Source organism: Lactuca sativa, chromosome 4 (assembly GCF_002870075.4).
Source record: "Lactuca sativa cultivar Salinas chromosome 4, Lsat_Salinas_v11, whole genome shotgun sequence".
NCBI lineage: Eukaryota > Viridiplantae > Streptophyta > Magnoliopsida > Asterales > Asteraceae > Lactuca > Lactuca sativa.
In genome coordinates, this window is record NC_056626.2 from 405,793,726 (window position 1) to 405,865,814 (window position 72,089).

The 72,089-nt window shown below is 37.5% G+C and overlaps 2 protein-coding genes and 2 non-coding genes across 5 annotated transcripts; 1 reads left to right on the forward strand and 3 right to left on the reverse strand.

Annotated features, from left to right (window-relative positions):
• Positions 1-23,051: 23,051 nt before the first annotated feature.
• Positions 23,052-25,259, forward strand: LOC111883081 (serine/threonine-protein kinase STY13). 2 transcript variants are annotated; one of them, XM_023879447.3, is made up of 6 exons: positions 23,056-23,732; positions 23,835-23,967; positions 24,055-24,253; positions 24,329-24,453; positions 24,553-24,711; positions 24,778-25,259. In XM_023879447.3, the coding sequence occupies exons 1-6, from the start codon at positions 23,602-23,604 to the stop codon at positions 25,087-25,089; spliced, it is 1,059 nt and encodes a 352-aa protein (XP_023735215.1). In that variant the 5' UTR covers positions 23,056-23,601; the 3' UTR covers positions 25,090-25,259. The 2 variants fall into 2 exon arrangements, with proteins under 2 accessions (XP_023735214.1, XP_023735215.1); XM_023879446.3 differs by having other exon boundaries at positions 23,052-23,732; positions 23,835-24,253.
• A 415-nt stretch (positions 25,260-25,674) lies between these two features.
• On the reverse strand, positions 25,675-25,746 carry TRNAD-GUC (transfer RNA aspartic acid (anticodon GUC)). Its single transcript has one exon. It is a non-coding gene; the product is annotated as a tRNA-Asp (tRNA).
• Positions 25,747-26,296: 550 nt separating this feature from the next.
• TRNAD-GUC (transfer RNA aspartic acid (anticodon GUC)) lies at positions 26,297-26,368 on the reverse strand. Its single transcript has one exon. It is a non-coding gene; the product is annotated as a tRNA-Asp (tRNA).
• Positions 26,369-26,890: 522 nt separating this feature from the next.
• Positions 26,891-29,419, reverse strand: LOC111883058 (uncharacterized). The gene is made up of 3 exons (XM_023879424.3): positions 28,921-29,419; positions 27,696-28,233; positions 26,891-27,626 (listed from the first exon to the last, which is right to left on the reverse strand). Exons 1-3 carry the CDS (start codon positions 28,981-28,983, stop codon positions 27,076-27,078), a joined length of 1,152 nt encoding a protein of 383 aa, XP_023735192.1. The 5' UTR covers positions 28,984-29,419; the 3' UTR covers positions 26,891-27,075.
• Between the last annotated feature and the right edge of the window lie 42,670 nt (positions 29,420-72,089).

The following is a 72,089-nucleotide window of genomic DNA, read 5'->3' on the forward strand; positions in this document are numbered from 1 at the left end:
CTATTTCTTCTTAGTCCCTGCAATTCAGAACAAATATGGTAACCACAACCGGTATCAAGGACCCAAGAAATAGCATGAGATGAATCGTTAGATTTAATTGTGTATATACCTGCGAAAGATGGCTTGATCTTTCCTTCCCTTATGGCTTGCAGGTAGTCTGGGCAGCTTCTCTTCCAATGCCCTATTTTATGGCAATGATGGCACTCTGCCTCCTTAGGGTTAGGACAGGGTTTAGCAGGATGAACATTCCTATGTGCACATGCAACCCTAATGCTTGGATCTAGGTTTCTCTAATTGAACATTCATTGAATCCAAGACTACTAATGGCTAATAGATTATAATAGCAATATGAAATCAGAGATTAGAAGTTTACCTTGAATCACTTGCTTGATCTTCTTGTTCTTGGAGCTTTAGAGTCACAATTGTCACTCCTCTAATGGCTTACAAACACCAACTAGCAAGAGGATGATTTAGGAGAGAGGAGAGGGGATCAAATCGGCCAGGGTTTCTTCTCTAAGCACAAGTGCTGATTTCCCTTGACCCTTGGGGTCCATTTATACTTGTAAGGCTCCTAGGGTTTCACCCTTAAACCCTAATTGGATAACTTAGGCCCTAAGCAATCCAATACCCTAATAGATAACCCCTTGGACGAATTCTAAGCTTATCCTAAGCCCTAGAAATCGTCCACTATTATCCTTAAGGGATTTATAGCCCAAAGTCTAACTATCATACAATTGACAGTTTATACCCCTTTAATTAATTAATCTCTTTAAGTCACCAAATTAATTCCTAATTAATTTATGACTTATATTAATCAAATAACATTATTCTTATTCCTTATATTATTCTCATAATATATAAATAATATTTCTTCTCTCATAATAAATCATCCTGTCAAGTTGCTATGGTGAAGGCAACCCAAAAGGACCATGCACAATCGGGTCAAATACTTGCCTAATATAGTTGCAGCCTTAGACACTATTCCAACAGTCTCCCACTTGAATAAGTCTAGTAACTATATATAAGTATATTCCGATTAGCAATCGTAGCTCTCAAAAACGTTGTCAAACTTTGATCTAATCAATCTTCTCCTTCAGACAAGGGATCTTACAGTCCTCTGTTTAGATATCATGCTGACAATTCTATGAAATTAATTTTTCTAGCATTTGGTTTCTCGATCTCCGATTAATTTGACATAGAACTTAATCGAACACATCAATTCAGTTCTGACCGGGCCCGACACATAAGTCAAATCAAATCATCGAGCGGCCGAGATATCACTTTAACCTTCTTAGGATAAAAGTAACAGATAAACTTCGACTTATATGCATTTACTTATTCATTAATCAACTATACACAATAACGCGTTTTATAACATCAAGTTACTGATGCGGTTTCGCATTATCAATGTACAACCACTTAACAAATAACAAACCATATATCTTGGTTTTAAGACCATATGATATTATCGTCTTGCGATCACCCTCTTATCACTTTCCATAAGGTGATTCCAGCAAGCGCGGGTTTGTTCCAATGCTCAAAACTATTTCATAAGCACTCATGAACGTTCTAGCAACCTTTTGCTATGTCTAATACCATTTAGACAGTCTACACACCAATTCATGACAATCTTCATTCATACCTACTTCCAACATATGAACGATTGTGGACAATTTGAATAATTCGATTATTCTTAATAAACTCAATTATTCTGAAAGTCAAAACATGCAAAAATGAAGCAATAGTTAAACAATTAACACAAGATAGTAACATTACTCATAAATAATACTCTTTTATTTAATCATCAAATGTTAATTACATTTATCTATTACACGTTTCTAATACTATCTAATCTATACTAATATCATCCTTTAGCCCAATACTCCTAGCATGCTGCAAGTGCTTAACCCTGCTCAGTCCCTTTGTAAGCGGATCTTCTGGCTTATCTTCTGATGATATCCTCTTCACCACGAGTTGTCCTTCTTCTTCACGATGTCTAATAAAGTGATATTTTCTGTCGATATTTCGAGATCTACCATGATCCCTCGGTTCCTTGGTCAAGGCAACCGCTACTTCCTTATCACAGAAAATCTCCATGGGCTCCTTTATGGTAGGTACAACTCCAAGATCACCGATGAAGTTCTTTAACCATATTGCCTCCTTCGACGCTTCGCTCGCTGCAATGTACTCTGATTCTCACGTTAAATCAGCTACGGTTTCCTGCTTGGAACTTTTCCAAGTTACTGCTCCTCCGTTCAGGGTAAAAACCCAACCCGACTGTGAACAGTAGTTTTCCCTGTCAGTCTGAAAGCTGGCGTCACTATACCCTCGCACCTTCAAGTCATCACTCTCTCCGAGGACTAAGAACCATTCCTTCGTCCTCTAAAGGTACTTAAGGATATTCTTGACCGCAATCCAATGGGCTCTGCCAGGGTTCCCTTGATATCTGCTAACCATGCTCAAAGCAAAGGCTACATCATGGCGAGTACAAGTCATAGCATACATGATTGAGCCAACTGCGGAAGCGTATGGTACTCGGCTCATTTCCGCTATTTCAGCTTCGGTAGTCGGACTTTGAGTCTTACTCAATTTGGCATTACTTTGTATCGGTAATTCTCCCTTTTTCGAGTTTTCCATACTAAAACGTTTTAGTACCTTGTCTAAGTAAGTGTTCTGACTAAGTCCTATTAGTCTCTTACTTTGTTCTCTCACTATCCTTATTCCCAAAATATAGGAAGCCTCTCCGAGGTCCTTCATAGCGAAGCACTTCCCAAACCAGGACTTAACCTCCTGCAGAGTCGGGACGTCGTTTCCTATGAGTAGTATGTCATTGACATACAGAACGAGGAAGCTTACTATACTCCCACTGGCTTTGACATATACACATGATTCATCTTCGCTTCGTACAAATCCAAACTCTTTGACTTTCTCATCGAAGCAAAGATTCCATCTGCGAGACACTTGCTTAAGTCCATAAATGGACTTCTCAAGCTTACACACTCTATTTGGATGCTTCGGATCGACAAAACCCTCTGGCTGAGCCATGTAAACATCCTCAGCCAACTTTCCATTAAGGAAAGCGGTTTTGACATCCATTTGCCAAATCTCATAATCATGAAATGCGGCAATAGCTAGCATCACTTTAATAGACTTTATCTTCGCAACTGGTGAGAAGGTCTCATCATAGTCAACTCTGGGAGTTTGAGTAAACCCTTCGCAACCAATCGTGCCTTATATGTGTGTACGTTTCCATCCATGTCGGTCTTCTTCTTGAAGATCCATTTGCACCCAACGGTCTTACGTCCGGGCACATTATCAACCAAATTCCGAACTTGGTTGTCATACATGGATTGAATCTCGCTATCCATTGCCTCTTTCCATTTCACAGACTCCGGGCCTGCCATGGCTTCCTTATAGCTATTAGGTTCATCAAGATTTATTAGTGTACCATCACTAATATACGTGTCCCCTTCGGTAGTAATATGAAAACCATAAAATTGGGGTTGAACTCTAACTCTTTCGGAATGTCTAAGAGGTAAGGACTCATCAATCGGTTCAACCGGAGTTTCCTCCTCAGGTTGAGTGCCAGTGGTAGAGGTTCCTTCATCTATCGACTCTAAAATCTCTTCAAGCTTGATTTTCCTCCCACTATCTCCTTGGCTTATGAGTTCTCGCTCTCGGAAAACTCCTCTCCTCGCAACAAAGACAACATTGTCCTTCGGTCTATAGAAGAGATATCCAAAGGATTTCTACGGGTAGCCAATGAAAATACATCGCTCACTACGAGGTTCGAGCTTGTCGTGAGTATCTCGTCTTACGAAAGCCTCGCAACCCCAAACCTTGATATGTGCTAACGAGGGAGCTTTCCCTGTCCACATCTCGTGAGGTGTTTTGGCAACCTTCTTAGTAGGGACTCGGTTAAGGATATGGGCGGCAGTCTCTAAGGCATACCCCCAAAAAGAGATAGGTAGTGAAGCACGACTCATCATAGAGCGAACCATGTCTAACAAGGTTCGATTACACCTTTCTGCCACACCATTTAACTGTGGTGTCCTAGGTGGCGTCAATTGTGAAACAATTCCACACTCCTTGAGATAGTCGTGGAATTCAAGACTTAGGTACTCTCCTCCTCGATCGGATCGAAGCATCTTGATTTTCCTGCCCAATTGATTCTCCACTTCATTCTTGAACTCTTTGAACTTTTCAAACGTTTCTAACTTTTGCTTGATTAAGTAGATATACCCATATCTACTATAGTCATCGGTAAAAGTCACATAGAAGTGGTTTCCATCCTTCGTGGTTGATCTAAACGGTCCACATACATCGGTATGTATTAGGTCCAATAGACCCTCACCCCTTTCACATGTACTAGTGAAGGGTGACTTAGTCATCTTTCTAAGCAAACAAGACTCGCATGTGTCATCTTCCCTAAGGTCGAATGACTCCAACACTCCATCCTTTTGGAGTTGGGCTATGCGCTTCTTGTTGACATGTCCAAGACGACAATGCCACAAGGATGCTCTATCCATACCATTGGAAGAATCCATGCATAAAACATCATTTCCTAAGTTATCTACAATCATAACAGTTTCATAAATTTCATTACACGGTATTGCTTCAAAATATAAGACACCATTTAGATAAGCAAGAATAGAACCATTCTCATTATTAAAAGAAAATCTAAAACCTTGTCTAAACAAACCATGAAATGAAATGATGTTTCTAGCCATTTTTGGCGAATAGCAACAATTGTTCAAATCTAAACATAAACCATTCCTAAGCACTAAAGAATACACTCCAATCTTGGTCATAGGCGACGATCTTCTGTTCCCCGTGATTAGATTTATTCTTCCATGCTCTACATCCCTATTTCTTCTTAGTCCCTGCAATTCATAACAAATATGGTAACCACAACCGGTATCAAGGACCCAAGAAATAGCATGAGATGAATCGTTAGATTTAATTATGTATATACCTGCGAAAGATGGCTTGATCTTTCCTTCCCTTATGGCTTGCAGGTAGTCCGGGCAGCTTCTCTTCCAATGCCCTATTTTATGGCAATGATGGCACTCTGCCTCCTTAGGGTTAGGACATGGTTTAGCAGGATCAACTTTGGTCCCACTAGAAGAGGAACCATCTTGGGACTTTCCCTTGCGGTGGATCTTAGACGGAGCCTTCCTCTTCTTGCCTCTTCTTTGCCTTATGGCCAAAACAGGAGCAACGGGTGGATTGGGAGTGGGTGCAACAGACTTGTCCTTGAGGTTGCTTTCAGCAACCCTAAGGAGACCTTGGAGCTTGCTTAGGGTGACGTCTTCTTTGTTCATGTGGTAGGTCATCCTAAATTGATTGTAACATGGAGTCAAAGAGTGAAGCACCATGTCGATCGCCAAGTCTTCCCCAAAGTCAACATTCAACTTGCGAAGACGGTCGACATACCTTTGCATCTTTTGCAGGTGCACGGTAAGAGATTCTCCATGACCCATTTTGGCGGAAATCATGTTAGTGAAAATCTCATAACGCTCTTGCCTCGCGTTTTGGTGGTATCTCTCCAACAAGTCTTGGTGCATTTCATACGGATACATGTCCTCATAGGACTTCTGGAATTCGGCACTCATGGTGGCTATCATGATGCAATGTACCTTTGTTGCATCACGCTTGTGAGTCTCAAAAGCGGTCATTTCAGCCGGAGTAGCGATTTTTGGGTTGATTTTCTCGAGCTTCTCATCTAGGACATACTCCTTGTCCTCATAGCGAACAATTGTGCGAATGTATCTTATCCATTCGCTAAGTTCGTCCCATCGAAAGTCACCTTTTAACAAAGGCTCATCAATGTGAATGAACTAGCAGCAGCGTCGTTTGCGTTCGACATCTACAAATAGAAAGGACAAATATAGATTAGAATTTGAATCCCTAATTATCACCCAATAAAAAAAAATTAGGGCTAGGATCCAACAACAATATTTACATATTAGAAAAGGGATACCGTAATCTAACATGCAAACAATTTGAAGGTAAGTGAATGACGATTCACTAATTCTCCATCACGAAAACATAACTTTAAGTTCTAAATGTATTGAGAATTCCTAGGTTTGGATGAGATTCATTGAAACTTTTCAATGGTATGTTTAAATCTCGATATGCCCCTCTCGTTTGTGACTGGGATACCGAGGATCACAAAGTGGGTGTGAATTACCATGCAAATTTACATGGTGCCTTCATTGTAACAATCACCTATTCGATGTGCCAGTAAACCACACACGCTCCATCGAACTATGATAAACAATGAATCACCCTTTTCCACCTTTTCTTAGAACCAATTAGTGTGCCGGTAAACCACACACGCTCCACTAACTTCTTAGCAAGGGTGCAAAGTGTAATTTCATGGGATTGCATCAATTCAATTTTCCTAAAGTAACTAAGATTGGGAAAAATTTTAAAAACATGTAGTTACTTTGTATTTCATATTACACTTTTAATGAAGAGATGAGGTTGCCATATCCTACCCGTTCGGCTAACGACCCTCCACCGATCAAGTAAGCGGTGGGTGTGAGTGTACACCCATTAAGCGCCATTTTATAGGCAACAACCTTATACCCACCTTATAGACCGGCTTCGTGAATGAGGCCTACTAACGGTAAGACTAGAATTTTAATTATACATATATATATATATATATATATATATATATATATATATATATATATATATATATATATATATATATATATATTAATCTTGTAATATTATATTAGTATAGGGTTGAATTTTAAACTTGTAAAAATTCTAGGGTTTGAAGTTTAAATTGTCTAAATTAAACTTTTAATCACAAAATATAAATTTCAAAACTTGAGGGCAAGTTTTAAATCTTTTCAAAACATAGAGGATCAAATAACAAATAATCTAAATTAACAATTAATTACATAATTATCCATATTTGATTTATTTAATGATTTCTTGCAAAACAATTTACCAATTTTAATTAAAATAATTAATCAATTATCACATAAGGAAATCAATATTTTATTAATTGATAAATATCTTCAATTAGATCAAGAATATACTCATATATATCATAAAATCGGATTTATATTGATCTAATATGATTAAGGCAAGTATCTCAAAGATAAACAGCAAGAAATCCCGAAGTTTCCTTTTTCTGACGCATGGACTCGCCGAGTCGAGCCTACTCCCCGAGTCCACTATGGGACTCGCCGAGTCCATCAGACAGAAACATAAAATTCGAATTTAACAAGCATCAAACAAGCAAACAATGCATCAATTCAATAAAAACCAACCAGTCTCTGATACCACTGATGGGTTTTAGCCATATGAACATTCCTATGTGCACATGCAACCCTAATGCTTGGATCTAGGTTTCTCTAATTGAACATTCATTGAATCCAAGACTTCTAATGGCTAATAGATTATAATAACAATATGAAATCAGAGATTATAAGTTTACCTTGAATCACTTGCTTGATCTTCTTGTTCTTGGAGCTTTAGAGTCACAATTGTCACTCCTCTAATGGCTTACAAACACCAACTAGCAAGAGGATGATTTAGGAGAGAAGAGAGGGGATCAAATCGGCCAGGGTTTCTTCTCTAAGCACAAGTGCCGATTTCCCTTGACCCTTGGGGTCTATTTATACTTGTAAGGCTCCAGGGGTTTCACCCTTAAACCCTAATTGGATAACTTAGGCCCTAAGCAATCCAATACCCTAATAGATAACCCCTTGGACGAATTCTAAGCTTATCCTAAGCCCTAGAAATCGTCCACTATTATCCTTAAAGGATTTATAGCCCAAAGTCTAACTATCATACAATTGACAGTTTATACCCCTTTATTTAATTAATCTCTTTAAGTCACCAAATTAATTCCTAATTAATTTATGACTTATATTAATCAAATAACAATATTATTATTCCTTATATTATTCTCATAATATATAAACAATATTTCTTCTCTCATAATAAATCATCCTGTCAAGTTGCTATGGTGAAGGCAACCCAAAAGGACCATGCACAACCAGGTCAAATACTTGCCTAATATAGTTGCAGCCTTAGACACTATTCCAACAATAGCCTCACTATTTAAGGATCCCTAGGGGACCTAAAATGTAAAAAGAAAAAAAAAACTGATTCCTTAGGGTTTCTACACGTTTTTTGGTGCCTCCTCTATTCTCATTCTTCATCCTCTTGCTCTTGGTTTTTGTGAACCATTAGAGGAGTGACACTTGTGACTCTAAGCTTTATAAAACCATTACAAGGAGGATTTGAGATTGTTATGTAGCACCCAAAAATTTTAAAACAAATTTTCACATTTTATAAAACACATTTTCATCCATAATTGTTATAAAAACACCATTGTTCACATATTCAAATCATAACATCATATCCCAAGATCATAAATAGAAACTCCTCGTGTGTGTACAAATCATGTCGGCGCCTTCCCACGATCCTCACTAGTACCTGAAACACATCACACCACAACTGTAAGCATAAAAGCTTAGTGAGTTCCCCAAAATACCACATGCAACACACACGCCACTCGAGGCTACAATGCGACCCTCCGGTCCGATGTGTCTCAGCAGGACCCTCCAGTCCCGTAGCTCGTTGGACCCTCCGGTCCGGTCATAACTCGTTGGACCCTTCGGTCTGGTCTGCATCGTTGGACCCTTCGGCCCGGTCTATATTGTTGGACCCTCCGGTCCGGTCTATACAACACATAGCATGCATATACACAAAACACATAATCTCATACATACACATAGCATACACGACCCTCCGGTCTACACATAATTACCACTCTAGGTAACGTATAGTGAGAAGACTCACCTCGGGTATCTCGGATGATCTCGCACACGAATCTACTGATCTAGCCCCCGCCTAATCACATACAAAATATCCTCAATAAGTAATGGCTCTCAAAGGCTAGATTAAACCCCCTTCTATGATCCTACAGAAGGGTAAAAGACCATTTTACCCCTCCTTGACTCAAAAGTCCAACTGTTGACCGAAACCCTAAAAGTCAACGATCACAGTTGACCCTACTCGCCGAGTGCACTAAGGTGAATCGGCGAGTACACGCCTGTCCTCTTCGCGCCCGGTCCTCTCTTGGCTCACTGAGTCAACCCTATACTCCACGGGTCGTCACACATCGCGAGTCGCGGGGCAACCCAACTCAACTCGTCGAGTCATCTCATGGACTCGGTGAGTACATGCCATGCTCACACTCAAACGACCTTCTGAGTTTAGATCTGTTCCTCTAATCCATAGATCTGGCCTTTCCAACCACTATAATCACGTAAAGTCTCAATCTTGATGCACATGCAACATTCATATGACCATATATGATCATTTAGCCCCAAATACCTTAACCTAAGGTCATGACCTCCATTGTTCTTCATAAAGCTTGATGAGTAAGGCTCTCTGGACCTCTATGGATCTAGATCAAAAGCCTCATCACCAGAAGGGACTATTTGGACCTCAAATCAACTTAGACAAGGGCACAAGAAACCCTAAAACCATATATTCTTCCTAAAACAGAAGAAGATCCGAAGTAATACCTCAAATAAAATGATCTTAGCTTCAAATTCTCAGAATAGCAACCTCCTTTGCTTTCCCTTGGCTAGAACCTCCTTCTTCTTGCGAAACAACACCACAAGGGTCAAGAATGGCTTCTTTTCTCTCTCAAAACACTCCAGCACTCTAGGGTTTCTCTCTATGGACCGGTGGCCACAAATGACGACCATAAGGGCCTTTAAATAGGGTTTAAACCCGATAAATTAGGGTTTCATTAAACAGCGTGGACTCGCCGAGTCCACGCATGGACTCGCCGAGTCCCTCATTAATCAGACCACTCAAATCGTGATCCAACTCGGTGAGTCGGGTCTCCTACTCGTCGAGTCTCTCTCCAAAATTCAATATAAATGAATAAAATAATATACCTGGGAATCCGGATGTTACATGTTATTTCTACATAACAATCAAGGTAAGATCTAAACCCCACTCTTATGTTAATATTGATTATTACATGCTAGATCTAGGGTTTAAAGTCTTGGATGAACGCATGTACAATAGAAAAACCTAGATCCAAGCATTAGGGGTTGCATGAGGACATAGGATGTTCTTATGGCCTAAACCCATCATGTTCTCCCTCTGTCTAGTATGTTATTGTTTATTTCTCATAATAGTATGTTCTCTTGTATAATGTATAGTATGTACTAGCTGTATTGTATGTTCTCCCTCTGTCTAGTATGTTATTATTTGTTTCTCGTTATAGTATTCTATATCTGTTTCTCGTTATAGTACGTGTTGACTCATGTATGAACTAACTCATTGTATGTTTCATTGTTCTAGTAATAGTATTGTAACTTCCTAAACTATACCAATTATAGTTTACTAGCAATGTTGTTTGTATGTGAACATGTGTTGTATACCTTTGCTACCCAAAGGTATTGAACTGAATGAAGGAACTTTTATATCTATACGCATATACATAATATATAACTAAGATTCAAATGACCTTCGGATAAATAACCGATACCCTAAGTCCACAACCAAACACGGAACAAGAAGCAAGGCGAGCTATCAGTCCTAAGTCCTTTTAATCCTACTTATATAACTATATCTATATAGATATGCATTTGATAGAGTATAAGTTTAAAAGAGTTTGAATAAAAAGTATTTAACATGTAAAAGCATTTGATAATCATTGAAGTAGTTTTGTTTGATAAAACAGCTAATTGAATAGCAAATCATTTGTTTGTTAGGTATTAATCACATGTGATAGATTAAGGGGTATGAACTCACCTGTAGTGAGTGGTTTGGATGAACGGATGGTATAGGATGCTAAGTGTCAAGTGAAGACTTGAGCACACACATGTATCCTATTTATCATATATTAACACATATATGTAACCAATTAGTCATTTAACAACGAATTAACCAAGTTAAGACACCCTGGGACATGGAAAACACTTTGAATCAAGTGCTATAAGTACCAAGGGTTGCAACTAAGGGTTGTATAGCCACTTAACGGAGTTTTCGGTCCAAGCGGTATGTTGCTTGGAGTTTTCGGTCCATATGGTTTTTAGTCCAAGAGGTTTTCGGTCCAAATGGTTGGCTAAAAACTCATGATCTTTGATGCATAAGGTGATTTCCAAGGTTTTTCAATAAGCAAAGAAGTGTTATAGACTCAATACTAAGCATTAGGAAAGGCTTAAGGTCTTAAAAGCACCTTTCTTTAGGGTTTTCAGTTTAAGGAGATGCACTAACCGAAAACCCCTTTTGTTCTTGGAAAAATGAAGATTTCAAGGCTCTAAATCCAGTATCCTTACTAGATAACAAGTATACGAGATAGATACTTACAATATGGAAGCAAGGAAAGGTGTTTTCGGCCCAAAACACTAGTGTGTGTTCTGGGTGAAATGAAGAACACTTGAAGATCTAAGAAAATGGAATGATTTCACAGATGAAATCATGTAAGATCACTAGATAATGGAAGAGATCAACTAAACAAGGAAGGAAACACTTACAATCTTGAAGATCTTGACAAAAATTTGGATGATACTTGAGAGAGAATTGATTCTTGACTTGGAAATGGAAAAAGAATGGTATAAATGACTAAGTGTCATTTTTATACCCTTTGGGGTTTTCAGTCTAAACGCTATTTGGGCCGAACACTCCTAACTTTCGGAGTTTTGCGACTTAAATGTTGTACGATTAGTCCTAAAGTATATTTCCTCTAATTATCTCTTGAAGTACTAGGCTTTAGAACACTCAAATTGACTCCAAAAAGCTTCAAAATTAGCAGAAATAAATCTGACTTCTATTGAAGTGAATGGTTGAACAAGATATAAATTTTGGGTTGTCACATCATCCCCCGGTTAGAAGGAATTATTCCCGAAATTAGAGTTTAAGCAAATACGTAGTTACAAACAACTAAGTAAAAAGATGAGGATATTTCAGTTTCATCTGATCCTCTCGCTCCCAAGTGAATTCAGGTCCTTGCTTGGCGTTCCAGTGAACCTTCACTATCGGGATACGGCTTTGTTTTGTTTGCTTGACCTCTTGGTCCATGATCTCTAATGGTTCTTCCACGAAGTTGAGGCTCTCATTGATTTCGATCTCGTCGAGTGGGATTACAAGAGTCTCGTCGGACAGACACTTTTTCAAGTTCGAGATGTGGAAAGTAGAATGTACATTACTAAGTTCATGAGGTAAGTTAAGCTTGTAAGCTACATGGCCGATTCTAGAGAGAATCTCGAAAGGCCCTATGTATCTTGGATTTAGCTTCCCACGCTTTCCGAAGCGTATCAAGCCTTTCCAGGGTGAGACCTTCAATAGAAAACGGTCGCCCACCTGGAATTCCAACGGTTTCCTTCGTTTATCTGCGTAGTTTTTCTGGCGGTCTCTAGAGGCTTTCAATTGTTCACGAATCTGAACGATCTTCTGGGCGGTTTCCCGTATGATCTCTGGACCCGTGAGAGTGCTATCAGGAACTCGTCCTTTAGTTAACTGGGTATCACCCACCTCAGCCCAGCACAGAGGGGATCTGCACTTTCGGCCATAGAGGGCCTCGAATGGAGCAGCCTTTATGCTCGTGTGATAACTATTGTTGTAGGAAAATTCGACAAGGGGTAAATGAGTATCCCATGCTTTCCCAAAGTCGATCACACAGGCTCGCAACATATCTTTCAAGGTTTGGATAGTCCTCTCACTTTGTCCGTCCGTATGTGGATGATAGGCTGTACTCATGTCCAGCCTAGTTCCTAGGGAACTTTGTAGTGACTGCCAGAACCTCGAAGTGAATCTACTATCTCTGTCTGAGATAATGGATATGGGAACACCGTGCAGTCATATAATCCCTCGTATGTAGGTTCTTGTAAGCTTCTCCATCTTGTTTGTTTCTTTGATAGGCAAGAAGTGTGCGGACTTGGTCAATCTGTCGACGATGACCCATATGGTATCAAGTCCACCCGTTGTCTTGGGCAGCTTGGTTATGAAGTCCATAGTGATCCGCTCCCACTTCCATTCTGGTATCTCCGATTGTTGTAGAAGACCTGAGGGTTTCTGGTATTCGACCTTAACCTTGACGCAAGTAAGGCATTTACTTACGAAGATAGCAATCTCTGCTTTCATGTTAGGCCGCCAATATAGCTTTTTAAGATCCAGATACATCTTATAAGAACCTGGGTGGACGGAATAACGAGTGTTGTGCGCCTCGGTCATGACCAAGTCTCTGAAACCATCGTGTTTCGGTGTCCATATCCGATCCATGAAATATAAGGCTCCGCCACCTTTGACTTCCAAGTTCTTATCCATCCCCCTCAGGGATTCACTCGCCACATTTTCAGGTTTCAAAGCGTCGAGCTGAGCCTCCTTAATTTGAGTGGAAAAGTGTGAATGGATAGTCATAGTCAAGGATTTGACTCTACGACCAGAGTATTCTTTCCGACTTAGGGCGTCAGCTACTACGTTGGCTTTACCCGGATGATAACCAATTTCACATTCGTAATCACTGAGTAGCTCGACCCACCGTCGTTGTCTCATGTTGAGCTCCTTCTGGTCAAATATATGTTGTAGGCTTTTGTGGTCTGTAAAGATAGTGCTTTTTGTACCATACAGGTAGTGTCTCCAGATCTTCAGAGCAAACACAACTGCTCCTAGCTCAAGATCGTGAGTGGTGTAGTTGACCTCGAGTGTCTTCAGCTGTCTCGAGGCATAGGCGATGACCTTACCACTTTGCATCAGAACACAGTCGAGCCCTTGATTTGACGCATCGCAATAGACAACGAAGTCTTCTATCCCTTCAGGGAGGGATAGTATTGGTGCGGTGCACAAGGCTCGCTTGAGCGTTTGGAACGCTCTCTCCTGCTTCTCTTCCCAGTCAAAGGCCAGGCCCTTCTGGGCCAGTGTTGTAAAAGGTTTCGCAATTCGGGAGAAGTTCTGAATGAACCTGCGATAGTAGCCAGGGAGGCCTAGAAATTGACAAATTTCGGTAGGCGTCTTCGGTGCTGACCAGCTCTCAATGACCTTGATTTTGGAAGGGTCCACGTGAATTCCCTCTTTGCTAACCACGTGCCCTAAGAATTCGACTCTTCGGATCCAAAATTCACATTTCGAGAACTTCACATAGAGCTTCTCCGAACGTAGCATTTTTAAGACTTGTCGCAGATGTTGACTATGCTCCTCCTTACTACGAGAGTAGATAAGTATGTCATCGATGAAGACGATGACGAACTGATCCAAGTAAGGACGACACACCCTATTCATTAAATCCATGAATACAGCGGGCACATTTGTTAATCCGAATGGCATCACTACGAATTCGTAGTGCCCATAACGAGTTCGGAAGGCTGTCTTCGGAACATCCTCCCTTAACACTCGTAGTTGGTGATATCCGGATCTTAGATCGATTTTTGAAAAGAATTTTGCCCCTTGAAGTTGGTCAAATAAGTTGTCTATACGAGGCATAGGGTAATGATTTTTGATGGTCAGTTTGTTGAGCTCCCTGTAGTCGATGCACATACGAAACGATCCGTCTTTCTTCTTGACGAACAAGACTGGAGCTCCCCAGGGTGAGAAGCTTGGTCTTATAAAGCCCTTGCTGAGCAGTTCGTTAAGTTGACAGGACATTTCTTGCATCTCTGCAGGTGCTAGACGATAGGGCGATTTGGCTACTAGGGTAGCCCCTGGAACTAAGTCGATTCTGAACTCGACTTGACGTTGTGGAGGTAATCCTGGGAGTTCTTCTGGAAATATGTCGGGAAAATCACGTACTACTAGAATGTTCTTAATGTCTTTCGTTTCTTGGCTCACATCAACAACATGAGCAAGGAATGCACGACATTCCTTTCGCAAGAATTTATGGGCTTGAAAGCTTGAGATGATACGAAGGTTAGTGTCGGGTTTGTCGCCATAGATTTCTAGAGTTTCGCCAGATGGCAGATTTAGGCGAACAACCTTTTCATAACACATGATGTCGGCACGATGAAGACTCAACCAATCCATGCCGATAATGACGTCGAAACTTTTAATTGAGACCGGCATGAGGTCGATCGAAAATGAATGACTATCTAGAGTTAGGGTACACCCTATGTATATGCAGCTAGTGCTCTCTGTCTTCCCATTAGCCATTTCTACAATGAACGGTTCTTTAAGTGCTCGTGATTTTTGCTTAAGTAAATAAGCAAATTTTTGGTTCACGAAACTCCTCTCCGCTCCACTATCAAACAATATACATGCATAAGAGTTATCGAGGAGAAACATACCAGTGACCACTGTGGGGTAGGTAACCGCTTCCTCATGGCGTATAGCCAGAACCCTTCCTATTCCACCGACATTCCCTGCCTTAGGGCAGTTCCTCTTGTAGTGGCCCGCCTCGCCACAACCGTAGCAAGCTTGGCCCACTCCTGCGTCGGTGATTTGGTTGATTGGCCTCACCGGTGCTTTGTAGAAACGGGATGTGTGCCCCTTCCTGTTGCAGTTTGAACACTGCATTTCCCGACATGCACCGATGTGGTGGAAGTTGCATTTGTTGCACTTAGGCAAACTTCCAGTGTACTGCTTTACCGGAGCAGCAGCGGCAGGTGCTATCGCAACATGCACTGCCACGACCTACTGCTTTTTGGCAGCCTTTTTCTTCTTCTTTTCATCCCAGAACTTCCGCTTGGAATCAGCGGTTTTGGAGGATTCTGAGATGGCTAGGGTCGTTGTTGCGGCCGGGGTACGAACCCCATGGTCAATGAGCCGCCGTGCCAACCGCTTGGCGCTATCGAATGTAGTGGGGTTTGAAGCTAAAATATTCCCCAGAAATGGAGGCACCAGCCCCCAGATGTACCTCTCTGTTTTCTTTCCCTCTGTGTGAACAATGTTGGGACAGAGGGCCACCAGCTCGCTGAACCTGGCGGTATAGGAAACTATGTCGGATCCCTTCATGGTTAGGCTCCACAGTTCCTCTTCTAATTTCTGGATCTCACCCCTCGGGCAGTACTCTTCAATCATTAGCTCCCTAAGAGCTTCCCAACCTATAGCATTAGCCACCACTAGAGATAGTGACTTGACATGGCTATTCCACCATGTCAGGGCTTTTTCCTCGAAGATGCAAGCAGCGAACTTGACCTTGCTCCCTTCTGGACAGGAGCAGATTTCGAGGATCGATTCGGTCTTCTCGAACCATTGCGAGATGGCAATGACTCCGCCAGTCCCTCTAAAGGACTTGGGCTTGCTGTTGGTGAAGTCCTTGTAGGATCACTCTCTCAAGCGCACAGGGATTTCATCGTGAGTAGATTGAATAAGGGTTCCTCCCCCAGTGGAGCCGTAAGAATGATATTGAGCCATGGTTGTTGCCACAACCACGACTACTGCAACATTTAGAGCTGCCGTATCGATTTGAGGAGTAGGTGGTGTTGCAGTTATTGGAGGATCGCATCTTGTTGATCGGCGTGGAGGCATCTTTCAACTACAAGTTTACAAAGATGACAATATGGGTAAGAATAGAGAAATTGATGAGAGTAACTCATGGATTAACTCTCCGTAGCCCAACCACACAATTGAATAGTATGTTTGAATGTAGATCTAGTACTAACAGATGATAGCGTTTGGATAATAATTTCCATGAGATTAGATATCTGTCAATAATACTAGAATTATAGATGTAACAAGTTCAGGAAGAATGACCTAGTAGTAGGCCTTATATCAACCAAGATGGGAAAATTTTGACAAACCTACGATCTAATCAATACCTAACAGGTCCAAGTTTTAACAAAGATAGGAAATTAGACTAGAGTTTTTACATAACTAAGTTATATCCAAAGGAGAAGGTTGAGTAGGCTCTATTTACTACGAGAACCACTGTAATGAGTCCTTGATTCTGACAGACGGTGCTCCATGTCTCTCTGTAGGGCTGCATTATGGACCAGTGTCCAGCTGACGGATGCGGACTGTGTTAACGCCAGAGTTGGCGTCAATCTCCACTACTCGGTCGATAGTTGCTCATCCTTGCTCGGTGTTCTGAGCAATCCTACGGACCATGATAGGCAGGACTCAATCAGCATAACCTCCCTCGGTTAGGTTGTAAAAGCTTCTGTCCCCATTGTAGGGAATGGGTTGACCCTGTTCCTGACTCCATCTGTTCAAGTTTGTGGCCCATAGAGGTGTGAGTCCTTGAAATGTTGGATGAGGGTTTGGGTTTGGAGCTACTGGGGGTAGGTTGTTGACTTTTGGCTCTGAGTCAGAACCATCAGAGAAGCCTTCAACAAGGTGATCATCCAAGGGGATTGGATAATCATCTTCTGGTTCTTCTTCTAGCAATCCTGCATTGCCGTTGTTGGGATAGTACGGGTCTCTGGGGATATGGAATCCAACCATGAAATCTATGTGAGAAAAGGGGTAAAGAAATAATTAATAGACGAACTAACTAGATAATTATAAGATGATCTTTATTAGTTACTTCAATACTTGCTTAATGCATACCATTTATATGGAAGCAAAACAGGATAGACCTTCGAATAAGTGATCCTAACTCCAAATCCACAACCAAACAAGGAACAGGAAGAAAAGAAAAGATCACAGATTCTAAGTCTATGACATCCTAGTCACATATAACCTTAGTGTATCCCCTTAGCAATTATTGACATACTAATAAAAACCTTTAGTTCTTAGATAAGTACTTATACTAACACAAAATACTCCTATAGTATTTTAAGTTTATGTTATGTTTTAATGTTTTCATTGTAATATTGTTGGTAAGTTTTTAGACTTGTTGCAACCTCACAACCACCCTTAGGCACATGCTAGTCACTCCTCGGATAATATAGTTGATCAAGCTATATCTTCCCAGGGTTGACTATATGTCCCTAAGTTTGATTGTGTTGTCCAACAATCGTAATACTTTTGTTCTGTCCTAGTGACACTGATTTTAGTATGAATGCAGGTATGTATACTTGTTTAAATATTTTATTATTTAAAAGTATAATCTCTTGGTCAGAGTATTTTAATCCCGTTGTATTTATAGTTTGTATATCTTTTATGGGTTGATATACTCGATTCACTATAAACAATGCTCTGATACCAATCTGCCACACCCCAAAACCAGAACGACAAAAACGTTCAGGTGTGGAGGATGTCATGTACAGTATCACAGCAATGCATAGTAGTAAACAAGCAACAACATCATCCATTGCATTAACAATATAATTTAATACAAGTGTGTTCTGTTAAGTTTAATAGACACCAAAAAGTAAATCAAAATATGATATGAGTCCTGAATGTGCTCCATCTTCTCAAAAGCCTGGCATCGGTACCTGTCTACTGATGACCTGAGAATACAAGTTATTTTGAAAGATTTAATCAGCTTTAAAGCTGGTGAGTTCATAAGTATTTTAGTGTCATTGTTTGTATGAAAGTGTTTGTATGCACTTGATGTATAAGTTTGTAAATATTTGAACTCTCCTATAAAACCCGATGTTTTCTACTACAAGTAGCCTTCTACCAAGGCATCAAATGTTTGTAATTGTTTGTAATATTTGAACTCTCCTATAAATCCCTTGTTTCCCCCCCCCCCCCCTCTACCACCGGCCTTGGAACACACTTGTAGTGAGTGGTTTGGATGAACAAATGGTATAGGATGCTAAGTGTCAAGTGAAGACTTGAGCACACACACGTATCCTATTTATCATATAATAACACATATATGTAACCAATTAGTCATTTAACAACTAATTGACCAAGTTAAGACACCCTAGGACATGGAAAACACTTTGAATCAAGTGCTAGAAGTACCAAGGGTTGCATCTAAGGGTTGTATAGCCACTTAAGGGAGTTTTCGGTCCAAGTGGTATGTTGCTTGGAGTTTTCGGTCCATATGGTTTTCGGTCCAAGAGGTTTTTGGTCCAAATGGTTGGCCGAAAACTCATGATCGTTGATGCATAAGGTGATTTCCAATGGTTTTCAATAAGCAAATAAGTGTTCTAGACTCAATACTAAGCATTAGGAAAGGCTTAAGGTCTTAAAAGCACCTTTCTTTAGGGTTTTCGGTTTAAGGAGATGCACTAACCGAAAACCCCTTTTGTTCTTGAAAAAATGACGATTTCAAGGCTCCAAATCCAGTATCCTTACTAGATAACAAGTATATGAGATAGATACTTACAATATGGAAGCAAGGAAAGGTGTTTTCGGCCCAAAACACTAGTGTGTGTTCTTGGTGTTCTTGGTGAAATGAAGAACACTTTAAGATCTAAGAAAAAGGAATGATTTCACGGATGAAATCATGTAAGATCACTAGATAATGGAAGAGATCAACTAAACAAGGAAGGAAACACTTACAATCTTGAAGATCTTGACAAAAATCCGGATGATACTTGAGAGAGAATTGTTTCTTGACTTGGAAATGGAAAAAGAATGGTATAAATGACTAAGTGTCACTTTTATACTCTTTGGGGTTTTTGATCCAAACACTATTTGGGCCGAAAACTCCTAAATTTTGGAGTTTTGCGACTTAAATGTTGTACGATTAGTCCTAAAGTATACTTCCTCTAATTATCTCTTGAAGTACTAGGCTATAGAACACTCAAACTGACTCCAAAAAGCTTAAAAATTTGCAGAAATAAATCTGACTTGTATTGAAGTGAATGTTTGTATAAGATATAAATTTCGAGTTGTCACAATACGCTCCACTAACAACTCATAAAGTGTAATGTTCAATTTTATGGATTAGCATACAAATTCAAATTTTATCTAAAGTAACTAAGAGTGAGATTTTTATAAAATAGTTTAGTTACTTTATATCACATTATACTTATTAATGAGAATTAATTGTCTTATCGAACCCGTTCGGCTAACGACCCTCTACCACACAAGAGAGCGGTTGTTAAGAATGGATATCCAATGTCGGTCATTTTATAGGCCGCTTCATTAAACTCCCCTTATAATATGGCTTCGGGAATGAGGCTTACCGGCGGTTCGACTGAATTTTCTTATACGTATAATATATACTAAACTTTTAATAATATATATAGTATAAGGTTCATTTTAAAACATTTTAAAATTCCAAGTGTTTAATATTTTAATAAATTAAACTTTTAATTTAATTAAATTTAAACAATCTATGGACTCATTTATTATCTTTTAATTAATCATATAATTAAATTAATTTTTAAAATACCAAATATTATTTGACATTAATTATTTAATTAATTAATATCTAGATTTATTTATACACTTAATACAATCATATTAATAAACAATTAACTAAATTAAATATTTATCTCCTAACTTCTAGGATTTTAAATTATCATCATAGATACACCAAGATCGAATTTGGAGGATAAGTATAAAAGGAAATTATCATATAAAAGCAGATTAAATATATGAGGCACAAAATTTCGGATCTGACAGCTGAACACGCCGTGTTTAATGATCACCACGCCGTGTTGGAAGAACACCACATCGCATTTGAAGAACATAATCACGATTATGTTTTCTCCTCCTTGTTCAAGTTCATTATTGTATCAATTAAATAGAAAAGTAAACCTACTCTCTGATACAACCGATGGGTTTTTAGCATAACATACAATCATATGTGTGCATATAACCCTAAATAATTTTATCTACGTTTTCTCTAATTGAATATACAACTTGAACAACAAAATAGAAAAAACCTAGCATGTTACTATGAATTCGAAATTCACAATTTAGGTTTAGAATAAACATACATTGATTACTATATAATAATTGCAATCGAAAATCCTTGTGTTGTTGAATCCTTGAGAGCAAGCGTCACAAATGGCACGCCTCTAATGGTTCACACCCAACACTAGTAAAGGGAGATGATTGAAAAAGAGGAGAGGACTTCAAAAATTCGGCTAGGTTTTCCAAAGAAGAGGATGGCCAAAATCCATAGGGTATATCTCTATTTATAGTGCAGTCAGGAAACCCTAGCCTAAGGAGGGTTATAGTATAAGGCCAAAATCCAAGGATTATCTTAAACCGGGTAATTATCCACTTTTTTGTTTATCCTCGAAGGATAATTCTAGAATTCCGTAGGCATGAAGAAATCATCCAAACCTAATGGAAAAACCGTCCATAGCCTAAGGAGGGTTATAGATTGCCTCTTGCTCAACTATTGAATAATTACAATTCAGTCCATGCACTTTTCATTAATTTTTTAATCACAAAATTAATTTCAATTAATTTCTGATTAATTATTACTATTCAAATTAATATATTATTCTCATAATATATTAACAAATCATTTATTTCAATTTATCAATCAAATAATAAATTCAATTCTCCAAAATCATTTGTTCGGTTGCTAGTTTTGAGGGCAACCCAAAAGAACTGTGCTACTATCAATTTAAGTATATACCAATTATAGTTATGGGCTTAGACATATAATCAAACATAAACATCCTTAATTATCATCTTTTACATCTTAATCGACATTAAAGTAATCAATCCATGCATTCCAAGGGTTGGAATTGATGATTCCCTACATGAAAACCATTTGAAAAGCTTGATTTCATAGTTTCATTAAAAAAACATAAAAAAAATAGATCTTAATATAAATAAATCATCAATACTCTACTATTTAAATTCATGAATTATGACTTCAATTCATGAAAATTCTCATACTGATCCTCATCCAATCATTGAAGTTTTCATCAAAACTCTCATGGATCTTCACCGAAAATCATAATTCTCGATTCCACATCAAATGATTAATTTACATAGAACTCTTATGGATTCATATTGAGGCTTGAATCCAAACTAGAGAATAACAATTTCAATCATTTAAACACTTAGTAGTTCCATAAATGAATCCAATTCTACAATTAATGGTTAGAGTACAACTCTACAATGCCAAGGTACAACATATAAATGAATCTAGTATTTGAATCACCCAATTTCACCATTAATTGGTGGATTTAAATATTTCAATGATGATTTAACAATCTCATGGTGTTTAATAGGGTAATCTAACACTCCACAACTTGTTGGAACTGCTACATTAAGAATTCCACTATTAATGGAGCTTGAAGCTCAAAACTCAATCCAATTCCCCATTAAACCAATTAGGGGTTGGTTTAATGAAGAAGGAGAGTCCAAATACTAAATTCTTGCTTGAATATATCAACAAATCTTCAATATAAACACCATTAACAGATTTAGGGTCAAAACTCAAACCCTATGTTTGAACTCATGGAGAAGATGAGTAAAAATGATACCTCCAATCACTTTGATGAAGCTTTAGATTGACAATTCCTTCAATTCTTCACAAAACTAGCTTTAAATCTCCTTGAATCATTCAAAATCGCCATATGAGTGTTCTTCCCTCCTCTCAAACGTTTTATCATCTAATGGTAAGAGGCTCCCTCTATTTAGCTTCTAATTTTCAAGGTTTTGCATAATTACCCCTTCCTTTCTCATAATTGACACATTTTGACCAAAGATTTAAATGAACATCCATATTTTATACATTGATCACAAGAATGATTTTTCTTAGTCAAATGGTCATTGACTAGTCAACCCTTGATCTTAAGTTTTCTATTCGACTTCCACTCATTAGGTCCAAACACTTATTTTATTAAAGTAATATTATTTATTTTACAAAACTTCATTAAATAATGTTATAATACATTTATTATTTTATTTATTATTTATTTTTATCACCAAAGAAGGTGAAACTTTTAAGCCCCAAATTAGGATGTTACATGTGTTATTCACGTGGACAACTTAAACTTAACCGGGATTGTAAAGTTGTTAGTTTGAGAGACCAAAACGTTAAAATAAATAAAGAAATAAAAAAAAAAAAAAAAGTTTACAATTTTCTCTACCATGCGATCATTTCTATAATTATTTTATTTTCTAATGTTTGATCGGATTTGATAATGGTCTGAATGAATATTTACCTATTTTTAAATATTCTGAAAGAAAATAAACATATTTATATATTTGAGACAAGTGACAAGCCTATAAGAATCTATAAATTGTCGTTTATATAAGATATAGTCGAATATTAAAATTTATTCTGTTTATCAAACTCAACCCATTCTTTCTTTCCATCTCTTTTCCCTTTTTCTCACCTAAATTTTATAATGAATTAAATAATACGACTCGCACAGTTTTTGTCAGAACGACTCGCAATTCCTCTCCCTTATCTTTGCCGATCAAGAACGCAACAACACAATCCCCACATAAAGCCTAAAACTTTTACAATACTCTTCTCTTTTATCTCTACCCTATACTCTATAACCTCCAACATCTGCCTCTCTTTCAAGTCCAATTTACATTTGCCTGCGTTGATTCTTGAACTGAAGCTTTGTAATCGGTTTCTAAGTTCTGTTTGTATGATTTGTGGTGTAAATTGGAGTTTGAAGGCGTATAGTTTGATTTTATTTCCCAAATAAAGTTAACCCGATTAACTTTTCAATAATAAAGTGCGTTTCGACTTATTTCTGTTGCTGATCTTGTATGTATCTGTTTTATATGGTGGGTATATACCCTATGCCTTCAGAATGCGGTGTTGAAAATTTTGCCTGTAAGTGTTTGTGAAAGTCCTCAACGAGTGTTCGAAGATAAAAAAAAAAGTTGAAGAAAATGGGATCCGGGAATGGGTTTTACTCAACAGGGGAGTTTAATTTGGAAGCAAAGTGGTCGATTGATCCGAAGCTTCTTTTTGTTGGTCCAAAGATCGGAGAAGGTGCACATTCAAAAGTCTATGAGGGCAAGTAAGTCAACTTTGTTAACCAAAATGTCATGTTAATTCAGTAAAAAAAAAAAAAATAATTGTACTAATTAGGAAGATGGGATCTCATATCATTATTTTCCAGATATAAAAACCAGAATGTTGCGATTAAGATCATAAACAAAGGCGACACCCCAGAAGAAATTTCAAAGATCGAAGGTCGTTTTGCTCGAGAAATCGCCATGTTGTCTAAAGTCCAACACAAGAACTTAGTAAAGGTAATCTTGATCAAATATTATATCAGATCTTACAACAATTACATAAAATTCTGTATGAAAATGAATATGAATATGATCACACTACAGTTTATTGGAGCTTGTAAGAAACCAATCATGGTGATTGTAACCGAGCTTCTTACTGGTGGCACACTACGTAAATATTTATTAAATATGCGACCAAGGGGATTGTTGGATACACGTGTCGCTATTGGGTTTGCACTTGATATAGCTCGAGCAATGGAATGCTTACACTCACATGGAATCATTCATCGTGATTTAAAACCTGGTAAATTAAATTTCCCATTTCTCTTTATTACTAATATATGTTTTTTTTAATATTTCCTTTGTTAAATTGTTTCAGAAAACTTGTTGTTGACATCCGATCACAAATCTATAAAACTCGCTGATTTTGGTTTGGCAAGAGAAGAATCGTTAACAGAGATGATGACTGCAGAAACAGGAACTTATCGCTGGATGGCTCCAGAGGTATGTTATTGTTAATATACTCCTTTTGTAATGTTTTTTGTTATTCGGGGTTAAATTCGATATTTATGAAACATTGTTTTCTTATGTTTTTTTTTATAGCTTTATAGCACTGTAACATTAAGACATGGAGAAAAGAAACATTATAACCACAAGGTGGATGCATACAGCTTTGCAATTGTTTTGTGGGAGCTTATACACAATAAGTTGCCTTTTGAAGGCATGTCAAATCTTCAAGCCGCCTATGCAGCCGCCTTTAAGGTATCTGTCTGCTGTCTACTGTCTACTATTACTGGCTATACTGACAGTGTATTTAATGTTCTGCAGAATGTGAGGCCGAGTGCTGATGAACTGCCTGAGGATTTGGCTTTAATTGTGACATCTTGTTGGAAGGAAGATCCGAATGGTCGGCCAAATTTCAGTCAAATTATACAAATGCTTCACCATTACCTGTCAACCACCGCGGTGCCGCCGCCACCGGAAGCCACCGCGGTGCCGCCACGGATGTTCAACGTGTTTCTGCCGGATTCCCCTGGAACAAGCACGTTGATCTCAAAAGAAGATGAAATACCAACAACGCCCCTGCATGACACCCCGAAAGGTGGTCCGTTTTCGTGCTTTTATCGGTGTTGTCGGTGATATTGACAAAAGGGTAGTTTTGGAACATACTTATCAAGTAAAAATAGGACAAGTGTTGATGGAGAAGGTGTAAATTATGAAGTGAGTTTAGATGAGATGATAGTTGTGGTTGTAAAATATAAAAGCTATTTGTTTCAAGGGTAATAAAATTCCTTCTGTTGACATCAAAATCACAATCATAATATTTGGTAAACACGAACATTAATATTAATATGTCATGATACGAAAGATGTGTGAAACGTATTTAAGTTAAACCTTTTTAGGTGTTGTTATAAGAAAGACTTTTATGTCATGTACTTGGTCTCTAGAAGCGTATTTTATGTTCAACACTATATACTTGTAACAAGCCGTGATTTGACTTTGACTATGCAGAGGCGATATTCATACATAAAACCTTTAATGTTTTTAAGTTTTTTTTTATTATTATTTTTATTCTAGATGTTTCTTACTTTCTTTATTTTATCTAAACACGTTTCTATCATGAAGAGGTTTATTTTTTAAAAAAATAATAATAAAGTAATAAGTTTTAGGTGTCTATATCAAAAATAAAAAGAGAGTGAGTGCATTATAAAAAATTGGAAAAAACGCCGTTGCCGGGGATCGAACCCGGGTCACCCGCGTGACAGGCGGGAATACTTACCACTATACTACAACGACTTTTGATTCAACATTAATCATAAAATATAAAATACCTGATTTCACTACAGTATCTTAATGTCATCTTTTTTATTCTGATATAGAAGACACCGATTTTTTAATGTGATAATTTCAGTAATCGTTTAAATGTTGAAAACTAGTCCAACTTATCAAAATATCATCTGATTATTTGAATCCCAAACACGAGCATATAGAAGGTCTTTTGTTTTGGTATAGAGCTTGTTTAGGCTAACATGGTTACACTATATTCAATGCTATTGAAGATGTTAGAGATCATTATTGAGCTTGAATTTTAGAAGATCCAAGGTAAAAGGGGCTAGAAAGATTGAACACAGTAGATTCATTGGAATGATCATCTTCAGATTCAGACATGATTGAATTAATGAAGAAGAAAAGAATTTCCTGAAAATTGAAAAGGATCAAGTTAATACCATGTAAATGTTCAGATCTAAGAAGAATGGAGAGAATTGTAAGTTTTATTAATTTGTAAACTCTCAAAATGATGCAGTTACATACATATACTAAAAAAATAAGATGCAGAAAGAAAAATCGCCGTTGCCGGGGATCGAACCCGGGTCACCCGCGTGACAGGCGGGAATACTTACCACTATACTACAACGACTTTATTGGTTATTTCTCCAACATTTACCAATATAAATCCTTCCTTGATATATATAACTTATTGTTCAGTTTTACTTATTAGCACAATAAGTTATATAAATATAAATGTTCTTTACATTTAATACGAATGGAAGTTACTAATTAGCACCATTTAATATAAATGTTCTTTACAAATTTGTCTTAGTTTTTCCAAAAATATTAACATCTTCCCAAACATCGTTTATCCAAATGACTTCATTTTTGTAAAATAAACAACAAAGACAACTTCAACTAAATTCTATCATTTAAACATGATTTATTTTAAATAAAACTTGATAGAAAAACACAGTCAAAATGTAACTGAAATCTGTCGTTGCTATGAGACAAACATATCGCTTTCAGAAAAAATGAGATGGAACCCACAATAAAAAGTATGATATCAAAAAAAAAAAGAATTACCATAACAACCTTGTCCTTTAACCAACAATTTGGTTATCTATAATAAAAATGTAAGGACAGAAAAGACAATGCACAGAAGTGAGAGTAGTACTAAAAACCTGACCATAAAAGCATATTTCAAAAATTCAAGTTGGAAGGCATATTTGTTGCATAATACACAAAGAAACAAAAAAAAAAGCAGCATCAACATCATCTATGCATTTCCTACTTGTACGTTACATATCAAAATACCCATTTTCCCCCCTGCATTGCCTACTTGTACCTTACAACCTACCCAGCTTCACGAACACAATTCCCAGGTAAAAGATATTTAAACTCATCACCATTTTTCAACAAATATTCCGGAAGATGAACTGCAGAATACGAATGAGGAATGGGTCCCATTTTCCCAATTATGTCCTTAAAAGTGTACTCCTCAGGAAGCATATCGTACAAGTCATCCCCATTACAAATCACTGTCTGAATCCTTTTGGGATCAAGATGATGTCGAAACCTTATTCTGTCTGAATGGCTATAAGCTTTCATCTTGAACACAAAATCACTTATTTTTCTAAAACAAAAACTGCAATGCCATCCAGACTCTGCAAATAAATAATCCGTTTGTCTGTAGTGGGCATACCTGGTTTTCCCTTTTTTATATTTATGGACTGAAGCCCTCCAGCTTTTATGATCGATATTGAACTCAAAAGAGTATAAAAAGTTTCTTAAATTTAAATGCATGATGTCGGGGGACCCGTCACACCATCTTAACAAATCGATTGTGTGTGCACTCGGGATCTCATCCACATCTGACATTATCAACAAATCATCATCTTCAATACCTGCAAAAGGGTAAAATTGTCATAAACAAATTACAACAATATGGTGTTTTGTAAAAAAGTAAACCCTACCTGCAATTCTCAAAAGCCGGTCAACTGCAACTCTCTGATACGCCTCTTCATAAAACGGATTAATCCCTTTTCTTGATCCACCCGGGATTGTGGCATAAGTCAAACGGGGTTTTACAAAGTCAAACTTTTCTTGATTTATTGCGAAAAAATGGGGTTTTGGGATCGATGTGAAAGTTGAATTGGATTCTAAGAGAACGAATTGGGTTATGTAAGGGTAAAGTTCTTTCCATCTGATCATGAGCATGTCGATTTCATTGTTGAACAGGACTGCATCGTATACTCTTCGAGGGTATTCTCGTAATTTCCACCCATGGAGTCTGCAGAGGGTTGTCATTGAGACGTTTTGGTGATAGTAATGGGGGATTTGAATGAAGGGTTTAGGGGGGGATTGCCATAGTGGCCGAAGAAAGTATGTTACTTTTTGTCCATGAAAATAAATACCCACAAACCCAGTTGGGATTAATAAAAATAATATTATAAAACTTCGCAAATCAAGACTCTGCATCATGCATTTGATTCTTGACATTCTGCTTACCTCCTGCAAACCATAAAATGGTCAAAAATTGAGCATTTTGATACATAAAAAGGTCAACATTTGATGACAGAAAACCTAAAAACTGGAATGATTTTTGCAAAGACTTTCAAGATTTGAAGGAGCATGTAAGAAGTTACAATAATAGTGTAGATTATTGAGATAAATGAAAAATTAGTAGCTTTAATCATCTTATTATCTGATTCTTAAACTGACTATTGTCATGATTATCAGTTTGAAAAGTACATTCAAACAGGCAAACACCAATTGTGCAGTGTGCGTAAGTTTTTAAACCCTAATAAAATAAGCATTAACACTTGCAATCACCACCAAAATGCAACCATCTCCAACTTTTAATATAGTATAAATCCATCTAGTTTCTTGATAATTATGGTGATAATATAGAATAAGCACAATCGAGCAATACCCACAAAGATTCAAGCACAATTATCGAATACAGTGAACCCAATAGTTCTAGGGTTCATCTAACATCAATGGATTTTTTCCTAAACAATTTTGAAGAGCAAATTTATATTCCATTCCCATCAAATCATCGAAATTCCCAAAATCAAACAGTACATATTCATCACAATCCCCGAAAAAACGAAACCCCAGAAGGATTAGTCTTCAGAATCATAACTGTCTGTGAAAAAACTAAGAGCCCTAAAAGGATACAGTTATAGACAAACATACCTGACCACAAACATCATCGCAGATATCATCTCGCTTCTTGTAAGTTGAATAAACATCAGGCATTATTAGGGCTAAAATAACGATTGAAGAACAATCGAACCTTATTTGAAATTGTAATGCAGATTGGAAGCCCCCGATATCCAGAGGGCTAATTGTCTTCCTCTAAATCTAGCAGAAACCCTGATTAAACCCTTTTGTTTATGACCGAACATACGAAATTCATAGATGAAAAACCCAACAAAAAACGTCGGATTACATAAAACAATAGAAATCACTTGTAGAATCACTTTAGCCCTGAAAATTATAGCCGTTTAGTAGTATCAATGGCTTACTGTCTGAATTAGATAAATGGGTGTATAGATACAGATTCTGTCTCTATATATACATGCAGAGTCCTACACTCTCTTTCTCTCTTCGTAAAATTTGAGAGAAATCGAAAAGCCCTTCTGAAGTAAACCATAACCCTTCAAATTTTCCATCTCCTTTTATCATAAAAAAATTAAAAATAAATAAATAAATAAATAAGTTTTAATTATAGATATTCAAGAATCTAAAAGAGGAGGTTTTTCTTCCCAGAAGAAAAGCCACGTGTTAGCCTTTGTGGAACATATTAGCAATCCATAGAATGCACCCAAAATATCATATTTTTTTAAGGTTAAATATATCTAATTGGGGTTTAAAAGGTTTTTGTCCTTTTGGGTGTGTGGCAAAGTTTGATTAGAATTTAGTATTACTTTGATTTTTATACTCCATAGGTAAAAATAAATAGGCAAAATTGTTGTAATAAAAAATAAATACAAATTTATTATCTAATTATTTTAAGTTACTATATTTTAACGTCTTAATATTATATAATCATTTCCAAATCACAAATTATTTCGTGGTAAGCGGTAAGAATATCTGACAATGTGTTATACAAGTGCTGCAACCGACAACGATGACTAGGAAAGACGATGTCAAACGGGAACGGGCATCGCGTCGGCAAGGGTGATACCATTGTTTAAGATTTTGTTATAAGTAGAACCACTCCACGATCTCTTTCTTCGCTTTCTCTTTTGACCGTTGAACGGTCTGATTTTATTTTATCTTTTTGGATGATAATTTGTACACTACAGTTTTTTGTCATACATAATAATTTATGTTGAGAAGGTTGTTTGTAAAACTATATAAAACATAAGTTATTGTGTATGACTAAAAAAATATGTGCAAAACCACTCCTTTATTCGTTTTTACCTTCTATAAATATCTATTAACTTTAACGGTAAGAAATCAAAATTTAGAGAGATTTAAAAAGGGTAATTTGAACGTTAAGAAGAATTTCATAAGCGTATGAAGTTCTGACTTCATGAAAATGACCAAGATAAGTTTAAGTCACTTGTATAAGATTAGATAAGTAAGTCCAAGAGAAGAAATGCAAGAGAAGATGCGTTTAGGTCAAAAGGGTAAAATGGGAATTTTTATGTTTTTTTGGCCAAGTTTGTGACTTAATGGATTAAGACCCATAAGTATTAATCCCGAAATGACTTAATTGAGTTGTAGAACTCATCCCCACCTTCGTGTGGATATAAGATTTGTGAAAAACGAAGATAAGATAAAGCAGATATACATCTTTGAAGACGCATTAGAAAATGGGACAAAATTTGTATTTTAAGCTTTTTGCATAGCTTAATGGATTAAGTTTTGTAATAATTAAGCCAAAAGTAACTAGATTGAATTGTAGGGCTTGTTAATACATTCGCGTGGATATAAAGATCACGAAAATGGGTTTGAAATGAAGAAGTTATGCACGTTTAAAGATTGGAAGAAAATGTCCCAAAGTTGGAATCTGCTAAATATTGCCACCACCGCATTGCAAGAAGGTTGCCATGGCACAGTGACGGTGCCAAAACATATATTTAATCTGTTAAACCTGTATTATCGAACTATTTCACCAAACTCGATTGGGAGCTAATGAGGGGTGATTTTAGAGCTGAAAGAATGCCAAAAAGAAGCTAGAGATAGAGTCTAACAAGAATTTTCATCCTCTCTCCGTTAAGGTAAGATTTCTCCATTTGGGTGAAATTGTTATTTTGCTATGATTGATTGAATTGATTAACATATATCTTTGTTATGATGTAGATGAGAGTGTTTAGAAGCTTTAATAAAGATCGTGAAGTGATTTTTATGGTGAAATCAACCCAATGAGAGTTAGGGTTTGAAACCCTAACTATCGGGCTTATGATTGATGCATTAAAGGCTAGATTATAATGAATTAGGTAGTATTGGATGCTTATTTCATTAGTTGGAATAGATTAAGAGATATAAATTAAGAAGACGGAATATGGATCCATTAAGTGTGCATTTTAACAAAGAGGGTCATTAAGCTCTTAATAGGATAATACAAGTTTTAAGTAACTTGATATGTTGTGTGAATAGGCTTTGAGTAAAGAGGATGGATCACGAATGCATTAGTGGAAGAATGTAGCCAAGAGTACTTAGTCTTCACTAACTAACAAGGTGAGTTATATCTCCCACGCTCTCATTAGATATTGACTATATGTTTATAATCTTTTTATTTAATATTATATATATATATATATATATATATATATATATATATATATATATATATGCATGTATGTTGGATCTTGAGGCACGAAGTGAATGATCTCAAGTTATTAGATGAAGATAACTTAAGAATATACGTTTAAAAGAATGTATCGGAGCATGTATGTATATGTGGAGTATGTATGAGGTATACATTTAGAAATATGTATCAGATCATGTACATATACCTAGAGTTGTAAGGTTAGATGCGAAAGGTATTTGTTAAATACCTAAGAGAAGATGGAATATCATTATACATAGTATAATCATAAGTAAGAGTATGTAAGTATGTACATATGACAGTGGTAGTGTGTAGAATACCTATGTGCATGAGATGGAGATAAAGATTAAGTACTTAATGAGTTAAGTACTAGATGAGTAGTAGATAATTTATTGATGAGATAAAGAGATGAGTAGTAGATAATTTATTAATGAGATTATGTTCCCTACGCAGAAAGAGATGATGATTCATTTGGGGATATAGATAAATGATTCATGCGGTAATAGGATTATGTGTGGTTAGATAACATCAAGAAAGGTTCCATGAGTGGAACAAGATAAGGAGTTATTAAAAAAATTAGATGTAATCCGTGGAGGATTAAGAGTAAGAAATCCATGAGTAATTCAAGAGAAGAAGAATGATTAAGGATCCACAATGGATCATAAGAGGGGGGGATAAGTCTGGATGAGTGCATTTGGTATGATGTGGCTAATGGAAGGCCAGAACGTGGCCATTCGATGAGGAGGTTTTTGTACCGTTGACTTGTTGACTTGGGTTGATTTTTGGGCAAGATTGTTGGTTCTAGTTTTTAGAATAAGGTTGGACCTTGAATGTTTTGATAGGGGCGTTATAACATTTGTTGTGGGGCATTGGGTTGTGGTTTAGCTAATTTCAGGAGTTAGGTGAGTCTTCTCACTGTACTCGTGGGTCGAAGGCATCAATATCGACATACTGGATTGTGTTATGAAAGACCATGAGGGTAGCCCATTGCACTTGTGAGTAAGACCTTGGGGTAGCCAAGGCACTATAAGGGAAGATCATGGGGGCATCCCATGACAATGGTATGAAAGACCATGGGGATAGCTTATGGCACTTGTATGCAAGACCATGGGGGTAGCCCATGGAAATGTATGTATAGTATGTGATATTTTGGGGAACTCACTATGTTTTGTGCTTACGGTTTGCGGTTTAGTAATTTTTCAGGTACTTCCAGTCTCAGAAGGAAAGGCTCGGTGTGATCGCACTGCAATCCCCAGAGTTTATTTTGCATTGGCTATTTGTGATTTTACTATGATGTTTGGAGAATACTATTACTCTTATTATCTTTTAGAACAAAAGAATAAATAGTTTGATTGATTAAAAATGAAAATTTTACTTGGTATTTTTGGGACGTTACATCACCCCTCCTATTCTCCTTCTCTTCTTCTTCCGAGCTTCTTCCTCCCATTTTTCTGATGTGGCGTTCAACAGATGCTGCCATGACTCCGCCCAGCTTAACGCCTAGCCTAATCAGCAATGTCAACGATGACATATGGTCGATGGAGTGACACACAAAAGATGTATTATGGTGATTACTGATTAAAGTGTCACATTTTTTAGTATGTCGTTTGTTTGAGTTTTTCAATATCTATTTTGTTTGTTTTTTCCATTGTCATGGTTTTCTTAGTTGTATGATACTTGTTTTAGATGTAATGCTTTCATATTCAAGCTAATTCTTATTCCTTTAATGTTTTTTTTTGGCTTTTGGCATACTAATTTATATGATATTTTTATAAATGTTAATCTAAACTTATATGATAAAACTAGTTGATAGTTTGAAGATATAGTTTCAATTCTTATGGAAATATGGGTAAAAATATTTTTTAGCTTTTGAAAAATATAAAGTAAAATAAAATATAAAAACTAAAAATTAAAAGGTCTTAAAAGCTTTTAAAAATTATTTGGAGTAGCTTTTAGGTTTAAAGTTTTTTGTTTATATTAAAAGGTTTAGACCCGTAAACTAAAACAAAACTTTTTTTTAAATGCTTTGTTTTCTTAAAAACTAAAAACTATTTGCAACTTGTATGTTCTTAAAATTTTGTGAAAAGTTTAGTCGTTTGCATGTAGAATGTCATCTCATGTCAACTTCAAGAAACATGAACTCGATTCATAATTGAGTAAAATATTTGTTTACTTAAATATTGATAGGGGTATGCTATAAATGTTTAGTTTAACAATGGAAAATGGAAAAGAATAATTATAACAAGAAAAAGTTCTTTCTCCCTTGATTTTCTATTTTAGACAATCTTGGAAATAGAACGTCTAAACTAATTGTAAGAGAAACTTAAATTTATACGTTTCTACAAACATGTAATTTGAAGTTAAACTTTCATCTAGCTTGTACGACATAAACGTATTCGTAATTGGACATTTGCCATAAATGGAGGAAACACAAGATATGTATTATGAGTGATTTAGGGTTCTAAAATGTTAAATGTCATTCTCTTTAAACAACCAAAATAATTAACGACATATAAAGCATACTACAAATGATAGAAAGTGAGAAAAAAAAACTTAACTTTGAATTGTTTTCTATTTTTAGCGGCATATAAAACGTATCATAATTGCTAGAAGGTAAGGAAAAAGAACTTAAGTTTGAATTGTTTTTATTTTTTGCTATTTTAAACGAACTAATTGTTTATCGATATTATGTTATAGGGTCTGGGTCCATGTCCGGTGATTTTAGGGTGTCCAACCTAACAAATAAAATGGTACAGAAGTATCCTTTAATCCACTATTCAATTGCATTAAAATGAAATACAAGGAAAAATGGTTAAACCACAGAGACATGTGACAATATATACATCTTTGCGTAATGTACTTTGGTCACAAGGGACGGGGGTTTGTTTTACAAATATAAAAGAACAGTCAAACACGAAAGCATGCAGGTATTTGTAAACAATGAATTTAACGGTTCTAGTTCTAGATTTCAATATTTCCATTTAACTTGATTATACATTGATGCAATTCATAATTACCATTTTATGTTGCTACTGAAAGATATTAACATGCTCTAATGCATCTCACGTGCCAAGTTATCTAATCAAAACACACTCTTTGATTAAACCTAACTTTACTAATTCAACTTAAATACGCTTTTAAATTGTATTGAAAAACCATGATGTTATTATGACTCATTATGAAGTCATTATCATCACTGTTAATGCTTCCATCACCACTTTCCTTCCATTTTCGACATATACTTCTTCCTCATTTACTTTACATATGTAATGACATTAGTCTATGACATTCCCAAAATCATGGCCAGAAAAGACCGGTTTAATTTATGCTTTTAAAATAATTTCAGAGTAATCCTTTGATTAAAAGAGTTGTGGAATTTGTTCCCAAACAAAATATGATAAAATAATAATTACCAAAACATTTCGTAAATAAATGTATTTTTCATTATATACCAAAACTCGGATGTCATGTTCCGATACAAACCAAAAGCATAAACGACACATTATAAGCCTTACAACAGTTAGATACAACTAAATGCCTATAAACAAAATAACTTGATGATTCATCCATTTTATGCCCTCACGCCACTACATGTAATACAAATGAAACTGAGTGGGTCAGGATTGGGAGTCTGGTGAGCATATAGGGTTTTCAACGCACAATAAATAATTATATTTAATTTCACCAACCAACAATAACCTGATTACCCATTCCCGTTATCCTCACTTTACGCCTCTAAAACAACTATTACCAGGGACCTAATCTAGGATTTTCATCGGGATGGACATTACTGCAAAGGGGTTTCCTCAATAATAGATGTCCTAAAGGCAACCATGAGGGGGATAAAGTACACTGGTGAACACATCGTTCACAACACCTATAGGTTATGAACCTGCCATCATTCCACTGGACAGTCTAGAAAGAGTCTGTGGTCGTCATCCATACTCCGCTAGATGACTAGACCAACAACAACATCAAGGCCTCTCACCATTTTTATTTCATCACACATCAACTATCTACCCATGCTTTACCCAACATTTTTGTAGATATATATATATATATACACACACACATTCATACACAACTTAAAACCTGTATAATATATTCATTCAATACTCATTCCAAATAACAAATAATATATAAACACATAACACATATTTTATAGAGAAATAATTCATATTTATGTTTTAGAAGAAAGCAACTACACACTCACTTTATAAGACGATGCTCGGACAACACTACGACTCTTAAAATAATAATCTTCGATGAAACCGGGATATCTTCCAAAAACCGGCCTTCTTGCGGGCAGAGTTTCGGCTCGATAACTCTATTTCTCGGGATCTTCGAGGCTTCGAGACTTGCTTGGGATGTCGGGGTTGATACCGGGGCTTTGGGGGTATTTCTCGCAAAGTAGAAGAAAGAAAAAGGGGGTGAAGAAGTGGAAATTAGCAAAAAAAAATTGGCAACCCTCGAGTTCTTATAGGGTGCTCAACATCGGATTACGTTGGATGTAATCTCAGAGTACGCTGGGCGTACTGCTTCGTTGACCTGTACGCTGGGCGTACTGGGTGGATTGGTCGGATGCGTCATGGCTTCGGACCCAAGGCACTCGAGTGGTGGAGTAGGGCGACGTGCCCCAACCTAGACCATGAACCATGAGTACGCTGGGCATACTCCGCATTTCCAAACTTCTAAAATTCGTATCTTTCGCATACGAGTTTCGCTTTTGATGTTATTTATATCCACGCGTAGATGAGACTATTCTCTACAACTTTCATTTAGACTTCATTGACTAATTTTGACTTTATTTTTATTATATTAATTTTTAGTAGGCCAGGACAGGAAAACTCCGTTAGAAATTCATAACTTCTTCATCTAACGTCCGTTTTTGTCTGTCTTTTTACCGTTGGACTACTATCGACGAGATCTTCAATTCTCGTTTAGATTGTTTCGGCTAAAAATCACTTGATCTCATATTCGAACTTTGGGCTGCATACTGCTAAGTCGAAACTTAGAAAAATCACAACTTCCTCATACGAAGTCAGATTTAGACGCTCTTTTTATGTATGCTCTCGGTTTAACTTATTCTACGACTTTCGTTTAGATCATTAAGGCTAAATATTGCTCTATCGTAAATTCACTGTTTACGTCACACAGTGTCGTATCGGTTTTGTCGCGAAACTTCGACAAGTCATAACTTCTTCATTATAACTCGGATTTCGGCATTCTTTATAATTTTGGAATCCTCGTCACGACCACTACAACTTCCTTCATAGATATCAGGCTTATCTAATATTTTATTATTACGCTTATTTTTGTTCTTAATTCATTTAAGTCACACAATCATGCATAAAACACATAATACTCAAATAATGCATTCTTATTATTTCTAAACGAGTTACAAAGGTTAAACTAGACTATTACATCAACATTAATGCCTAGCCTAGAAACACAGGCGTTACAATTCTCTCCACCTTAGGATGATTCAATCCCCAGAATCACACATCAACAAACAAATGCGGATAACGACTCATCATGTCACTTTCCATCTCCCATGTGAGATTTGGCCCATTCGTATGTTTCCATCAGACAAACACTAATTCAACCATCTTGCGTCGCAACTTCTTAGTCTTACGGTCAACGATTGCCTCTGGTTCTTTAATTAACCTTTTGTTCTCATCAATTTTTAACTCAAAAATTAGAATTATATCATGAACTTCTCCCGTGAACTTCCTCAAATAACACACATGGAAAGTGTTATGAATTCCATTCAGTTCTTCGGGTAATTCGAGCTTGTAAGCTTGGTTCCCAACCCGCTGAAGAACTTTAAATGGTCCAATAAACTTTGGACTTAATTTTCCCCTTTTACCAAACCTTATAAGTCCCTTCCACGGTGAGACTTTAAGCATAACCAAATCCCCAACTTCAAATGTCATCGGTCTTCGCTTTATGTCAGCATAGCTCTTTTGACGATCTTAAGCTGCTAACATTATTTCCCTAATTATTTTCAGCTTTTCAGCAGTTTGATGGACTATCTCAAGTCCCATAAACTGCTTTTCCCCAGCCTCAAGCCAACAAGACGGCGTACGACACTTCTGTCCGTACAAAGCTTGATAAGGTGTCATCTTAGTGCTCGAGTGGAAACTATTATTGTAGGAACATTCTACCAAAGGTAAATGTTCATCCCAATTACCTTGGAATTCCAAGGTACGTGCTCTCAACATATCTTCAAGTGTTTTTATCGTCCTCTCGCTCTGACCATCAGTTTGTGGATGGTAAGTTGTACTAAAACACAACTTGGTACCCAATTCCTCTTGTAGACTTCTCCAAAACCTTGAGGTGAAACGGCTATCACGATCCGACACAATCGTTAATGGAACACCGTGAAGCCTCACAATTTCCTTCACATAAGAATTCACAAGCTTATTCATAGATCATTTCTCATTTGCTGCTATGAAGTGCGCACTCTTAGTGAAGCGATCAACGACCACCCAAATCATGTCGTGACCGTTCTTTGTTCTAGGCAGTTTAGTGACAAAATCTATAGTAATGTCTTCCCATTTACCCATAGGTACATGCAAAGGTTCTAAACTCCCATATGGTTTTTGATGTTGTGCCTTAACTCTTGCACAGGTCACACACTCGGCCATATACTTTGCAATATCAAGCTTCATCGTCGGCCACCAGTAGTAGGGTTTTAGGTCCCTATACATTTTAGTGCTGCCAGGATGAATTGAGTACATGGTTTTGAGAGCTTCTTCCATCAGAATATCTCTTACTCCTCCTGACTTAGGCACCCAAATTCGATCTTGGAATACCTTCAGTCCGTGATTGTTTATACCGAACCCCTTTCGGTCATTCTTCTCAGAAGCTTCTTCTTGAGCTTTCTTTATACTCTCCACAACTGTCGATACAACTTCTATTCTCAACGCTCTTGGCATTTTTCTTTCAAGATTAACTTTCCGACTGAGAGCATCGGCGACAACATTTGCTTTACCAGGGTGGTAAAGTATCTCACAGTCGTAGTCCTTAAGTAACTCTAGCCAACGTCGTTGCCTCATATTCAATTCTTTCTGATTAAAGAGATATTCGAGACTCTTATGATTGGTGAAGATTTTGCACTTCGAGCCATAGAGGTAATGCCTCCATATCTTTAGATCAAATATTATTGTTGCCAACTCCAAATCATGAGTGTGGTGGTTCTTTTCTTGCTCTTTCAGATGTCGAGACGCATATGCTATCACCTTTTCTCTTTGGGTCAAAACACAACCCAACCCAACACCAGATGCATCGCTATAGACAACGAAGTCCTCAACTCCATCGGGTAGAGAAAGAATCGGTGCCTCACATAGCTTCCTCTTTAGCAACTCAAATGCTTCTTTGTGCTTACCACTCCAATTATAAGTAGCTCCTTTGTGGGTCAAAGTTGTCAATGGAGTAGCGATTGAAGAAAAGCCTTGGATAAACCTTCGGTAATATCCCGACTAATCCCAAAAAGCTTCGGATCTCCATGAGACTTTTTAGTTGTTCCCACTTCATCACAGCTTCAATCTTTGTCGGGTCAACCATTATCCCTTCTTGGTTGACTACGTGACCCAAGAATTGGACTTCTCGAATCCGAAAATCACATTTTGAGAATTTTGCATACAACTTCTCCTTCTTCAAGACTTCTAACACTTCTCGCAAGTTTCTACCATGTTCCTCTTGGCTTTTCGAGTAAATCAGAATGTCATCTATGAACACTATCACGGATTTATCAAGAAACAATTTACAAACCCTATTCATTAAATCCATGAATGTTGTTGGAGCATTGGTTAATCCAAACGACATAACCAAAAACTCGTAGTGTCCATATCGTGTTCTGAATGCAGTCTTCTCGATATCCTGCTCCCTCACTTTCAGTTGATGATATCCTGACCTTAGGTCGATCTTTGAAAAATAACTTGAATCTTGTAGTTGATCGAACAGGTCATCAATCCTTGGCAATGGATATTTATTCTTTATCGTTGCCTTATTCAACTCTCTGAAATCAATGCACATTCTCATACTCACGTCCTTTTTCTTTATGAATAACACCGGAGCTCCCCAGGGTGATGAAATAGGTCTAATGAAACCTTTGTCCAATAACTCCTGAAGTTGCATCATCAGCTCCTTCATCTCCGTTGGTGCTAATCGGTAAGGTGCTTTTGCTATTAGCATCGTTCCTGGTAACAAGTCTATTCTGAACTCCAGTTGTCTATCAGGCTGTAATCCGGGAAGATCTTCGAGAAATACTTCCAGATAATCACACATGACAGAAATGCTCCGCATCTTCTTTTTCTCCTTCTTAGCATCGATCACAAATGCTAGATATAATGTACATCCCCTAGCCAAACACCTTCTGGCTTTCATTAGCGAAATAATTCCAGAATTTACTCTGCGTTTGTCCCCATACACCATAAATGACTCCTTCCTTGGCGGGTTTACTTTTACTATCTTATTTATGCACAATATCTCAGCGTCATTGGCGCTAAGTCAATCCATTCCCAGCACGATGTCGAAACCATTTAACTCAATATGAAATAATTCCTCGTGGAACTTATTCCCATTCAAATTAATGAAGATTTTTTTCATAGTATGGCTAACAGGTACAAACTTGCCACTAGAAACTTCGACTAATAACACATTATTTAGTCTATCGACAGGCAAAACTAGTTTTCTACCAAATTCATGCGAAATAAAGGAGTAGTTGGCTCCAGAATCAAATAAAATTTAGGCAGACAATTCGTTTACGAAAAATGTACCTGAAGCGACATCAGCTTCATCTTTCACAGCTTCAAGGGTCATCTGAAAGGCTCTCACCTTCGATTTTGGTGGAATGTTGGGTTTTGCTGCCTCCTTCTTTTTCAGACAATCCCTTGAGATGTGCCCCTCCTCACCGCACCCATAGCAGACTTTTTTGGTGAGGGTGCATTCGTTGGCATAGTGCCTTGGCTTTCCTGATTTGAAGCATGTGACTTCCCCGTCACATTTCCCATGAAGCTTCTTCTTGCACTTGTCGCACCATTTCTCTTCGCCTCATCCACCTCCTCTCGAAGTAGACTTCGAGAATTTACCCTTTTTGCTGGCCCCTGAGGGTCCATCGAACTTCCACTTCTCGCCAACCTCTGACCTCTCCAGACCGTTCTACCTGATCTGGGTCTCAACATTCTTAGCAGCCCAGATGGCGGGTTTCAATGTAGTTGCCTGCTTAACCATTGGACCAAAGTCCGCTGGTAATCCGCGAGTAAAGTTGTTGATATTTGAGAGTTCAGTTGGAACTAGGTATGGAATAAGCTTCATCTTTTTCGTGAAACTTACAGCATATTCAGCAACGCTCATCTTTCCCTTCTTTAAATTCTGTAACTCGTTATTGATTTTTAAAACGTCCTGCTCTGATCAGTACTGCAATTTCAGCTGCACAACAAAGTCTTCCCAAGACATTTGTTGGATTAGGTGTCTAAGTTCATAACTATTCTTGGAATGTACTTGACCGGATTAGCATGGTCCATTTGGGTTGCATGGCATCATGCACTTGGATAGACTAAAATGAGAAAAAGGACACTTATGGTTTATTAATATATTATAAGTTCTATTATATTAATAATATTATTTAATTAGTATTGATTAAGAATTAATTTGGAATTAATTAAGTGATCAAAAGGAGACTAATTAAATATATGGGTTGATTGTGTAGATCATCCATTCTTGTACAGTGGGCTAATGATCCATGGTTTATCAAGTTGGACTAAAACCCATAAGATGCTCCATGGTGTTTTTGAACCTATGGATCCAAGAAATGAAAAGTCATGTCAATTAGGGTTTACATGGTGTAACCCTAATTATGACACACTATATGAGCATCATGTTGTAGACCAAAATCGGCCACTAAGTAAGAAAAGTAGGGGATAGCCGATTTCTAGAGTGTTTGCATTTCTCTCTAAGTTATTCCAAGTGCTTTGGTGTTGTGTGAGACATTTGAGGCATCACACTTGAGGTGCTAGGCTCACAAGGTTCTCAAGGAATCCAAGCATCTAAAGGTATGTATTTCTAACTAACTTTTATGTTTAAAAGTTCCCCATGCATGCTAGATAGGTTATGAACCTTGGAAAAACAAATTTGCATGTATCATAGAAAAACATAGATCCAAGGTTTTTAGGGTTGCATGTACACCATAGGAGTGTTAGAATGCTCAAAACCCTTCAGTGGTATCAGATCCTAGGTTTGTTTTCTTGATACTTGATGCTACATGTTTTTTCAAAAGTTAAAATTCTACATGTTTGCATTTGACTGCTCACCACGACGTGGCAGTATTTACCACGACGTGGTGATGCCCATGTATGCAGAATTTCGGGGTTTTGCTTGGTATTGGATGAGAATCATTACCCTAAACTGTTTTTTGAACCTTAAAACATGTTTTTGATGTGGTAATGATTATGCTAATCTAATTTCAAAGGTTATTATCAAAATTTCATGTTTTATATGGTTTATTTATGATTTTTGAAAATTGTTGATATGCATGTTCATGAACTTATGAGTTTAGAAGATCATAAGAATTATTTGTAACTTGCTTGTTAGTTTAATTCTTGATCATTATGTGTTTTAATGGAATCCATAATTTGTTCTCAAGTTATGGATTACCAAAAGTCACTCTTTTAAAGTCCATTATGAAACACATAGGTTTCATAAAATGAAAAGTCTCTTATTTTAATAAACATTAACTCATAAGTTATGAAATATGAAAAGTTTTGAAAGTTACAAAACTTGTCCTCAAGTGTTGGAACATGTAAAGTCACCTTAAAAAGTTTAGTTCCAACCCCTAGAATTTTAAAAGTTAAAATTCAACCCTGATACTTTATATTATTGTAAGTTTAATAATTATTATATATGTATAAGAAAAAGTCGTTTTACCGTTAGTAGGCCTCGTTCACGAAGTCGGTCTATAAGGGGGTATAAGGTTGTTGCCTATAAAATGGCAGCTTAATGGGTGTCCACTCTCACCCACCGCTTCCTTGATCGGTGGAGGGTCGTTAGCCAAACGGGTAAGACAAGAACTTTAAATCTTCATTAAAAGTATGATGAATATAAAGTAACTAAATGTTTTTTTTAAATTCCCAATCTTAGTTACTTTAGGAAAATATGAATAACGTGCTAACCCATGAAATTACACTTTGCACTTTGATTAAGTCATTAGTGGAGCGTGTGTGGTTAATCGGCACACTAACCTAGACTTAACAAGGTAGGAAATGTTGGGTTTTGAGCATTCTAACACTCCTAAGTGTACATGCAACCCTAAATACCTTGGATCTATGTCTTCTCTATTATACATGCAAATATGAATATCCAAGGTATTATACTAACTAGCATACAAAACTTTGATTCATAAGAAACATAACAAGTTAGAATACATACCTCTTTTAATGTAGAATGACTTCATGAAGCTTGAGTGCCTAGTTCCCCAAGTGTGACACCTCAAATGGTTCACACAACACCAAATACACTTGGAATAACTTGAGAGAAACTTGAACACTTCTAAAATCGGCTAGCCCTTTCTTTTCACACATAGTGACCGATTTTGTCAAAGAATATGATCTTATATAGTTGTTACAATTAAGGTAAACCCTAATTGTCATGGCTTTCCATTTCCTTGGATCCATGGGTTCAAATACACCATGGAGCATCATATGGGTTTTAGCCCAACTTGATAATCCATGGAGCATTAGCCCACTATACAAGTATGGATGATTTACACAATCAACCCATATATTTAGTTAGTCTTCTTTTGATCACTTAATTAATTCTAGATTAATTCTTGATCAATACTAATTAAATAATCTTATTAATATATTAGAACTTATAATATATTAATCAACCTTAAGTGTTATTTCTCTCATTATAGTCTATCCAAGTGCATGATGCCATGCAAACCAAATGGACCATGTCGGGTCAGGTCAATTCTTACCAATTATAGTTATGGAATTAGACATTAATCCAATAGTCTCCCACTTGGATAAGTCTAAAACTATTATTGCAAGTATGACTTCAAGAACCAACTGGCAATCGTAGCTCTCAAAAGCTTCCGTCGAACTCTGACCTTGCCGATGAACTCTGACATGTGTCAATGACTTGTCCATTAGATAAGGGATCATATATTCCTCCATTCTAGATATCATATGGACTGATACATGGATTATAAATCATTCTCTCTGTCCATTTGTTGTTTCCCGATTTCCGATTTATGACGACTAACTGATTGAACAAATCAAATCAGTCCTGGCTTGGCCAAGCACTCACATGTGTCATCGCTAAATCATCGAGGGGCCCACATATATCGCTTTTATCCCGAAGGTAAAAGGAATGGATAAACTTCGACTCATATGGCTTGTTCTACTACTTGTTGAATCATACACAAAAACACGTTTTATAACATCGAGTTACCAATGCGTTTTCGCGCAATCAATGTACAACCAACTCATAGTAACAACTCATATCTCTAGGTTTGAAGAATATAAGATATTATCATCTCATGATCACTCGTGATGAAATCCATGAAGTGATTCAAATGAGCGCGGGTTGAATCTAATACTCATAACTTATGAGCACTCATGAGTGTTGTAGCACAACTTTGTCCACCAACTTGGACCTCTACAAGCCAACCCATGACAGTCTTGATTCATATCTACTTCCAACATATGACCGACTGTGGATGGTTTGAATAACTTAGTCATTTCGGAAGAATAACCTAGTTATTATAGAAGTCAAAACATGCAAAGTGAAACACATGAATAAATGAATCTAATATGGTATCAAAACCTATGAATATAAATAGACCACTTTTATTTATCACCATACTGATTACTCATTATTCATTGTTTCGGTTTTATCAACTTTATACTTGAATTAAAAAGCACTAGTTGTCCCATGCTCCAAGCATGTACACTATGTTTTTCTAAACAATAGTTTTTCCATACACCAAGTATGCACTCTACGTTTGTCTATGATCCTTACTTTGTGAAATAAACCAATTGACCAAACTTTCAATGATTCTAATTTCACACTCCCAAATCGAAATCTTGTTAGGCTTTAAACTTAAATGCACTACCCTCTTGCAATGAATGTGTACAAAGTCACAAAGACTTGTCAACAACCATTACAGGGTATTCCAATGAAGACCTACTCCATGGACACAAAGCCTTATGTTCAAAGTATGCATTGCTTTGAACATGCTTCTTGCACTAAGTTCTTTATAATCCTACACAAATTGCTTCTATCTATAGAGACAACTCTATATTCCCTTTTTGACTACTACTTCTGAAAAAGAGTTGCCTCTTTTCAGACTATGTCAATATGGCCCTTCCAAAATTCACACTATACTTCCAACCGTCCTTGAGCAACCAATCGTTGGTAAACCTTAGATTGTCCTCGACAATTGCTCAATCACTTTTGTCATATCCAATTCTAGACATTTTCCTCCTTAATGCCCCAAGGCATTTGGAAAATTCAGAAAGAATAAATATTATAGCACAAGTAATCGATCTTGTACCCAAAGTAAATGGGACACGATTCATGATGTTTCACATAAAGACATGGTTCTAGACCAGTCTTTTGCCATAATAATTTTTTGTTTTCCATATTCTCAAAATTTTACTATGAAAAGGGATGTCGTAATCATAATCGAATTTTGAGAACGCAATATATAGAATTTTCTTAAGTTGAACCAATCCAACATGAAATTCATATATATATATATATATATATATATATATATATATATATATATACATATATATATATATATACATATATATATATATATATTTGACTAAAGGTGATTAAAATCTCAATATAATCTCTTTAGAATGATTATAAACTCAATCTAAACGTTTCATAATTGAAATGAAGTATAATTTCCTCTCCCTTAATTATAGTAAAAAAACTTTTCCAACCCCTGCAACCTAACGAATTGAAACTTTTGTTATCTATAATTAACATTGCTAACTTGCAATACTTATCATAATTATCATGATCCCACTGACATGACGATTATTAGCATAACACATATGCTCCCACTAGCTTTGGCATGTACTCTGAAATCAGCTATTGACTTTCTGGCCAAAGTTCAGATTTCTGATACTAGATTGTTTTGATAAGATTTTATCAAAATCATACACCTTATCTTAGATAACTCACAGGTGTGTCTAAACAATTTCAGAACTATGAAAATGGATTTCATAATCATAGTCTTAATTGTTTAGACCTTTGCTATTTCTCATAAGTCCATGTTAGTGTGCCTACTAACAACTTTGAGAATGCAAAGATTACTATCTACTTACAAATCTACTTAGTGGAAGTGTTTCTTCACCATCATTTTCATGAATCAGAGAGAAACATTATGACACTTAAATTTTTATGGTGTATGAGTTCCTACCCATATGAATTTGTCAAAACCTTAGTCACAAGACACGGATAATGACAAATCCAAACACATATGGACTGAACTTATGCAATTTTAACTTCTTGCCACCTGGCAGTTTATGGCCTACCATTGCTTCCAAGTTGTTATGCAACCAGTTGAGAACTCTAAGAACTCATATGCAAAGCCAACTTTAACTGGAATGGGCACAGAATATGTCAACACGATAGGTTATAAACCTCAAGGCGTGTGCTAGTGAAGAACCTCAGGTTTTATTCTTGATTAGTTCTTGAGACTTTCAAGACCTTTAAGACTCCCACTGTCCTCTTGACATATAAGACTCTCTTGTCAAATATTCAAGGATAGTGCAGATTCTTTATCAAGACAAACACTTCACACAATAGGCCTAAGTTGGTCTTTATTTTATCCAAAACATCACAACTTACCAATTTCAAATGTACAATAGTAGATAACCTTTTACTCTTACATTTGACTAGTGTTAATAAACCTTCTTTAAGATATGTCACTCAAGTTACAATCTTGGAGTATGACTCTAAGAATTGTTTTGGAACGAAGTATGACTCATCTTCTTGATTTGACCACTTCAACAATTCCTAGCTCCTCTTCTTAGCTATCAGAATGCACTTAAAGGATGAATTGTGATAAGGTCTCTTAATCATTAAGATGATCATATAACATGATACTAAAGTACTCTCCCATATTTTCAGATTTGAGAAACTTTTATCCTTCTGCCTAATTTGATTCTTCTCGTTCGTTCTGCCATACATCAAAATTTTTCCAATGTATCAGAATTACACTTAAGCATGTAAGTATAACCATATTTACTAAACCTTAGTAAATCATGACAAATAGTCTTATCCATCTTTTGTGGTGGACTTTTACAAGTGCACATAAATGTGTACTCGATCCCTTAGTCCTTTACTTGACTCACACATCCATGTGAACAAGTAATTAGTATTAATTTTTCAATGCTTGAAAGTTCTCATTCATCATACTATACAACTTGTATGATTCCAAGTTTCGGTCCAATTGAAACTTGGGTGATGAGAAATTTTCTTTATTTGGTAAATTTAGACATTTCCACAAATGAAAGAATCAAAACCATTTTCCATTATTGCCATCAATGGAATCATACAAGCAACAATTTTTTTTCCCTCAAATGCCATTGTAAGGATATTTTAAAATAAATAAAATCATCATATTTTCCTTTTATTTTAAAAACTTTGTGGAAAAACTATCCTTACAATGCAAAAGAGCATGAAAACTATGTTGTTATTTGTTCCTAAGCAATATATCATAACTCCTAAGAAGTAGCTCAAGAATCCGATCTTCAAACTATGCGATAGAAATCCATCTACGCGATCAGATTCAACATATTCTTTCTTTAAGTTTCTTCACTTTTCTTTGATTCTTAAACTATCAACATGTGACCCAGTCATATCATGTATCAAGAATCTCAGAATAGAAACTTAACAGAGTTAGATAGTGGACTTTACCTGAAGTAGAGTCGAACTTATTGGCTTTAACATCCTTAGGTAAAATTTGGCAGCTTCGCAACTAATGCCCTTTCCTTTGGGAATATAAACATATGGACCCTTTAGTAATGGTAGCGGTACTATCACAGACTTAGCTTTTCGCTTTACCATTTGGTCAACCAAGTTGACTATGGCCGATCCCTTTCCATTGGGAAGAGAATGCTTTTTCTGGATTTCCAGTGTCATCATTGTAATGTCCATAAAGTTTTGGGAAGTTGATCTTAGCAAATAGATAAGATCATTATGGGTCTTGTCATAGTCTGTTTCATAGGAGTCCCAAAGGAACTCATTATGTGACTTAGAAAGTGATTGAACATCCAACTTTCTTACTACTTTGACACCCAACTCACCCGGCTTGTCAATATGTGACTTCATCTCCAAGATGTGATCACACCTAGACCTTGCCTTGCCAATAGGGCTTGAGTGACCCTTGAACTTGTGGGTTAGGGAGAATAATTGGAGGAGGTGGAGGAAGTGAAGTTCCAATAGATTTGGGAAGATCATAAATGTATGAACTAGACATCTTTTGGGAGATATTCAAGTTTAGTTGATTTAAAAGTCCTTAATATAACACCCAATATGAAATATTAGGGCTAGGACCCAACAACCTATTTATAACTGGAAGAGGGATACCGTAATCCAAGTTATAAAATAGTTGAAGGTAGGTAAACGACGATTTACCAATTTCCACCAAGATAAACGAAATGTATTATTAGGTTTTAATTGGTTTTGAAACTCCTAGATCTTTGAGATTCATTGAACTATTCAATGACATGTTTTAATCTCGAGTGTGCCCTTCAGGTTTTGTGACTGGGATGCCGAGGATCACAAAACAAGGTGTGAAGTAACCATGCAAATTACTTGGTACTCTTAAATGTTTATCACCCAACCGATGTGCCGGTAAACCACACACGCTCCACCGGCCTATGATTAAACTTTAAGAAACCCTTTGCCTACCTTGTTAAATCAAGCTAGTGTGCCGGTAAACCACACACGCTCCACCAACCAACTTAAGCAAAGTGCAAAGTGTAATTTCATGGGTTAGCACCTTATTCACATTTTTCCTAAGTAACTAAGATTGGGAATTATAAGTGTTTAGTTACTTAGTATTTATCATTAATACTTTTAATGAAGGGAGAACTTATAGTCTTTGTCCTACCCGTTCGGCTAACGACCCTCCACCAGTCAAGGAAGCGGTGGGTGAGAGTGGACACCCATTAAACTGTCATTTTATAGGCAGTAACCTTATACCCCCTTATAGACCGACTTCGTGAATGAGGCCTACGAACGGTAAGACTGACTTTTACTCTTATACATATATATAAATATTATTGACTTATAATATTATAAAGTATAAGGATCGAATTTTAACTTTTAAAATCCTAAGGGCTTAGCTTGGAATTAAAGTATTCATAAGAGAAAACTTTTCAAATTCCAAAACTTGAGGGCAAGTTTTGAAACTATTCAAAACTAATTAATTCCATAATTTATGTGTTTAAAGTAGTTTTAATTAAAAGACTCTTCAAGTTCCATAACTTGAGGACAAGTTATGGAAGACTTTAAACTATTAAAGAATGTAACTTTTATTTATTTTGTAACTAATGAAATTAATTAAAGTTACATATTTTATTTCTTAATGAAGTGACTCTTGACTCTCCATAACTTGAGGACAAGTTATGGAGTCATAAAACCATTTAATGAAAACAAGACTCTTCATATTTGTAACCTTTGCCAACTTTTATGAGTTTTAAAAAACTTTAATGTGACTTTTCATGTAACTTGAGGACAAGTTACACAAACACATTTTAGAATCATCTCTTAGATTAAAATAGATCAAAAACACATAATCAATCAACCTTTTCTATTAATCTAAGCAACTCATATGAACATGATAATTGGAATCAAACTTTTTCATGTAATTAGCATAACACTTAAACTAATACAAAACATGAATCTATTGACAATTATCTTTGAAATTGGATTAGTATGAACATTACCACATCAAAAATAAGTTTATAAGTCCAAAAACAACTTAGGGTAATGTTCCTAGTTCATTTCTAGCCAAAAAAGTCTAATATATGCTGTCTGAGGCTCCTACTCGTCGAGTGCATGAACCTACTCGACGAGTAGGATGATTTTACTCATTGACTCGGCGAGTCCAGTGCCCAGAAAGCCAGAAAATCTATTTTTTCAGCATTTTTCATCAATTTGCATCAATTATAAGAGAAAGCAAGTCTAGGCTTTGATACCACTGTTGGGTTTTGATCATTCTAACACTCCTAAGTGTATATGCAACCCTAAATACCTTGTATCTATGTCTTCTCTATTATACATGCAAATATGAATATCCAAGGTATCATACTAACTAGCATACAAAACTTTGATTCATAAGAAACATAACAAGTTAGAATACATACCTCTTTTAATGTAGAATGACTTCATGAAGCTTGAGTGCCTAGTGCCCCAAGTGTGACACTTCAAATGGTTCACACAACACCAAATACACTTGGAATAACTTGAGAGAAACTTGAACACTTCTAAAATCGGCTAGCCCTTTCTTTTCACACATAGTGACCGATTTTGTCAAAGAATATGATCTTATATAGTTGTTACAATTAAGGTAAACCCTAATTGTCATGGCTTTCCATTTCCTTGGATCCATGGGTTCAAATACACCATGGAGCATCATATGGGTTTTAGCCCAACTTGATAATCCATGGAGCATTAGCCCACTATACAAGTATGGATGATTTACACAATCAACCCATATATTTAATTAGTCTTCTTTTGATCACTTAATTAATTCTAGATTAATTCTTGATCAATACTAATTAAATAATCTTATTAATATATTAGAACTTATAATAAATTAATCAACCTTAAGTGTTATTTCTCTCATTATAGTCTATCCAAGTGCATGATGCCATGCAACCCAAATGGACCATGCCGAGTCGGGTCAAGTCTTACCAATTATAGTTATGGACTTAGACATTAATCCAACAGGCAAATGGTAACTTAATGTTTATCATAGTATCGGTGGAGCTCGTGTGGTTAACCAACACATCGATTGAGGGGTAAATATTAAGGGTACCAACTAATTTGTTTGGTTACTTCACACCTTGTTTTTTGATCCTCGGCATCCCAGTCACAAAACCTGAAGGGCACACTCGAGATTGAAACATGCCATTGAAAAGTTTGATGAATCTCAAATAATATAGGAGTTTCAAAACCAATTAAAACCTAATAATTTATTTTGTTTTTCATGGTGGAAATTGGTGAATCGTCATTCACCTACCTTCAAATTTTTTATAGCATGGATTATGGCATCCCTCTTATAAGTTATAAAATATTATGTTGGGTCATAGCCTTAATATTACATTTGGGTGTTTTATTAAGGACTATCTATATATCTAATATAAACTTGTCTTTCTTCTTTTCAAATGTCTTCCAACAATGCTGCTTCTGGCTCAAATCCTACCGGCTCCTTCTCTCTCATGAACCTTTTTAGGAGAGTCGTCTTTAATGGATTGGATCAGGAACATCAGGATGGTCACTCGGTATGAGGAAAAAGAATATGTCCTTAACAAGGAGCTTAAGGAACATGATCCGTCTGCTACTCCTGAGGAGATCGCTGAATATCAGACACATGAAATAGATGCTACCGAAGTGGCATACATCATGTTGGCCACTATGACAACCGAGATCCAAAAGTCCTATGAGGATTACTATCCTTTTGAGATGCACCAGGATTTGATGGACCGCTACCATCAAAGTGCTCGTCAAGAGCGATATGAAATCATATCCTCCATGATAACAACCCGGATGAAGGATGGTGAACCCATCACGGGGCATATCCAGAATTTGCAAATGTATGTGGACCGTTTGCTGAAATTGAATATGAACTTCCCTGAGGAGTTGGCAATAGACATCATTTTGCACTCCTTACCTTTATGTTATGATCAATTTCGTATGACATACCACATGAATAAGGAGGAAGTTACACTTAACTTTTGAAGACCGCGGAAAGTGGTCTTAAAGGTAAGTCGGTTGTTACCACTCCTACTTCTACCGCGGCCCCTATCTTGGCAATCGGGCAAGGCAAAGGAAAGAAGAGAAAGATCCCTTCGAAGGGTACCAAGGCTAAGACCCTTGATGGCTCCTCTTCAAGTGGAACCAAGAAAGGTTTCGTCACTCCTTCTGCTAACCCTAAAGAGGTTGAATGCTTCTATTGCCATAAAAAGTCGCACTGGAAGCGAAACTGCCCAAGTACCAACAAGATATGAATGATGGAAAAGTAAAACTCAACCATGCAGGTACATACACTATATTGTCTAATAATTCACCCCATTATAATTATTGGGTCCTTGATACAGGATGTGGTATTCACATATGTACTGATTTGCAGGGACTAAGAAGAAGTGAGAATGTGGAGCATGGGAAGATAAAATTGATCACGGGGAATAGAAAAGCTTCACCTGTCACCAAGATTGCAGTTTATTCTTTGTTGCTAAGTAGTGGATTAGTATTAGATTTGAATAAATGTTGTTACTCGTCTGAAATAGCGAGAAATATTATTTCCTTTCATGGTTTGTACAAACAAGGTTTTACCTTTTCATTTGATAATGATAGTGGTGGTATTAATGCTTTCTTTAATAATGTTTTTTATTTTAAAGCATTACCTTGTGATGGTGTATATGAAACTGTGTCGGCTGTTGATAATCTAGGAAATAATGTATTGTGTATCAATTCTTCCACTAGCTTGGATAGAGCATCTTTATGGCATTGTCGTCTTGGACATGTAAGCAAGAAGCACATAGGCCAACTCTAAAAGGATGGAGTCTTGGAGTCGTTTGACCTAAAGTCAGATGATAGTTGTGAATCTTGTTTGCTTGGGAAAATGACAAAGTCACCCTTCACTAGTACTTGTGCTAGGGGTGAGGGTTTGTTGGACCTCATACACACTGATGTGTGTGGACCCTTCAGAACCGCCACAAGAGATGCTAACCGCTTCTATGTGACTTTTACTGATGATTTTAGTAGAGATGGATATGTCTACTTAATCAAGCATAAGTTAGAGACCTTTGAAAGATTCAAAGAGTTCAAGTAGGAAGTGGAGAATCAGTTGGGCAAGAACATCAAGATGCTACGATCCGATCGAGGTGGTGAGTATCTTAGTACAAAGTTCTTTGACTATCTTAAGGAATGTGGGATTATCTCACAATTGACACCTCCCAGGACACCACGGCTAAATGGTGTGGCTGAGAGGCGTAATTGAACCTTGTTGGATATGGTTCGTTCCATGATGAGTTGAGATTTGCTACCAATCTCATTTTGGGGGTATGCCTTAGAGACTGCTGCCCATATTCTTAATCTAGTCCTTACAAAGAAGGTTGCTAAAACACCTCATGAGATGTGGACCGGAAAAGTTCCCAATCTGGACCACATCAAGATTTGGGGTTGCGAGGCTTCTGTGAGGCGCGAGTCTCACGATAAGCTCAAACCACGGAGTGAGAGGTGTATTTTAATTGGCTACCCACATAGATCCTTTGGTTACCTCTTCTACAGACCTAGTGATAATGTGGTCTTTGTAGCATGGAGAGGAGTCTTTCGCGAGAGAGAATTCATGAGCCAAGGAAACAGTGGGAGGCAAATTGACCTTGAATAAATTCAAGAGTCAAGTGGTGAAGGAACCTCAAACCCAAGCAATCAACCCGAGGAGGAAACTCATGTTGATCCGACAAAAGAGTCTATACCTCTGAGGCGTTCCACGAGAGTTAGGAATGCACCTGAGCATTACTATGGTTTCCATATTACTACGGAAGGTGATACACTTATCAGTGATAGCACTCTGGTGAGTCTGGATGAACCTAACAACTACACGGAAGCCATGGCAGGACCTCAGGTTGCTAAATTGAAAGAGGCTATGGACAGCGAGATACAATCTATGTATGGCAATCAAGTTTGGAACTTGGTTGGAAATGTACCAGGTCGCAAGACAGTTGGGTGCAAATGGATCTTCAAGAAGAAGACCGACATGGATGGTAATGTACACACTTATAAGGCACGACTCGTTGCAAAGGATTTTCTCAAACTCCGTGAGTTGATTATGATGAGACCTTTTCACTAGTAGCGAAGATTAAGTCTATTGGGGTTATGTTAGCCATTGTTGCATTTCATGATTATGAAATATGGCAAATGGATGTCAAAAAACGCTTTCCTTAATGGAAAGTTGGCTGAGGATGTTTACATGAGTAAGCCATAGGGTTTTGTCAGTACAAAGTACCCTAATAGAGTGTGTAAGCTTGAGAAATCCATCTATGGATTGAAGCAAACACCTCGTAAATGGAATCTTTGCTTCGATGAGAAGGTCAAAGAGTTTGGATTTTCGAGGAGTGAAGATGAATCTAGTGTATATGTTAAGGCTAGTGGGAGTATAGTTAGCTTTTTGGTATTATATGTGGACGACATACTACTCATAGGAAATGACATCCCAAATCTACAGGAAGTGAAGTCCTGGCTTGGGAAGTGTTTCGCTATGAAGGACCATGGAGAATATATCTATATCCTAGGGATAAGTATTTTGAGAGACAGGAGTAAAAGACTAATTGGTCTTAGTCAGAGTAGATACTTAGAGAAGGTGATGAATAGATTCAGCATGCAGAATTCCAAGAAAGGATCGAGTAACGTCATACTGATTAAGACTCAGAGTCCGAGTACAAAGGCTGAGATAGCAGAATTGAGTCGAGTTACGTATGCTTCCGCTGTAGGCTCGATCGTGTATGATATGACTTGTACTTGTCCTGATGTGGCATTTGCATTGAGCATGGTCGGCATATATCAGGGGAACCCTGGCAAGGCTCACTAGACTGCGGTAAAGAACATTCTCAAGTACCTGCGGAGGACTAAGGGTTGGGTCCTTACCCTCGGTGGGAGTGATGACTTGAGAGTATTGGGGTATAGTGATGCTAGCTTTTAGACTGATAGGGATCATTTCCGCTCTCAGTCAGGTTGGGTCTTTACCTTAAACAGAGGAGCAATTTCTTGGAAAAGTTCCAAGCAGGAGACATTGGCTGATTCAACTTGTGAATCAGAGTATATAGCTGCAAGCAAGGCAACGAAGGAGGCTATATGGCTAAAGAACTTCATTGGAGACCTTGGAGTTGTACTAGAAATAAAGGAGCCTTTAGAGATTTTCTCTGATAGTGAAAGTGCAGTTGCCTTAGCCAAGGAACCAAGGGATCACAGGAGATCCAAACACATCGATAGAAAATACTATTTCATTAGACATCGAATAGAATAAGGACTCCTCGTGGCAAAGAGGGTATCATCGGATGAGAACTTGGCAGATCCCTTCACGAAGGGACTGGGCAGGGTTAAGCATCTCCAGCGTGTAAGGCACATAGGACTGAAGGATGATATTAGTTTTAGTAGTTAGATAGCTTTGAAATGTGTAAAGTGTAATTGACATTTGATGATGAATAAAAGTTGTATTTATTTATGAGTAAAGTGTTGCTATCATTTTTCAATCGTTTACTATCATTTCATTTTGCATGTTTTGACTTCCAGAATAATTATGTTATGTTATTTCATATTATTCAAATTCTCCATAGTCGGTCATATGTTGGAAGTAGATATGAATTAAGACTGTCATGGGTTGTCTTGTAGAGGTATAAGATGTTGGACATAGCAAAGTGGTGCTACAACACACATGAGTGCTCATAAGGTGAGTATTGGATTCAACCCACGCTCACCGATATCACTTCATGGATTTTATCTCGAGTGATTGTGAGACAGTAATATCATATAAGCCTTCAAACCTAGAGATATGAATTGTTGCCTATGAGTTAGTTATACATTGATTGTACGAAAACGCATTGGTAACTCGATGTTATTAAATGTGCCTTTGTGTATGATTCAACAAGTAGTAGAACAAGCATATGAGTCGCAGTTTATCTGTTCCTTATTGGATTAGAAGCGATATTTGGGCTAGCGGAAGATACGTATCCCAACTACCACCGAAGTCTAGGACACATGCCCGGAGCATGTCCTCGAGAGTCTGAATCGTCCTCTCGCTCTGCCCGTCCGTCTGAGGGTGGAAAGCGGTGCTGAAATGGAGACGAGTACCCATCTCGTCGTGAAACCGCTTCCAGAATCTGGATGTAAAACGGACGTCTCGGTCTGACACCACTGATACCGGCACTCCATGACGTGCCACTACCTCCCGCACATAGATATCGGCTAACTTTTCTGCCGATATGCTCTCCTGGATCGGTATGAAATGAGCACTCTTCGTCAACCGATCCACTATCACCCAAATTGAATCTACCCCACGTGCGGTCCTGGGAAGCTTGGTGATAAAATCCATGGTGATGTCCTCCCATTTCCACATGGGAATGTCTAACAGCTGCATTTTTCCGTGAGGCCTCTGGTGTTCTGCCTTGACCTTCCTGCAGGTCAGGCACCTCTCTACATACCAGGCGACATCCCACTTCATGCAGGGCCACCAATAATCGGGTCGAAGATCTCTATACATCTTCGTCACCCCTGGGTGGATAGAAAATCGAGACTTATGAGCCTCGTCCATCAACACCTTCCGTACTCCACCCCAGTACGGTACCCATACTCTCCCATGAAGGGTCAACAACCCTCGACTATCATAATCAAATGAAGCTACTCGGCCCACTATCCTTTCACACTTCTGTCTCTCCTCCTTGAGGCCCTCGACCTGAGCCTCCCTGATCCGATCCAACAATGGAGTAATCATTGTCATCCTCAGACATAAGTCTCTGATAGGGGCTGCTGACGCCTTGCGGCTTAGGGCATCGGCCACTACGTTGGCCTTCCCTGGATGGTAAAGGATTTCACAATCATAATCCTTCAGCACATCCAACCACCTCCTCTGTCTCATGTTCAGATTCAGCTGATCCATAAGGTACCTCAAACTCTTGTAATCCGTGTAGATGGTACAACGAACCCCATAAAGGTAATGTCTCCAAATCTTGAGGGAAAACACAACCGCCCCATGCTCTAAATCATGAGTAGGATAGTTAGCCTCGTGAGGCTTCAACTGTCTCGAAGCGTAAGCTATCACATGGCCTCGCTGCATGAATACTGTTCCCATACTTGTGATTGAGGCATCACAGTAGACGAAAAAATCCTCTACTCCCTCTGGCAGGGTAAGGATCGGAGCCTCGTACAACCTCCGCCTGAGGGTCTCAAATGCTGCCTGCTGCTCAGGCCCCCAATGAAACATCACCGACTTCTTGGTCAGTCGGGTGAGCGGCACTGCTATCTTGGAGAAATCCTGAATGAACCTCCGGTAATACCCTTCCAACCCAAGGAAGCTCTGAATCTCGTATGGAGACTTCGGGACCTCTCACCGCATCACGGCCTCTATCTTGGTCGGATTTACTAAAATACCCTTCTGGTTGACGAGGTGACCAAGGAACTGCACCTCGCGCAACCAGAACTCGCACTTGGAGAACTTTGCGAAAAGTCTCTCCCTCCTCAGAACTTCTAGCACCTCTCTCAGGTGCTCCTCATGCTGCTCCTGCGTCTTGGAATACACCAAGATATCATCTATGAATACTATAACAGACCGATCCAACATCGACCTGCACACACGGTTCATGAGGTCCATGAACGCGGCTGGAGCGTTGGTGAGCCCAAATGGCATCACCACAAACTCATAATGACCATACCTGGTCCTGAAAGCAGTCTTCTGCACATCCCCATCTCTGACTCGCATCTGATGATACCCGGAACGTAAATCGATCTTGGAAAACCAAGACGCTCCCTGAATCTGGTCAAACAAATCATCTATCCTCGGAAGTGGGTAATGGTTCTTCACCGTTACCTTATTCAACTCCCGATAATCTATACACATACGGTGCGACCCGTCCTTTTTCTTCACAAACAAAATCGGAGGTCCCCAAGGCGAACTACTTGGTCTGATGAAACCCTTGTCTAGCAGCTCCTGCAACTGCATAGACAACTCCTGCATCTCAGGGGGAGCTAACCGATACGGGGCCCTAGCTATCGGCGCCGCACCCAGAATCAGATCAATCCCGAACTCTACCTGTCTCTCTGGAGGTATCCCAGGCAAATCCTCTGGGAATACATCAGGGTAGTCTCGCACTACCGGAACATCATCTACTATCGTCTTACCCTTCTCCCGGGCATCCAAAACATAAGCTACATATCCGGCGCAACCCTGCTGAAAATAGCGCCTCGCTCTTGCGGCTGAACAAAAAGTTGGTCCGCGTTGTGGCCTCTCGCCCTGAATCACTAACTCTCCCCCACTGTGAGTGCGAACCCTCACCAGCTGCAGCTCACAATCAATCACCGCCCCATTGGGACTCAACCAATCCATGCCTACTATAACCTTATTCCCTCGCAGGGAAATAGGGACCAAGTCCATCGTAAACTGCTCGTCGAACAACTGAAGAGAACATTCTCTATGCACTCTGGCGACTCTCACGGTCCTGTCATCTGCTATCTCGACCTCTAGTGGACAATCCAGCTCCCCTGGAGCTCTACTAAATCTCTTGCTAAGCGCTAGCGATACAAATGATCGGGTAGCCCCCGAATCAAATAATACTGTAGCAGAGATGTCGTTCACATAGAACGACCCTATACAAAACATATAACCATAAGCAATAATCAATCAATGATAATAAAGAGATGAAAGGAGAAATACATACCCGTCACCACATCAGGAGTCGCTCGTGCCTCCTCTGCTGTCATCTGAAAAGCTCTACTCTTCGCCACTGACGCCTCAGCTCGGCCCTACCGGCCATCTGTAATCCTCAAGGTAGCAGGGGCAGGTGCAGCCACCTTCCCTGCTACAGCTAAACTCGGACATTGGGACTTTTTATGTCCCCTCTGATTGCACTGAAAGCAAATCAGATCTGATGCTGCAATGGCGGTAGCAGGGCCGTACAATCCCTGCTCAAATGCCCAGTCCGACCGCACTTGTAGCATCCGGAACTCCCTGCCTTGCACACCCCATCGTGCAATCTCCCACACTTGCCACATCGACCGTGGATCTGCTGACTCCTGGATCTGTGATCTGAAACCTTGGGCTTTTTTCCCAAACTACCTGTACCCGAAACCGCCTCCGGTTTCCTCTTCTTCTCCATCTCGAGGTCAATCTCCCTCTCTCGAGCCCTAGCAATCATGTCATCCAGCGTTTTACAGTTGGACCGGCTCACAAACTGGCGGATATCGCTTCACAACATCTCATGATAACGGGCCTTCTTCATCTCCTCATCGGCTGCATACTGAGGAACGAGAAGAGCCCTCTCCCTGAACTTGGCGGTAATCTCCGTCACGGTCTCTGTAGTCTGGGTAAGGTCCTGAAACTCCCTAGCTAACTGCTGCACCTCAATAACCGGTGCAAACTCCACCCTGAACCTGGTAGAGAAATCAGTCCAAGTCCTGGCATCTAGCGCTGCATCATCTCCAATGGTATGTCCGACCTCTTCCCACCAATCTCGTGCCCTGTCCTTTAGAAGACAGGACACCAATATAACCTTGTCCCCTTCGGGACACCTGCTCATGCGGAAAGCGTTGGCCACATCCGCTAACCATCTAGTACTTGCTATGGGGTCCCGCGCCCCGTGGTAATCTAGAGCTCCACATGCCCTGAACTCTCTGAATGTAAGTGTGCGCGACCCCATCATGGCCACCACCTCGGCACGGAAGGTGCCCAATCTCTCATCCATCAGCTCTAGGATACCCTCCTTGATCGAATCGCAGATCACAGGAGTCTACTCCAGTATGATACGAGTAATCTCTGAAGAAAGAAACTCTCTGGTCTGCTCATCCATATGCTCGGCCCCCGAGCCTGATCCTGATCCCTCCCCAGCACCGGTACTGCCGTCTGCTAGCCTCGGACGCAAAACCACCATTCTGAAACACATCAAGGCAACATCAGAAAACTGAAATATCTCAAGGGATCATTGATACTACTACTAGCTTCCTGGTCTTGCCTTAGCCTTCCTTGATTTGAGTACGGATCCTCTGCTTTCACTAGTATGGGCCCATACTACCTTCCACATCTATCCGTACTTTCCTCAAGAACTGCCTTGACTCCACCAAGTCACTACTACTACTACTACTGATCTCTGCTACTCTCATCCTAGGCTTGCCCTAGGGAAATCTCTGACTCCCCTCAAACTAGTCCTTAGCTGCTGAAGGCCTCCTTATAATGCTAATTAGCCATCACCTGAATACCATCACATGTGATGAGGCTCAGATAATCCTTCGAGTAAAAACTCGTCCCTACAACGGTTGGACTCAAACAAGAGCTGCGCAATAGGGCCAAATTCAATACTCTGAGATTATTCAACCCTGATCACATGTGACGTGACGTATTCACCTAATGGCTAACTCCCATCACTCGGAGTCCCACAAAGCACAAAGCAAGCAGCATTCAGACACAAGAAACTACTTAAGCAATTCTATCCTCATAACGAGAAAACTGTACTAGCATACAATGCTAAACTCATACTATCAGGCATAACCTAAACAGGCTATCCTACTATTGTCTACTCAATACTAGCATGCAATTCTCATAAAGCTGATACACATATAGCAGGCACATAAGGCATCCTCCTAGATCCTCAGTCCTATACTAGCATGCTGTTCTACTGAAACTGAAACTGAAACTGGAACTAAAACTGAAACTGAACTAATATACTTGTATGGTAGTTTGGGAGTACTTACTTGAGCTCGGCTGATCGCATGCACCACACCCTTATCTCGTTTAAAAAAAATCTTTTCTTTCTAAGTGCCTTCCAAAATTCTTTCAAAAACATTTTCCTTTTGAAAATCTTTTTATCTTTCCCTTAGTTTGAGTTCAGATACACCCAGAAGTGTATCCGAATCCCTCAAACCAAGGCTCTGATACCAACTTGAAACAACCCAAAAATACAACCCGAAAATTTCATTTTTAATATAACCAAAAGTCATAAAACTGAGTATCATATCATAAAACCATACGCTACGTATCTCAAACCATACTAAAATACTGTGAGAAAGCTGTGTCACAACTGTATCAAAACAAATCTAAGAAAACTGTATCAACTCCCAGGACAAAACTGAAGCTGTGGTGTGTGCGATGCCATCATCCCGAGCTCTTCCCTTTACTTGCGGAAGTACCTGAAACCAAAAACTGAAACCGTAAGCACGAAGCTTAGTGAGCTCCCCCAAACTACCACGTACCACACAATGACAAATAAAGCACATACTGGGCCTTGCCCACTGCATCAGAATGAAGTCCGGAACTAACTGCATCGGACCGAAGTCTGGAACTGACTGCATCGGACCGAAGTCCAGAACTAACTGCATTGGACCGAAGTCCGGAACTGACTGGGACCTTGTCCCCTACATCGGACCAGAGTCCAGAACTAACTGCATCGGACCGAAGTCCGGAACTGTCTGAACATAGCATAACATAAACACGTAATTGCTAACATAACACATATACTGCATCAGACCGAAGTCCAGAACACATAACACAAAACATGATTGAATCACAAAGACATCAAGCACTCTAACTACTGCATCTGACTGAAATCTGGAACTACTGCTAACTAAACGGGTCGGTATTGTGGCCGTAGACCCGTTCCTACTGGAAGGAAACTCACCTCGTGAACTTGCTGCTATGTGTATGGCTCTGGAAGCTATCTGCTGCTGCTCCGGTATCTCCCCCGCTACAATTCCATAAACACACTCAATCAAATACTAATCACTGCATTGGAGTAAAATGACTCTTTTACCCCTGTTCAAGTCAACTCTCCCGGTCAAAGTCAACCTACAGTTGACCTGACTCGCCGAGTTGGGCCGCCAACTCGCCGAGTCTCTATTCTCATTTCTCAACCCTACTCGTGGCTACTCGTCGAGTATGGAATCAACTCGATGAGTTCCCTTTTGATTCAAAAACTCAGGCAATCTGCATCCGACTCGCCGAGTCGTATGAACAACTCGACGAGTTGTTCTTTGAGTTAAGAAGATTGCCTTGGACTCGCCGAGTTGTATGAACAACTCGTCGAGTTCCTCCATTACTGAGTCTGACCTCCAACTCACTGAGTCCACTCAACTACTAATTGGTCCCCACTCGGCATCACTCAAAAGGGGAAAATCGGGAACTCGCGACTCGACTCGCCGAGTCGCTTGCAAGTAGCTACTCTAGACTCGATTCTGCTTGAATCCAACGTATAAAACTTATAGATCTGGGCTCCCTTAGCTCGATTAGCACGTAAAGATTCTATCTTTACGTGCCCATAAGCATCCATGAAGATAATAAGGCTCAAAAAGCATAATAAAGGCTAGATCTAGGGTTCTCATGCAAAGCATCTTCAAAAACGCAATAGATCCGGTCTCTACAACTCCTAAATGAACAGATCTAGGGATATCTCGACCTATTAAGGCATCCATACAACTATAAGGTTTGGAAATTACATCAAACTAGCCCTAGAAGTGTTCTAATGGAGTTTTAAAGCATAAAACAGAAGGAATCCGAGAAATACCTCAATGAACTCTGATTTTGACCTTGGATCTTTACTCTACACCTCTTCCCTTTGGTCCTTTCTTCTTTCTCTTCTTCAAACCTTCAAGGATTCACACAAAACACTTTAATCAATCAATGAATGGCTAAGGGTTTTCTCACAGGCTCTCTGAGGGTGAAGGAGGCGAGTTTGGGGCACATAACATTGCTTAAATAGTGAGCAACCCAGGGATTTAGGGTTTCCTCCTGGCAGGCAGACTCGCCGAGTCCCGAATATGGACTCGCCGAGTCGCCGACTTACACGTGCTCGAAATCCCGTCCCTACTCGACGAGTCGGGCTATAGACTCGCCGAGTCCCTCTTGAAAACTTCTAAATAAATATCATGGAAGCAACGTACCAGAGACAGGTCGTTACAGAGTTCTTACCAGAAAATCCTATATTTTCTTTAATAAAGCAGCCTTCTACCAAGATTGGTCAGTGTTATGTGGTAAAAAGTCATTTTCCCTAAATTGTTATCATTATCAAAATACTGAATTTGATTATTGAGGAAAGCAAACGACATCAGGGAATAACATATGCCTCAGCAGTGAGGACTGCTGACTAAGGCAAGGAATCATAGACTCTAGGAGAGTATCGAACTAACGACACACCTGGTTCAGTCTAACAAGTAGAGACTCAGACCCCAGTAGGTACCAAATGAAAGGTACATCTGGTAAGGTCTAAAACAGTGAAAAACAGACCCCAAACAGTATCAAATGAAAGATACGTCTTGTAAGGTCAAAGCAGAGAAAACAGACCCTAGACAGTATCAAATGAAAGATACGTCTTGTAAGGTCAAAACAGTGTGACTCTGAAAATGAATTACCAGCATACAGTGTAAATTGCCGATGAAATATAGTTACCTTAAAGCCAATGAATTATAAGGTAACCCGGGATACTCGTAACCATACTGACTAGAGTACCAGACGCCTTACAAGCGTCTAAGATATGACATTTGTCACCTGCTGGCTTGGTAGGCCGGGACTGTAGCTAGCAGTCTGGGTGTGGGGTTGTCAATCCCGTATAGATCTATACACACAATGTTTGCTCTCCCTACAGGAGATTCTTGTTACCAACTAGACGACGGAGAAGGCCGTGTCCTGAAGATGCATCCCAAATAGTGGGTAGAGACTTCCAAATAGTGGGTAGTGTATAAGTGCTGAACTAGGGGTAGAGACTTCCCAATAGTGGGTTTCTAATGTAAGTGTAGACTAGAGGTAGAGACTTTTAACTGAACTGACTAGAGAATTCCTATATGTCCATACTCATATAAATAACATATAACTAATGAATTAAATGACCTTTGGACGGCCATCCGATCCCACCAGACCACATCTAAACGAAGAAAAGGAAATAGGGCGGGCGAGCCTTCCTAAGTCTTTCAATCATTACTTATAAGTACCTATATAAGCACAGACATACATCTAACTACGACTGAGTGTGTATCAAGTAGAAGTGATTCTTGTGAAGTAGGAGTATCTAACAAGTGAAGTAGGAGCGGTCGCAAGTGAAGTAGGAGTGTCGAACAAGTATAATCGTATCACGAAGTAGAGACGACAATAAATGAACTAAGAGCGTCTATCAGGTATAAGCGACTACAAGTATAAGTGAAAGCGTTACTAAGTAGGAGTATAAAATAAGTATAAGCGAAGCAGCAGTATCTAATAAGTAAAAGTATACGTCGTGAAAGGGAAACTTTGATGAAAAACCTTTATATTCGGAGAAAATCACAATTTGTATTCTTTTGTAAAATATGTTTGAAAACCTTTGAAAATCTTTCATAAACCAGTTTAGAATGAATTTAGGTAAAACAGTATAAGTAAGAGTCTTGAAACAATTGAAAACCATTATAGTGTCCTACTCGGTAAAACAGTGTACAGTGTCGTAAAATCTTGTGCATGCGGGTTATCAATCACATGTGATTGATATGATAACTTGCATGTTTAACTTGTATTCCCCCTATAAAACATGTAAAAACATTTAAAAGGTTCATTCAGGGGTATGAACTCACCTGGTGTAAGTAGGTCCGACGAAGGTGCCGTTTGGGCGTTCGGTGTCACGTAAGGACTCGAACACACTCAATGACCTATTTAACATATGATAACATATGTTCACATACAATTAGTATATTTAATACTAATTAAACAAGTATACATGCTCAAAGGAGCGGAAAACACTTTGGATAAGTGTTTGGGTGTCCCGGGTAGCGTCTAAAGGTGTGTGTGGCTTAGGAATGGAGTTTACTCTCCAAGAGTAAACTCCCAAAGCTTAGTTTATGGCCCAGGGACATCTCACCATGAGTTTACGGCCGTAAACTCATGGTGAGGGGATCTAGTGTGTTTAAGGCTTCTAGCTTGTTCATGGGATTTTTCTAAGTACATTTCCAAAAAGGCATGAGTGGGTTTAAGGCTTCTAAGGGCATCATATTGGAGTTTATAGCCTAGGGACAACCCCCAAGGGAGTTTACGGCCATAAACTCTCATATCATGGATTTAATGAAGTTTTAAGCCCTTAACTCACTTCTAGCATTTTATAGAAATAGTCTAAGGCCATTTGGGGGGGCAAAAACCACATTTTTGGCACATTTAGGGGTGTTTACGGCCTTGGTATATACCTGGGCCGTAAACTCCTTTTTCCCTTTCATTTCATTGTGTTTAAATGGTTTAAAACCGAAACGTTAAGCCCCTAATTTATGTATTAAGCCCTAGGGTGGTTTGGGAGTGTTTTTGGGGCTTTTTAACAAGATTTTGAGGTGTTTACGGCCTAAGCTTGTGCTTGGGCCGTAAACTCTCTTTTACCCCTAAATTGATTGCTTTAATTGATCAAACACTCCTAGGCTAAATCCCTAATTTATTTCCAAGCCATTAGGGACAAGTTTGGGGTCTTTTGGCCTTGATTAAGGGGTTTACGGCCTAAGAAGGAGCTTAGGCCGTAAACTCCATTCTAACAGCTTCTAAGTCCGAATTTTTAGCTATAAACACAAATCAATATGTTTAGAATAAACTAGGGTAAGCGGACTTACAATTTGGAAGCGTTTGGTTGCGGAGTTGGGGCGAAAACGGGTCTAGAGAGAGAGTATAGAGAGAGTGTGTAAAAAGTCTCCAATGGACTCCACTCACCTTTATATAGGGTTCCGAGTCGGGGCTCAGTGGAATTTTACCCGATACTGCCGTTAAACGGGGCTTTTGGTCGCACCCGATTTAGTGGTCGTAATAATAAAACTAACTTTTCCAAATAAATGGAATTGTGTGTTGTGTGTTTTTATTTTCTTTTATCACGACTTAACGGCATAATAGGTGTAAACAAATAGAATGTTTATTGAATTGACGACCTCTAATTAACGGAACTTTTATAAACTGGAATATTCCGTTAACGGTAACGGGGAAACGTAACGGAACAACTTGGGTTGTCACAGGTTGATTCCTGTTTTTGTTGACGTTTCCAACTCCGCTTATTGTTTTTACCATTGTTGATCTATACACCGAATAAGGTGAATTTAGATCTTTATTAATGATAGATATTTTAAATCATTGATATCACTCCGAAATGTTTACATGCTAGTTCTAATACCGTAGTCATACACTTAGAATCCTAAACACATAAGCCTTCAGATCCGGTTGGCAACAAACCGTAGATCCGAACAAATAACATCATATATGGTAAACATATAACATTTAGCACATAAAAGCATTTTAGGAAACTTTCCTAAAGTAAACTAGTGCTCGTGTCTAAAATATAACAGACACACGTCTCACAATTTCCACTTAGCATTCTAAATTTAAGTCTAGAAATCCTACAAATTCCTAGTTCGCTTAAACTAATGCTCTGATACCAACTATGACATCCCCAATATCATGGCCAGAAAAAGACTGGTTTAATTTATGCTTTTAAAATAATTTAAGAGTAATCCTTTGATTAAAAGAGTTGCGGAATTTGTTCCCAAACAAAATATCATAAAATAATATTTACCAAAGCATTTTGTAAAGAAATGTATTTTTCATTATATACCAAAACTCAGGATGTCATGTTCCGATACAAACCAAAAGCATAAACGGCACATTATAAGCCTTACAACAGTTATATACAACTACAGGCCTATAAACAAAATAACTTGATGATTCATCCATCTTATGCCCTCGCGCCACTACCTGTAATACAAATGAAACTGAGTGGGTCAGAATTGGGAGCCTGGTGATCATATAGGGTTTTCAACCCACAATAAATAATTATATTTAATTTCACCAACCAACAATAACCCGATTACCCATTCTCGTTATCCTCACTTTATGTCCCTAAAACAACAACTATTACCAGGGACCTAATCTAGGATTTTCATTGGGATGAACATTACTGCAAAGGGGTTTCCTCAACACTAGATGTCCTAAAGGCAACCATGAGGGGGATAGAGTACACTGGTGAACACATCGTTCACAACACCTACAGGTTATGAACCTGCCAACATTCCACTGGACAGTCTAGAAAGAGTCTGTGGTCGTCATCCATACTCCGCTAGATGACTAGATCAACAACAACATCAAGGCCTCTCATCATTTTTATTTTATCACACATCAACTATCTACCCATGCTTTACCCAACATTTTTGTAGATATATATATATATATATATATATATATATATATATATATATACACACACACACACACAATCATACACAATTTAAAACCTGTATAATATATTCATTTAATACTTATTCCAAATAACAGATAATATATAAAACACATAGCACGTACTTTATAGAGAAATAATTCATATCTATGTGTTAGAAGAAAGCAACTACACACTCACTTGATAAGACGATGCTCGGACAACACTACGACTCTTAAAATAATAATCTTTGATGAAACCGAGATATCTTCCAAAAACCGGGCTTCTTGCGGACAGAGTTTTGACTCGACAACTCTATTTCTCGGGATCTTCGGGGCTTCGGGACTTGCTTCGGTTTTCGGGGTTGATATCGGGGCTTCGGGGGTATTTCCCGCAAAGTAGAAGAAAGAAAAAAGGGGGTGAAGAAGTGGAAATTAGCAAAAAAAATCGGCAGCCCTCGAGTTCTATTTATAGGGTGCTAAGCATCGGATTACGCTGGCCGTACCGCTTTGTCGACCTGTACGCTGGGCGTACCAGGTGGATTGGATCGGATGCGTCACGGCTTCGGATCCGAGGCACTCGAGTGGTGAAGTAGGGCGACATGGCCCAACCCAGACCATGAACCATGAGTACGTTGGGCGTACTCCGCATTTCCAAACTTCTAAAATTCGTATGTTTTGCATACGAGCTCCGTTTTTGACGTTCTTTATATCCACGCGTAGTTGAGACTATGCTCTACAACTTTCATTTAGACTCCGTCGGCTAATTTTGAAATTATTTTTATTATATTATTTTTAGTAGGCTGGGATAGGAAAACTCCGTTAGAAATTCATAACTTCTTCATCTGACATCCGTTTTCGTCTGTCTTTTTACCATTGGACTACTATCGACGAGATCTTCGATTATCGTTTAGATTGTTTCGGCTAGAAATCACTCGATCTCATATTCGAACTTTAGGCTGCATACTGCTAAGTCGAAACTTATAAAAATCATAACTTCGTCATACGAAGTCAGATTTAGACACTCTTTTTATGTATGCTCTCAGTTTAACGTATTCTACGACTTTCATTTAGATCACTAAGGCTAAATGTCGCTCTATCGTAAATTCACTACTTACGTCATACAGTGTTGTATTGGTTATGTCGCGAAACTTCGATAGGTCATAACTTCTTTGTTATAACTCGGATTCCGGCATTCTTTATAATTTCGGAATCCTCGTCACGACCACTACAACTTCCTTCATAGATATCGGGCTTATCTAATATTTTTATTACGCTTATTCTTGTTCTTAATTCATTTAAATCACACAATCATGCATAAAACACATAATACTCAAATAATGCATTCTTATTATTTCAAAATGAGTTACAAAGTTTAACCTAGACTATTACATCAACCATTAATGCCTAGCCTAGAAACACGGGCGTTACATAACCCCATACTCCTCATTTATGTTGCATATATGTGTTTGACTTTATTAAAAAATAGTCTAATTATAGTGTCAAAAATGATGTGAAGAAATTTTAGCTTTGAATAAAATAAGATCATATTACCCACAAAATGATCATTTTGCAAAGCCTATGAAGATTTAAACAACCATATGAAGGAAAGACTTTACAACCTTTGACGACTTTGGTTCCTTTTGGCAATTAGGAACTTGATGAAGACGACATTAAACTCCAAAGAAGAAGCTCTCTATGATGTATCCACCAAACAAGAATCAAACCACCAAAGATGTCTTCACTTATATATTAGTTGTTCTTAAGACTTATAAGTATATACCAAATATACCTTCAAAAGAGAAGTAACTAAGACCTTAAATTCCATACCACACAAAGGAAAGGATGAGAAGGGAGAAGCATAAAGTGCTATCGGGTTTGGGCGGTGAAAGAGGAATAATTATTATGGGAAATCTAATTAGTTTTTGCAACCAAATCTTCTTTATATACGTGAAAGCATGGCCTCTTCTTATATGCATAGGATGCAAAGACAAAGACCAATACACAATCTCTTCCATTAGGAAGAGATCTTCGGCCATCACCTCCGAGAAGTGATGATGGTGTGTATTTTACTCCAATTTATTTATTAGCATGTGCACTCTTTAATTATATAAGCTAGTTTATATAAATGGACTTTTATAAATCTAAAAAATTATGCACAACATATAAATCATACTATATGAGTTACTAGTTGTTTTTTCTCTTTTAGAAAATATTATTTCCACAAATAATAAATTCTCAATTAGCTGAAATATTATTTTTATAAAACAATAAATTTTCAATTAAATACAAGTGTTGTTATTTATTAATAATCAAATTACTCTAATAAATAATCAATTAGTAGTAACTTGATATAAGGTGTGAACCTATATGATCATATGTCATTAGCAATATGATTATATAATGACTTTTGGGCATAAAGATCTTTCATATGTTGGTAATCACTTTGACCAAAATCAAGAAAAAGATCAAAATCATGCATACTGAATTGAGTTGGACCTTCTTCAAATTTTACATGGACTAGAGAATCTTCTATGGTTGGAACATGTTGTGTTATGGGCACATAATAAACATCTTATACTTGTTGAGCATTGGTTACTTTGTCTCTAAACTACATTGGGTAATCTAGGAATGGGACTGTCCAAAAGGTACAAGTGATTTGAAAAAACATCACAATCAACCATGGACAGAGTGTGGCTAAAAAGACTCCTCTTAATTAATAGATTTAAGTTTAGTTTCGTACTACAAGATCCAACGTCCCTTTTAGGATTAATCCTAGTAAGTTTAAGGGAGACAACATCCTTCAATGTTTATGTACATACATGGGGACATGAAATACATGTGCACTCATGTTTGTCCATGTTCACTTTACACATATAGTTCTCTATGTTTATGTACGTACTTAGTGACTTTGAACACATCTTAATCATTTCCTAGATGAAACAATCCATAATATAAGTCTACACCAAAAATTATAAAATGATAATAACTACTCTAATCCTCGCGATACCCTAAACCTATTTTCAAATCAAATCATCAAGTTCATGAGCAAAGAAAAGGTCCATATCTACATAGTATATGTAGGACACACTTTCATCAATGTACTTTCTTTTTGGATACTTCGTAAATATTCCACCATGGTGTATATTTTAAGTGAAATAGTTAGCAAAACCTTGTAAACAAATAAAAATAAAAAATAAATTTGCTATGAGAGATGAAACTAATCCTTTCAGAAATACGTACACATGAAAAAAAAAATTCAAGAACATACCATATCCTTTAGCTAAGTTTGGTGACTACGTAAGTCTTTCAATACATTTCATATAGTACGTACAATTACACTTAAACCTTAGTTTGAAGAACAACAATATCGAAATTAGGGTTTTTATTAAACGTTGTTGAGTGGAAAATGTGAATGGACATTTCATATAGTAAGTACAATGCACTTAAACCTTAGGTTGAAGAACAACAATATCAAAATTGGGGTTTTTGTTAAACGTTGATGAGTGGAAAATGCGAATGAAGGTTTCCTAAAAGAGACAAGATCAATGCTAGTTTAGGGAGTGATTACCAAGGTCCCGTTTGATAGACATCTTTCCAGGTCTAAAAAGATCTTCGTGATTGAATGGACCGGAAAGACTGTTTGATATGCAAAAAAATGGATATTTCCTGGTAAGATATGTCTTTCCCACAGATCTCAAAAACCATATCTTTTTGGCTGAATAAGCTGGAAAACCAATTATGTCCCAAACTCTGTCTATTTCTTTCTTGCATTATTAATTTCTTTTAAATATTTATTTATTTATTTATTTATTGAATTATTATATATTAATAAATATTATTTTTAATATATAATATTTATGTATTAATTAATATTATTTTATTGGATTATTAACTTCTTTTAAATAATTCTTGTTTTTCATTATTTCGTTTTAATGGATTAATTATTTTTATTGGATTATTATATATTAAAAAATATTATTTATAAATATATAATATTTATATATTAATAAATATTACTTTATTGGATTATTAATTTCTTTTTGTTAATTTGTTTAATTCATTTTTATTGGATTAGTTCTTATTTTTCTGGACAACACTACCATCATCCTAATATATTTTGAAAATTCATCAATTTCACCACTATTGGACATAAACCGAGTCAAGAATCACATGTTCAGTTACAAAAATTTTTAAAATTGCTAGAATTAATAACGGTGTAACATTAACTTGAAAAAAAAACTAAAAACAACTTAATCGACATTCTTTTTGAATTTTTAAATAATTATTGTGTAATTTTGATTTTGTATGATATTTGTATGTTTTTATAATTATTCAGCCACAATCCATCACAGTATAGAACAACAGGATAATATTGTCCTTTTTCATCATTCAGCACAGTCAATTAGATGTACAATTAAACAACATGGTTTTTTTTTTCACTCAGAAAACTTCTCATACAACATTTTTCCAAAGTCCAAACAGCACTTTCCCGGACATAAACTATCAAATGGGGCCTAAGTCTCAATCAATAGGTGTTTGAAATTAGAGGATTATTCATATGAAAAAAAAGTTAGATACCTAAAACACATACACCATTTATGTAATTTTGTCGTTAAAATAATTTATGTAATTTTTGTATCCAAAATAGTATTTTGGGGGTGTTTGGGATATATTTTTACCTTCAAAAGTCCTTTTTGCAAAATGACTTTTTGTAAAAGGACTTTTTACAAAAATATGTTTTTAAAAATGTGTTTGGATTAGCTTTTGAGAAGCAAAAGTCAAAAGTTGTTTTTAAAAGGTGTTTGGTTTAACTTTTACATGTAAAATGACTAAAAATGACATACTTATATATTTACAATTATTTATTAATTTATATATATTATTTTCTACTTAACAATTTTTTTAAACACATATTATAATTTTGTAAACATTTTATTAGAAAATATAAAATATAGATTTCTTTTAAATATTCCTAATTTTTTTTATTATACCATTAAAAAATGTTCATACAAATTATAAATAATTCATAAAAAATATCATAGATAATATTACATTCGTCTTCGCAATGTGTTTATATCTTGTGCAATAATATCTCGTATCGCTGCCATATATAAATCATTATCACTCGTGCGACGTGTACTTGGACCTTCTTCGTAAAATTCACTACTAGTATCACCTCGTATGAGATTGTAGGATTCTTGTTGTGCCCTATTAAACTCTTCATCAAACCTACCAAGCTTTCTAATATAGTTATGGATCGCCATCGATGCTATCATAATTTTCACTTGGTTCTTATACTTGTAATTAACATGCATGTCTCTTAATAATGTCCACCTAGCTTTCCACTCTCCAAAAGTTTGTTCAATGATATTTCGCAATGATGAGTGGAGATAGTTAAATTTATCTTTCGGTCCATGAGGTTCACGAACAGCAGCC

What these genes read in the sequence shown, in the direction of transcription:
- LOC111883081 (XM_023879446.3), top strand. Translation starts at nt 23,602, where the DNA reads ATGGGATCCGGGAATGGGTTTTACTCAACAGGGGAGTTTAATTTGGAA. An exon ending in TCAAAAGTCTATGAGGGCAA is followed by an intron (nt 23,733 to 23,834) that starts GTAAGTCAACTT and finishes ATTATTTTCCAG; the next exon opens with ATATAAAAACCAGAATGTTG. An exon ending in CCTATGCAGCCGCCTTTAAG is followed by an intron (nt 24,712 to 24,777) that starts GTATCTGTCTGC and finishes AATGTTCTGCAG; the next exon opens with AATGTGAGGCCGAGTGCTGA.
- LOC111883058 (XM_023879424.3), bottom strand. Translation starts at nt 28,983, where the DNA reads ATGCCTGATGTTTATTCAACTTACAAGAAGCGAGATGATATCTGCGAT. An exon ending in GCGATGATGTTTGTGGTCAG is followed by an intron (nt 28,234 to 28,920) that starts GTATGTTTGTCT and finishes TATGGTTTGCAG; the next exon opens with GAGGTAAGCAGAATGTCAAG. An exon ending in CCGGCTTTTGAGAATTGCAG is followed by an intron (nt 27,627 to 27,695) that starts GTAGGGTTTACT and finishes ACCCTTTTGCAG; the next exon opens with GTATTGAAGATGATGATTTG.